Source organism: Dama dama, chromosome 11 (assembly GCF_033118175.1).
Source record: "Dama dama isolate Ldn47 chromosome 11, ASM3311817v1, whole genome shotgun sequence".
NCBI classification, from domain to species: Eukaryota; Metazoa; Chordata; class Mammalia; order Artiodactyla; family Cervidae; genus Dama; species Dama dama.
This window is the reverse complement of record NC_083691.1, coordinates 17,374,312-17,446,400: the sequence shown is the minus strand read 5'-3', so window position 1 is coordinate 17,446,400 and position 72,089 is coordinate 17,374,312.

Sequence of the window (72,089 nt, the reverse complement as noted above, 5' to 3'; positions counted from 1 at the left end):
ACACGAAGCTCAGAGACCAGTGCCTGACATGGAGTAAGAGGCCAGTGTGTGAGTAGTTATGCTGAAAGGGAAAAAGTGAAGTCGCTCAGCTGTGTTCGTCTCTTTGCGACCCCAGAGACTGTAGCCTACCAAGCTCCTCCGTCCATGGGATTTTCCAGGCAAGAATACTGGAGTGGGTTGCCATTTCCTTCTCTAGGGGACCTTCTCGATCCAGGGATCAAGCCCGGGTCTCCCTCATTGTCGGCAGACGCTTTACTCTCTGAGCCACCAGGGAGGTCAGAGTTAAGCTGAATCCAGTGCTAATTTGATCCGCGCACAAACATGTGTAGGTAGAGGGGTGACGGGTGGGGTGAGGGGTGGAAGCGACCAGGACAGGCAGGTAAAACACGCTGTGGAGAAAGACGGAGGAAAGCAGAGGTCCTGACAACAGGTTGACTACCCCAAGTTCTGTTGGACTACTTGTCCTGCCGCTCAAGGTCTCTGCCTTGATCTGGGTCCTTCCATTGTCACAAGAAGGGGTGAGTTTCAAGTGATGTCATCTGCCCAAATGCAAGACTGGCGTTTTGCACAGGGATGCTGCTTCTCATTCAGGAACAAGGTTGCAAAGGTCAAAGCTACAAATGAATCTGCATCCCTTGGCCACGCGGCAGGTAAAGAACTCATGTTTTCAGGGCCATCTGTACCCTCATCTATGGTAAGGTGAGCCCAGGAACAGGTGAACTAGACAGGCAGCTCCTGTCCTTGGGGAAACCCAGAGCCTGGGAGGGAAATACTCGCCTGAAACCAAATCCTGGCCATGACCTTGCGGTAGTGGAGGTCAGGGCCAGGGTGCTGGGAGCACCAAGGGTGGAGCACCAGGGCCAGTGGGGAGTGAGGAAGGCAGTGGAGAGTCTATGGTTAAAGAGTGTCCTGTGAGAAGCAGGGGAAGGACGTCCCTCAGAAAAAAGGTGCAGCCTGAGCAGAGGAGGAAGCACAGGGGGGTCTCTGTGTCCTTGGTGGAGAGGAGGAGGGGACTGAGACCCGACCAGCCTCAGGGACAAACTTGCTTGCGATTGTGTATCATTCACGTTAATTATGAGAAAGAGGTTTGTTGCTAAAAACTGCGTTTACTCTAGTCTATTTCTGTTGGGTGCCACATGCTGAGTCTCTAAGTCATGTGTGACTCTTTGTGACCCCACGGACTGTAGCCCACCAGGCTCCTCTGTCCATGGGATTCTCCAGTCAAGAGTACTGGAGTGGGTTGCCATTTCCTCCTCACTTCTTTTACTTGAAGCTAATTCTATGACACCACCAAGAGAAGGAACACCAAGTCCTTGGAGACAGAAGTATTGTCATGCTCTGTCTGAGAGCTCCTCTAGCAGCCAGCTCAGTGACTTACAGAAAATGTACTTGAAAACATGTTTACAGAAAGGAATCAAATGGTAAACCTTCGCTTTTCAGCTCATTTGATCAATTCAGTGTTTAGTGATTGTTGACGGAAATATAAGAAAATATTTGCAGATCAAAAAGGACCCTTTGATATCAGCTATTCACTCATCTCACTATAGAGATGGAGGTGTTGAGGGCTCAAGATAAGTTATTTGCCCCAATGCACCAAGTAGCATGACTTGTCAGATAGAAGCTTTATAGCCTAAGAATCAGAGTGATGATGCAAATCCCCTGAAATGGCACAAATCTTCAGATATGGTTTACTCATTTGTTCATTTATTTGTGACCAGTCATTTCTGTTATTAAGAGAGAGGCGCTAATAACACAGGGCTTCGCTGGTGGCTCAGTGGTAAATAATCCGCCTGCAATGCGGGAGACCTGGGTCTGATTCCTGGGTTGGGAAGGTCCCTGGAGAAGGGAATGACAACCCACTCCAGTAGAGATGGTTCGTGCAGTTCCACTACAGGTGAGTTGGCCACATCTGTCCTTGGTGAAGGACGGCACTGCTCACCAGCTCATAACCCACCAGAGAGATGGTGGGAAGGCAATGGGATTTGTGCAGGGTCACCTCGCAGGTACTTAGTGACATTCAAGTATTCCAGTGACTGCCGTGTATGATTGTGAAAAAACATACAGGTCATGGATTGTAACAAATGTGCCCACTAGTGGGGGTGTTGGTAATGGGGGAGGCCATGCATGTATGGTGGCAGAATGTTCATGTGAAATCTCTGTACTCGCCTCTTAATTTTTCCATGAAACTAAAACTGCTCTGAAAAAGCAAAGTCTTTATTAAAAAAAATACCTAGAATGAATGAATAAGTGACCTGCCCAAGGTGACTCGTCTGGCATGTGATAGGACAGACAAAACTTGCTCTCTGGATTTGAAAGTGAAAGTGAAGTCGCTCAGTCATATCCAACTCTTTGTGACCCCATGGACTGTAGCCTACCAGGCTCCCTCTGTCCTTGGGGTTTTCCAGGCAAGGGTACTGAAGTGGGTTGCCATTTCCTTCTCCAGATTTAGTGCCCTGATTTAAGGTCACTCCTGACTTAAGACTAAACAGGAATGCATCTGTGATCAATACGCTGCCTCTCTGGGCTCCGATTATGGAATCGGCAGATGAAGGCTATCACGCAATGTGCGTGTGCTCTTGTTCATCCTCATTCCCCAGGCATTCCCCCACAAAGACACGTCACTGTCCCCCAGAGGACATGCGTGTCTAGAAGGTAAGGCAAGTCATCTTCCCCTTCCTCTGTTCGCCCTTCTTGCTCTGAACTTGCCTCTCTCCTTCCTGCATCCTGAGCAGGCCTTGGTGTCTGCATCTCTTGTCGTTATTAGGATCTCAAAGACGGAGGCTGTGTTGGAACCAACTTTCTACACCCTCTCTCAGCTCTGTGCTCTGTGCATAATAGGTGCTCAAAAACTGCTTACTGTGGAGGAACTCTGACCATTGCACTGCCTTTGTCTGTCCCATAGAAAATAGATTCCAATTAAAGGCCTTTTGTTGGTGGTAACAACAACAAATAATAATGCCAAAAATTCTTGTGTTACTGCCACGCTTTCAAACAAAAGATTACATAATTGTAGGAAAGAAGCTGTTCCTTCGGAAACTACAAAGAAGTCTTCCCTTCTGTCATAAAATATTTCGGACCCTAGTATGGCTTAATCACTGAGAATAGGACAATGACAGTGTATGGTTTGATGGATGGAATAAGTGAGGTTAATAACTCACATGTCTTGCATGTATTTGTAGGCGTGAGTCCCTTCGATGTTCACCTGAAACGATTACAGTGCTATTAATCAGACATACCCCAATACAAAAGAAAAAGTTTAAAGTTGGAAAAAAAAAATAATTCACATCCCAGTTGACAAGTGTTCCCATGTGGATTCAGACTTTTGCTCACAAAAGCATGTTCTTTTGCTCACTGTTTTGGACTACACACTTCTGAAAGACTAAACCCCACTTTTTGGGTTGGTGGTTCTTGAGTCCTAGTTGGTCAGCAGGACGTGTCTGAAGTTGGTGGCATTATTTACTGCCTAATATTAGAGAAAGGGGACAATGAGAGGAAAAGTAAGCTCAGGGTGTTGCTTAGAAAGCAAGTTTGTATGTACGTATGCTCAGTTGTGTCCGGCTCTTTGTGACACTGTGGACTATAGTCTGCCAAGCTCCTCTGTTTGTGGGAATTTCCAGACAAGAAAATGCATGTACCCCAGTGTTCACTGAAGCACTATTTACAATAGCTAGGACATGGAAGAAACCTAGATGTCCATCAATGGATGAATGGATAAAGAAGTTGTGGTACATATGTGCAATAGACTATTTCTCAGCTAGAAAAAGGAAGGCATATGAGTCAGTTCTAATGAGGTGGATGAACCTACAGCCTATTATACAGAGTGAAGTAAGTCAGAAAAAGAAAGACAAATATCATATATTAACACATATATATGGAATCTAGAGAGATGGTACTGAAGAACCCATTTGCAGGACAGCAAAGGAGACACAGACATAAAGAAGAGCCTTTTGGTCACAGTGGGGGAAGGAGAGGGTGGGATGACTTGAGAGACTAGTGTTGAAACATATATATTACCATATGTAAAACAGATCAGTTCAGTTCAGTTCTGTCACTCAGTTGTGTCCAACTCTTTGTGGCTCCATGAACTGCAGCATGCCAGGCTCCCATTCCATCACCAACTCCTTGAGTTGCTCAAACTCATGTCCATTGAGTTGGTGATGTCCAACCATCTTATCCTCTCTCATACCCTTCTCCTCCTGCTTTCAATCTTTCCCAGCATCAGGGTCTTTTCCAATGAGTCAGTTCTTCGCATCAGGTGGCCAAAGTTTTGGAGATTCAGCTTCAGCATCAGTCCTTCCAATGAATAGACTGATTTCCTTTAGGATGGACTGGTTGCATCTCCTTGCAGTTCAAGGGACTCTCAAGAGTCTTCTCCAATACCACAGTTCAAAAGCATCAATTTCAGTGCTCAGCTTTCTTATAGTCCAACTCTCACATCCATACTTGACTACTGGAAAAACCATAGCTTTGACTAGACAGCCAGTGGGAATTTTCTGTATGATGCAAAGCCGGTGCTCTGTGATAACCTAGAGGGGTTGGGTAGGGAAGGAGGCAGGAGGGAAGTTTAAGAGGAAGGAAACATGGGTATGCTGATGTTGATTCATGTTGATGTATGGCAGAAATCCTCACAATATTGTAAAGTAATTATCCTTCAATTAAAAATAAAGTAAAAAATAATACTGGAATGGGTTATAGGCTAAACGCTGGAGACTTTCTCAAGGTAAAGCTGGCATCAGATAGAGGAGTGTGCATCAAAGTGAGAAATCAAGTCAACAGACAGACAAATGTATTTTTTGCTGGTGTTGATAAACCAAGCCCAATAAAGGAAAGATAAGCAAATGTTCATTTGTAAATGACGTTTCAGAGTAAAAGCAGCATTGGCCATATCAGATGGAAGATTTATTTTAAAAATAGAAATTAATTTGTTCCGTAAGTCAAAAGATAAGGGAGGCTGTCACTACATAAAAAAATGAAAGATGATCACTACAAATGTGTTTAATGCCAGGGAACACAACTTTGGCAATACTTTTAGAACTGGATTTAAAAGTAACTTCAATCACCGTCTTGCCAATCCTTTATTCCTCCTTTTTGTTTCTGAAGAAAAAAAGAAAAAATCCAAGTTTCCTCTGAATCTAGTTTGAGCATTTCTGGAAGTGAATTTGTCCAAGATTGCTGATGTTCTATTTTGTCATGTCTTATAAACATATACAGAGTTATTTTGTTGTTGCACATTTAGGTTTTTAATCACTGTTCAACTCTTTTACCTCAGGAATCCATTCAGTTACCCTCTTGATTTTGTTTCTTTGCTTTTTGTATACACTCTTCCAGATACTCATTTACATTTTAAAATTTATGTTATATTGGAATATAGTTGATTAACAATGTTGTGTTAGTTTAAGGTGGATAGGAAAATGATTCAGTTATGCAATCCTGAATATTCACTGGAAGGACTGATGCTGAAGCTGAAGCTCCAATACTTTGTCCACCTGATTTGAAGAGCTGACTCATTGGTAAAGACCCCGATGTTGGGAAAGATTGAGGCCAGGAGGAGAAGGGGGCAGCAGAGGATGAGATGATGGGATGGCATCATCCACTCAATGGACATGAGTTTGAGCAAACTCTGGGAGTTAGTGAAGGACAGGGAAGCCTGGCGTGCTGCAGTCCATGGAGTTGCAAAAGAGCTGGATCTCACTTAGAAACTAAACAACAACATGCATATACATGTACCTATTCTTTTTCAAGTGTTTTTCCCATTTAAGCTGTTACAGAATGTTGAGCATGGGCTACACAGTAGGTCCTTGTGGGTTGTCTATTTTATATGTAGCAGTGTTGGGAAACCATATGTGAAGATCAGCACTTTTTATGAGAACAAAGAAGTGAGTCTTTCTTGTACAGAATAATTCTACACTGGCAGAGAGCTGTACTGGATGACCTAATAGGCCCTTTCTATCTCTAATTTCTATGATTCTATGAAAATCATCACCCAGGATAAGAAACAGATGTTGGCTGGTGACAATGGCCGTGAGGCTCCGTCTTCCTCCCTCAGCCCCTCTCAGAGGCGTAGGTTGCCACCTCTCCCCCCTCTTCTTTGCTCTGTGGCAGCTGATGGGATATTTATAGTCCTCTTCCGCAGCATGCCAATTATAATTATCAATATCTCCACTGATAAAAAAAGAGGCATCATCTGAGTTGCGCGCCGTATGCGATAAGCCAAGTTTGAGTCGAAAACGAGAATAGTTTCTTCCAATTATGGACAAAAGAGAGGTGCATTTGGTAGTGGGGGCTGCCATCGAGGCTGCGTTAATGCGGCTTTTGCCTCCCGGGAAGCACTTCCGTGGACAATAGCCAGGTGGAGACGCTCTTCTGAGCAGCTCTGGCTTGAATAGACAATGCAGTCGGTACTGTACAGAGTTAGAGAGTTGCTTTAAATATAATAAATAAAAGTGAAATCTTACACAAGGCAGCACAGCTTAGTAATTGCTGTTTTGGAGCTCACGTCTCTGCAGTTATTGAGCTCAGCATTTCATCTCCAGCTGCAGCACAATTTTTGCCAAATATAGATAAATGAAGTTAAAGTTATTGGCAACCACTAGTTCTGTGTCCCTGTTTTGAGTTTATAGATTTCATAGGAATGGCATTACTTTATTTCTGCAGCAGACAATTGTTGTTCTGAAGTGAGAACTTTTTCCATGGTACGGTCTGTATGGCATCTTGATGGAGGCTGGAAATGTTAGCAGAGGGATCTCTGGGCAGCTGGAATGAGGTCTGTTGAAATTAAGAGGTGAGGGAAGGTGGGTTCTCCACCTGATCAGCATAGTGTAAGTGTTTCCAAACCTTAACAGGATTTTCATAAAGCACCTGAAGATACTGCCTTTCATCATAGACTCCCTTCCAATAGCGAGGGCCCCATCCCCATCTGCAGCGTCCTGACACCCACCTGCAAAGACAGGCAGCCCCAACGAAACTGTGTTGTTGTAGCCTTTTATTTGTGGAGAAGTTGGAGGCTGTGCGATTTCTGCTTAGATGACTCAAAGATATAGACGGGAATATAATCATAGAATTATAGCATGACGTATTAAAAGTAATCTTAGAGCTGGATTTCTATTTTCTATAGGGTGTTATTCCCTTCTGAGGCAGATGATCCCTGACCTCTTTTTGATCCCCTTTGAGTGGACATAAAGCCTAGTCTTCCAAGAGACATTCGTTTACAATATCCACTCTCATTGTTGTAGTTCACTATTTCCTCGGCACTTTTTTTGGGTAGGGTGTTCCCTTCTCCATCCTAATCTCATTGATTTCTTCAATGATCTTGTTATAGCTTTGGTTTTGGACTCCTTAACACTCTTTGCTGCTTCAGAAAAATAATTTCTAGAACCCTATGTGGCTGCAAAATGGGATGAGAAGACACATTTTGGAAAGAGATCATCATATGAGTCACAGTCAATTCTATTCACACACACACTCACACACTCACAGTCTAAAAGTTTCGGCCATTAACTGACCTGAATCTATTAACTTCAATTCTTCAAGTTATTAATAATTTTTCTATCCCTGTTTAACTCACTTATACCAATCATCAGTCATTCCCACATTTTTTTGCTTGCTGAGCCCTCTGTAGATGATATTTGAAGAGAGTGGTAACTTAGTCTCTTTTTCCTCCTCTTTCCCTCTCCCCTCTTCTTTGCTCTTTCACACTCTCCTTATTTTTTTTCCAGGAGTGATTTAAGCCCATTTAAAATGTAACCAAGCAGGACCTTAGGGGGGCTTTCCCAGGATAGACCTTCCCCCATATCCTCTGCTTTAGTTCCTCTCTGAATGAAGCTGAAGCTCCAATACTCTGGCCATCTGATGTGAAGAACTGACTCATTGGAAAAACCCTGATGCTGGGAAAGATGGAAGGCAGGAGGAGAAGGGGACAATAGAGGATGAGATGGTTGGATGGCATCACCGACTTGATGGTAATGAGTTTGAGCAAGCTCCGGGAGTTGGTGATGGACAGGGAGGCCTGGCGTGCTGCAGTCCTTGGGTTCGCAAATAGTCGGACACGACTGAGTGACTGAACTTAACTGAACTGAAGTACCTAGATAATAGTATTTGATGCAAATTTCCTGAGTTGTTTTGCAGATATGAACCACACCCACCTCAAATGGAAGATGTTAACTACTTGATGACCAGGAGCTAGCATAGCCCCGGGCCTCCTGTAGCCCCGGGACTGATAATAATAACGTCTATGACACCACCTAGTTTTCTTGTCATCAGCCAATCAGAAAACAGTGCAGAAGCTCATCATATACTCTGTGATGCCTCCACCCCCCAACCTGGCTTTTAAAAATGCTTTGCTGAAACCCTTTGGGGACCTGGGGCTTCACAGGGCTTTTTGTGTCCTGGGAGGGCCCTGCAATAAACCGTACTCTGCTCCAAACTCTGAGGTTTCGGTTTGTTTGGCCTCACTGTGCTGGACACACCAACTTGCTTTAAATAAAAGATGAATGCAATTTGACAGTGAGGAAATAATTTAAATATTCTAAAGTGGATCCTTTTCAATTCACATTTGGGTGACCACCTCTACTAGAAATGACTTTAGGAAATGCCTTTCCTATGTATGGTCTTTCTAGAAAAACTCAAGACTCAGAGTAAACCCCTCTCACCCAGAGTCGGGGGGACCCTCTTCCACAGCCTGGACCAGCTCTGTCATGACATTGTCATGCTGTACTATCAATACATATCTGTACATAACTCCTCCCTTCCAGACCAGTTAGCGACCATTTTCATTTTCACATTCTAAGTCCCAGCATGCTGGTGACTGATGCAGAGATGGTTTTCCGCACGTTTTTTATCAAATGGATGAATGTGTAGATTTGGGGAAGTAGTACCAAAATAAAGGGAGGGCCTCCGAACAGTGTTTGTAAGAGGCAAGAATGCTTTAGTGAGTATGTTGGGTTTGGAGATGTCCCCTGCTCACGTGCTGCCTGGCCCAGCTCCCCAGATCAGTCTTGCCTCAGTCCTGCCTGGCTGGGGACCTAAAGCATGGTGGGCCCTGTGCCTTGAGGGTGTGATTCTCAGAGGTCAGCTGAAGGCGCTGCTCTTGGGGAGCGTTGCTATAGGCTCAGCGGCAGGCTCCGTGCTGAAAGTCCAACTTTGCTGGCTGCCTGAAGATCTCACCTCCCTGTCCCCCCAGATGCACCAGGATGCGCTGCTCCTGGGTCTCCTTTTGAGACAAGGTGTGTCAGGGGGCGGGGGTGCCGCACCTTTTCTGAACCTGAGTTGGTGACCGCTGTCCTGTCTTCGAACAACAGGACTAGAAGGAGCAGCTTTCAGTCCCCTCCTTGGTTATTCCACTTGAATATGAAGAGACCTTCCCAGTAGGAAAGGACCTGTAGGAGTTCTGTTCTCCAGCTGAAGGAGGCGCCCATGTCCTCCTGCATGTCCTGGGCCCTAAGTCTTCCCCTGAGGCAGAGACATGAGGCCCCTGAGTATCTTTTCTCCAGACTGAAGGTTTTATAATTCTGAGGGCGATCTTAGGTGGCCTTGGTCTGCAACAGCTTGGAGCAAGGCCTGGGTTCTCAGCCAGAAGCTGGGCTGGGTTGCGGAAGTGAGAGCACCAGATCCTGGCCACTGGACCAGTGGTCAGTGACAAGGGCCTGGCCTTCAGCTTTGCAGTAAAGAATTCCCACAAAGACAGAAAGTATTGAAACTATTAAGTGTTAATTAAAAGGAAAAAGAGCACAGTACTTGTGGATAGGCTCATGGGCTGATTCAGATGGAGGGTCACTGAGTTGTGTCCTCATGGCAGTTTAAATCACTCTTGTGGGGTACTTCTTCCAGTTTTCCTTTGGCCAATCATTCTCATTTGCTTGATTCACAGTCTGTTTATTTGGTATATCTCAGGATCCTCCTATGAGTGCGCATGCATCTGTCTTAGCCAAGGTGATCCTATTGACCAGGCATCTAGGTAGTGTGGCATTAGTTAGCATCACTTCCCTTTGGCCTCCAATGAGCCTTTCTGTGCAAGTGTGGTCTAGGAGGTCTCCTGACTTCAGGGAAGAGAAATATGTGGTCTGAAAAGGGCCCTACCTCCTCCCTTAAATGCCCTGCTATTCTTGTCTTGGAGTTTCTATCAGCAGAGAAAGAATCTCCAATTGCTTTACTCCGGTGGAGGGAGGATCTGCCTCCTGCCTCAAGGGGACCCACGTGAGCTGCTCTGAAGAATCCTTGAACTGGTCGGCCAGGCCCCATGCCAGCTCCAGTCTGAGAAAGGGCCAGGGAAACCCAGCAGTAGCCAGGCTACTGGCTTTGATTGTGAAGTCAGTTTAGGGTCACCCTTAAGTGCTTGGGCTCTTCTGGTAAGTGGTGCTTTCCTTGGTTCATTTAAATCCATGGCTACCATTAGCGTTTTTCTTCTTTTTTTTAATTAAGGGGAAATTCATAAAACATAAAATCAGCCATTAACCATTTCAAAGTGTGCAATCCAGCAACAGTCAGTCCATTCACAGCACTGTACAACCACACCTCTATAAGTTCCAGAACATTCTCAGGAACCCAGAAGGAAACTCTTTCCCAATCATCAGTTACCCCCACTCCCCCACCCCTTGGCAAGTGTTCTCATTCTACTGTTAGCATTTGCCTCTTAACACGGTGTGTTTTAGAAAGAAGTCCTTTCAGCCCTTTTATTTTATTTTACTTGAAACAAGTGCATTAACACATCTTGTGCCAGGCAAAAGGAGAAGACTCTTGAGAGTCCCTTGGACAGCAAGGAGATCACACCTGTCAATCCTAAAGGAAATTAATCTTGAATATTCATTGGAAGGACTGATGTTGAAGCTGAAAGCTCCAATGCTTTGGCCACCTGATGTGAAGAGCTGACTTGTTGGAAAAGACTCTGATGCTGGGAAAGATTGAAGGCCAGAGGAGAAGGGGGTGACAGAGGATGAGGTAGGTAGTTGGATGGCATCACTGACTCAATGGACCTGAGCTTGAACAAATTCTGGGAGACAGTGAAGGCCAGGGAAGGCTGGTGTGCTGCAGTCCATGGGGTCGCAAAGAGTGACTGAACAACATCTTGCACTGAGGGTTTAACATACATGCACTCATTTAGTCCTGGACGCAACACTATAAAGCAATTATTATCTTTCTTCCTACTTGACAGGTGAGGAGAAAGAGGCAGAGAGTAGTGTGGTGATTGGGTAACTGTCATGCAGCTCGTAAGTGACTATGCCGGGCCTGAGAGTACGTCACTCACTCTTACACGCTTAGCTGGTGGTCCTTTGTGGTCGGCTCCTGGATGACCCGTCTCTTCCTGCTGCCCACAGAGCTGCCTTCCTTTCTCACTGACCACATGAGCCTTTCAATTCTCCTCCTGATTTTGTTTTGTGGCTTCATGGCTTTGGGCAACAGAAGAAAGATCCAGTGTCAACATCTGTGTTGTAATTTTCCATGACCATCTCAGGATGACCAAAGACGCGACTGCTATTTTCTGGATCAAGACGTCTTTCAGGCTTTAGACTGACCTCTTTGGACAAACAGGGTTTAGGTAAGAGTCCAAAGACTTCACAACATTCTTCTGGCAATTGAGCAAAGCTGGAAATTTTGTGAGAAACAATAAAAGTTCCTGGCCAAATAGTAATGTGTTTGCTTAACCGTGGAGGGAAAAGGTTTTGTTTTTTTCAGTTATAGAATTTGATGTCACTGTAAACTTTCCTTCAACTAAAAAGGCAACAGTGTAGGACCCAGGGCTGAAGATGGGAAAACATTCAATATGTGTGCATATAGATATGCATCTAGTTAATATGTTTTTATTTTACTGTAAATACAGATACCTGCTTCTGATAAATACATCGACCTGGTTCCTCTCAACTTTCAGAGTTACAGGAGTTACCATTTTTAGTGATTTCTCCAATATGAACAATTTTTGTTCTCAGAAAGCAAAGGTAGCTTTGAAAATGACCTGTAGAGTTGGTGCAGATCATCCCAGTCATGAGTGGGGTTGGGATTTTGTCTGGAGTTTGCTTACGAGGGATCGGCGGGTGAGCACTGGGGCTGTGTCCTGCCATGTGTGCACGTGGGACCTCTGGTGACCTTGAGTTTCTGGCCCACACTCCTACTTAAGACCCGTGGAATGATATCAGTGGTCATCAGAGGGCGAGCTTACAGGGTTTGAGTAATCCCTAAGTGCCTCCACCGTGTCTTATCTCCCTAAATCCTCACAACAAAGCCATGAATTGGGTGCTGTGGTCATCCCCGCATCACAGAGGAGGAAGCTGAAGACCAGTGTGCAGGCAGGGGCGTGGTAAGCATGTTCTGGTTTCATTGCCACCACCAGGAACATGGGTGTTCTCCATCTTTCCCACTCCGTTTCCTTCTGTTTAGATAAATGAAACAAGGGAAACAAATACATTCTCTACTGCTAAATGTTCTGTCTAGTCCCCATAGACAGAACTGAGAGAGGTCCTGTGTTTTTCCTTCTGCCCAGGGTACCTGTTCTGCCCGTGGTGGTCTTGAAAACTACAGAAGACAGATTGGGTTCTGGGCCTCAGAGAGGCACGGGGCTATAGATGACCCTATAAAACCATCAGCTTCTTTTTGATGTTGGTTTTCACCTTACAGAGCAAGGGATATGTTCAATCCTATTTTTATGACTTTGGGTTTTTCCTTTCACTCTGGGTTTCACTATTTTCACAGAGGGAAAATAGAATTCTATACTATCTCAAAGGAATGGAGGCATGTATTTTCAGTACGAGCACACGTTTTTTAGGTAAGTGTTATATGTGGCCTAACAGCAAGAGTCCCTCAGTGTAAATAGCCTGTACAAATGCATGGCTTGGTGTCCTCGGGGGTGCAGACTAGCTTGACCATGCAAATTCTCATCCTCACTTTTTTCTGTTGTCTTCAGCCCTGCAAGCAGGTGTTACGCTCATGTTAGGGCTCTGACACAAGGAAGTGAAATAGAGGAAATGCAGGGAGAAGGGACAGTAAAAGAAGGAGCCCAGGGAACCAGTTCCTCCCATATGGTCAATAGAAGAGACATGCAGGCCAGTAGAATATAAAGTGTTCTAGTTTGATCCAGGTAAGACCAAGGGAACAAATAGGTTTAGCTTGACGCACGTCTCGCCTGTTGATAGCGGGTGTATGGAAAATTTGGATGAAAAAGATTTTAAGGCTGAGATGCCAGTGGGAAGCATGCAGGGATGGTTCAGAATGCTGGCTGTGGGTCAACAGGGGCTTGTGCACATTGTACCTATGGCCAGGTAATGGAAGACAGGACAAATTTTATCATTTATTAAGTCCTACTAAAAGTGCACACCAGATATTTCACACAAATGCTAACCCATAATTCTTCTAATCACCCAATGAGATGTGAGAGTTGGCCCATAAAGAAGGCTGAGCACAGAAGAATTGATAGTTTTGAATTGCGGTGCTGGAGAAGACTCTTGTAAGTTCCTTGGACAGCAAGGAGATCAAATCTGTCAATCCTAAAGGAGATAAACCATGTATATTCATTGGAAGGACAGGTGCTGAAGCTGAAGCCCCAATACTTTGGCCACCTGATGTGAAGAGCTGACTTGTTGGAAAAGACTCTGATGCTGGGAAAGATTGAAGGCAAGAGGAGAAGGGGGTGACAGAGGATGAGATGGTTGGATGGCATCACTGACTCGATGGACATGAGTTTGAGCAGTCTCCGGGAGTTGGTGATGGACAGGGAAGCCTGGTGCAGTTGACGGGGTCTCAAAGTGTCAGACATGATTTAACTGACACGACTTAACAACAACAACCCAATGAGATACTTGTTATTAGGCTCTTTTCCAGATGACCTCACTGAGTAGGAAACTGATTAAGTAACTGATCCAAGGTCATAGGGTGGTTCAGTGGCAGAGCCTGGTTTGACCTCACGTCTGTCTGTCTCTCCCTGCCTCTCCCTGCTGGCTGCCCTTGGCAATCAGCTGTCATTCCTGCTGACAGGCACTCATGCTCCTGACGGCTTTATGTCCAGGTACTGATCTGGGGTGTTTCCTCATCAGCAGAGGCTCGTCTTAGTTTGGACCTAGAGAAAATCCCCAGGAGCAGTGTGGATAGAGGAACACCCGATGAACTGGACATTCTGCCTTTCCTCTGACAATATTTGGCATGGACAGTCCTCTTTAGCGTAACAAACTGGGGTTCATGGGGACATGGAAAACACCTTACTTTTACTGAATGTATATCCAGGGGCCCATTTCTACAGGTTTGTTTCAATAAATCCTGAATTACCAGGGTAGCTGACTTGTGATTCATCACTCTGCTTTTCATGTGTAGGCATGGTCCAGGGGTGAAGAGAAAATGGAGAATCCCACTATTCTGTTCTTTTCTTCTGTTCCCCACAGTGGAAAAAGAAATGGAAAAGGCTGGTTTCAGTTCTAGCTGGTGACCGAACTGTCCAACTCTGCACTGAACTTGGCCGATGGTGGTTCCAGCTTTGTTCATGAATGATCAGCAGTCACATCTGGATTCACGTATTTACCTAAATGTAGACAAACCCCAGTTGTCTCGGATCTGCCTGATGTATTTCCATCTGATGCTGTATTTCTTTCCCTAAATATCTCGCCCCACCATCTCACGCCTCCACGTTGCTCTTTTCTCTGAAGACTTAACAACAAAAATATGTGCCTCCCCCTCCCCCAAAACCTTCTCCACCCGAACAATGAGTGAAAGAAGAGAAATATATGTCCTTTCCCTTTAAAGTGATTCATGCAAATGTTCGAAGATGTGTGACAAGCAAAATATCAGCACATCTTAAAACAGCGATACCTTCAGAGATAGCGTGTTTTAACGTCTTCTCTTGAACGAAGCCTGATCAAGATTGTCTCTGTACCAAATAAGGAGCCTGCATTCAGGCACGCACATAAGCACGCCCAGCCCTCCCTTCCACTCCCCCACCTCCTCGCTTTTTTTTTTTTTTTTTATTAGAAAACACTTGAAACTTATCATGTAAAGCAGATGGGAGTAGAAAATGCAACTTGAAGACAGTTATATAAATATATCCTTGATGTCTGTTTTGCTTTTCAATTTGCGACGAGAAGTACAAAGGTAGAGCTGCGAGCCAGCGAGGGCCGCCCGTGTCTCCTGATATCCATTCCAGATGCTGGCTAGACTTCCTGGAGCCAGGCTTATGGCACTGGGGCTGAGCGCGGGTCTCCTCCTCCAGGTGCGATGCCTCATGCTGGTCCCCCACATGCTTCTGGCCTTGTCCAAACACTCCCGACTCCAGACTGGCCTCCACCCCCACCCCCAGACCCTAATTTACGTTCCCTGAGGCCTAACTTTCTGCCAGGAGAAGCAAATCCTAGAATCAGGGTCACGTGTTCTTGCTTATCACCTTGGCTTTTCATGAAAATGAGGACCCTAGAACAGAAAAATAAATACATGAAAAGAAAAAAAAAAAAAACAAACAAAAAACAACCCACCCAGAAAGGGAAGGGAAATAAAACAGGGGGAAAAAAGTGAACCCTGATTGTGTTTGCAAATGCTCTTTGCCAGCCCATGAGAGGCTCCCTGTGCCCGTTTATTGCTGTGTTTCATGAAAGGCTGGGCTATTTGACCCCTGGGCCTGCATAGCACTAATGGTGCTCTCTGTTTGTACATGCTTGTAAAGGATTTTACACCATAATATGTTAACTTCCTGATTAAACAGTGCTAAGCACAGAAGTGTATCATAAATCTTACAGGCGCCAACTTCATTTATCTGAACGTTGGTTACTGTCTAGCGCGGGTAAACATATGACAGGGGCATTTATTACAATGTATGGGCCCACAGGACGGGGCTATTAATAATCTGTGCCCCACGTCCCCTCACCCGGACGATACCCTTGTCTTTGAGAGAGAGCCCGCCCGTCTGTGACCTTGCTTCTCAGTTGAGACTTGTCTTATTCAGGCGAGTGTGAATCTCACAAAGATTTTCAGCAGAAAGATTATTGGGCAAAACCAAGAATCACCAACTGCCCTCCAGTTTCCCCAACAGGGCAATTCAAGGCACTAAAGAGTGAAGGCGACCAAGGGATTCCTGGATGTCACGGGTCTGCACAGTGATTTGTAATTAGAAAGGGTTGGACAGGACAATTCCAAGGAAATGATTAGGAACGACAGATGAGCCGAAGGTTTAGGGACAGAAATGGAATGACTGGGTCTAGAGGGAGCCCGTTTTCTCCCTAGTGCCTTTAGAAGCAGGAAATGAACTGTGTGAGGCATTATTAGCACAAATGGGTCTATTCCTCTGTGTTAATGACAGAAAACAAACACTGGAGATTATCTTGCTTTCCCTTCTGCTTCCTCATAACAAAAAAACCCATTTTAATTGGATGCATTTTTACTATTTTGACTCGTGTGTGCCTGAAGAGAGGGCAGATACACACCAACCTATGGATGATATAATAGGGAGAAAAAAGTCCAAATTCTATTTGTTTTGTTGCTTTGAAATTCAGTCTCAGCTTTACATGTTCACTGAGGTCTATGTATAAACACTGATTCATTGAAAGTCGCTACAGTATCATTCATTCTTCCCCGAACTAGCTGTGTACCTTTGGGCATATTCATCAACACAAAGTTGATTCCTTTCACCTGTAAAGTGAGGAAAATAGGGCTACCTTGAGCTGTAAATAAAATAATTTTTATGAAAGAGCCTAGCAGAGTGCTAGGCAAATTATTCTTACTACAGTTCAGAAATGTAGAATATGGAAGAAGGCTCTATCCAAGAGGTATTTGATGAGACAATTCAAAATACTCTAAGAATTCCTCTTGTAATTAGATCTATTTTCAACAAACATCACAGGAGATGTTGGTTCTATCCCTGGGTCAGGAATATCCCCCGGGGGAGGAAATGGCAACCCACCCCAGTATTCTTGCCTGGAGAATCCCATAGACAAAGGAGCCTGGCATGCTACAGTCCATAGGGGTCACAAAGTATCGAACACGACTGAGAACACACGCATGCACACATGCACGTGTGTCAAACAAGCTGGAAGGCTTAGCATGCCTGGCAGGTGTGCAAGCGAGTGTTGCACACATTATGGGGCCCCGAGATGAAAAAGTCTAGACCTGTTCTCACTGGGTTACAATCTAAAGAGGAGACAGCATGTGGCCGTCACTGGTGATATACTTCTTGGTGGAAGGAGCTTTGTTCAGGGGCTTCAGTGGTGCCAGTGGTGAGTGAGGAATAGGCTCATGGATCTGAAGAGGCTGTTAAGACAGGATTCCTGGCTCTCGGTGGCATCTTGGTCAGGGATCAGCCCTGTCTTCCTAGGAAGAAGCATGGAAGAAACCTCCAGATACAATTTTCAGAAAGAATCACCCTGGAGCCTGGGAAGGAATGTGCCTTCCCAGCACATGCATGGCCTCCATTTCTGCCTCTTCATCACCACAGCCTCGTGTTCCAGTACAATCCTGCCTCCCGTCCCAGCCACTGCCAACCCAGCCTCTCTCAGCCATCCACACCTCTGATCCTGCTGTCAGAATCAATTTTCCTCCCTTCTCCATCTTACTTTTCCTGCAGGGTTCTGGCTCAAAGTCTTCCGTGACACAGTCTCCCGCAACCTCTTGGCTTGAATCAGTCACTCCTATCCTGGGCTGCCCTAGCCTTGCACATACATTTTATTTTTTTTTTTAATTCAAAATTACTTATTTACGTATTTGGCTGCATTGGGTCTTAGTTGCAGTACGCTGGATCATTGTTCCGTCATGTGCAATCGTGGACTCTAGTTGTGGGGTATGGGATCAGAGCTGGGGTGGTGTGGGCATATTTGCCCCGTGGTCTCTGGGCTCGAACTTGAGTCTCTTACATTGCAAGGTGGATTCTTAACCCCCAAACCACCAGGGAAGTCCCTGCACATGGATTAAAAAAATGTCCTTTTTAAATGCAGCTGTCTTGGAAGATGGGGCAGAGCCTCATTCTGCTCTGCATCCTTGGCAGCAAAGAGGTTATCCCAGCAGCTGTCACGGGGGAGGGAAAGGGCCCTCTGCTGCCCTTTCTGTGTGCAGAAGTCACGTCCCTTATCCCTCCTGGCTTCACTGGCCCTTCCCAGCAATGGTGGTGCCATATTTGGGGTCAAGACACTGAGATTTAAAGAGATTTATGAACATGTTTGTGTGTACGTGCTCAGTGGCTCAGTCGTGTCCAACTCTTTGTGATGCCATGAACTGTAGCCTGCCAGGCTCTTCTGTCCATGGGATTCTTCAGACAAGAATACTGGAGTGGGTTGCCATTCCCTTCTCCAGGGGATCTTCCCCACCCAGGGATGGAACCCGAGTCTCCTGCATTGGCAGGCAGATTCTTGACCACTGAGCTGCCTGAGAAGTGCATGAACATGTTTGAGATCATACAAATTGTGCGATGATGAATGTAAGATTTGAACCCAGGGGTTTGTTTGTTTGTTTGTTTTTTTGATTAAAAGGAGGCAAGAATATACAATGGAGAAAAGACAATCTCTTTAACAAGTGGTGCTGGGAAAACCGGTCAGCCACTTGTAAAAGAATGAAATTAGAACACTTTCTAACACCATACACAAAAATAAACTCAAAATGGCTTAAAGATCTAAACGTAAGATCAGAAACTATTAAACTCCTAGAGGAAAACATAGGCAAAATACTCTCTGACATAAACCACAGCAGGATCCTCTACGACCCATCTCCCAAAATATTGGAAATAAAAGCAAAAATAAACAAATGGGACCTAATTAAAATTGAAAGCTTCTGCACAACAAAGGAAACTATAAGCAAGGTGAAAAGACAGCCTTCAGAATGGGAGAAAATCATAGCAAATGAAGCAATGGACAAAGAATTAATCTCAAAAATATACAAGCAACTCCTACAGCTCAATTCCAGAAAAATAAAAGACCCAATCAAAAAGTGGGCCAAAGAACTAAACAGACATTTCTCCAAAGAAGACATACAGATGGCTAACAAACACATGAAAAGATGCTCAACGTCACTCATTATCAGAGAAATGCAAATCAAAACCACAGTGAGGTACCATCTCATGCCGTTCAGAATAGCTATCCAGGGGTTTTTTTGAACCCAGAACCTTTGATTGGACAGAACTCCATGGACAAAACTCACAGTCAGGATGGGTGGGAGCCGTGGGTGAGCCGCCAGGGAGGGTGCTGTGACCAGGTGACCTCAGCGTGTGGCCCACTGCCCTGTGCTCCAGGGTTCCTTTGAAATCAGGTAGAGCTGGTCACGGTCTATGGCTAGTTAGCCTGGTAGTCATGGGCCCGAACTGCGCAGTCGGCAGGGTGTGCAGCTGGGGAGCCAGATCTGAACCATTTCTTCATCAGCTTCTGCCAGCACGGTTGTTGCGATGACACAGGCAGAGTCCCTGTGACAGCGCTGGTCACCCAGGAGTGATCCAAATGCCATTCATAGTCTTATAATAAAACTTGCGGTATTTACCTTCTGCCCTCAGAGGGCCAAGAAAATGCTTTTATAAGAACTGGCAATTTCGGTAGATGTCCAAAAGGCAGAATGTGAAAGATCATCAAGGGTAACTCTGTCTCTGAACTTATGAGATTACTGGACTCTTGTTCAGCCTGCCAACTGTTTGTCAGGGAAAAATACTCTAGAGTAGGGATCGGCAAAATGCTGCCTTTGGCCAAACACAGCCCTTGCCTATTTTTCTACAAACCATGAGCTGAGAATGGTTTCCACATCTTTAAAGCATTGTGAAAAAAAAAAAAAATCCAAACAAAAGAAGACTATGAGAGAGATCTTACATGTCCAACCAAAGTGTTAGTTGCTCAGACCTGTCCAACTCTATGTGACTCCATGGACTGTAACCTGCCAGGTTCCTCTGTCCATGAGATTCTCCAGGCAAGAATACTGGAGTGGATTGCCGTTCCTTTCTCCAGTGGATCTTCCCAATCCAGGTACTGAACCCTGGTCTTCTGCATCACAGGCAGGTTTTTTTACCATCTGAGCCACCAGGGAAGTGAGAGTTACAGACACGGGTATTCGAACAGGGAGTCTGGAAACACTGGGCCGAGTAGAGCTAAGCGGAGAACTGTGCTGCAGGGTTAGCATATAAGTCCACAAATTCATTTGACCTAGGAGGTCCACCTCTATTTATTGCTTTAAGGACACATGTACCAAGGCAGTATTTTAAGAAATGCTGATAGAAGAATCTTAGTACAAAGGGATCTCCGTCCGTTAAAGTCAAAGAGAAAAAATGCAGGCAAAGTCACAAATGAGAGACAGGTTTGCTTTTAAAGATGTCAGTTCTGGTAGAGTTCATTCAAGGGAGAAAGCTGGAGAAAGTGAGATGTCCCCGAATGACTTTTGTTTTCATGGAAGAGTTAATATTTTTACTTTGCATGATAGTAGCCAAATAAAGATGAGAAGATGGTTTTGTCCCCGGCAAGTGCCTTGAACGTGTTCTAGAAACCAGGCTGTCGATCTGCTGCCGGCTCCATCAGTCTCTGAGGTTTACCCTGGGATGTTTGCGCAGAAGAGATTCTTGACAGACCGGAGCATGAGTCAAGCCAAGCTGGGCTGTTTGTTGTGCTCCAAGGCCGCCAATATGCCTGGATTCTTTATTTAGTGAGGAGTACTTGAAAGGCCAGATCTGGCCAAGGTAGACAAAGTTCAGCTAGGATTGAGCCAGGATTATAACAGAGGGCTACCACCTTCCTTCAATGTGCTGCTTCAGGCAGTTACAGACACCAATCACAGGCTGGGCGCTGTACTGAGCGCTGGTGGATACACATACAATTGAGACTTTCTTCCACCCTCTAGAAACTCATGTTATTCATGCCTGCTTGCTGTCACTTCTTTTGTGTCTGACTCTTTGCGATCCCATGGTCAGTAGCCCACCAGGCTCCTCTATCCATGGGATTCTCCAGGAAAAAATACTGGAGGGGGTTGCCATTTCCTCCTCCAGGGCATCTTCCCAACCCAGGGATCAAACCAGTGTTTCTTGTCTCCTGCATGGACAAGTAGGTTCTTTACCACACATTAGTCATAGAGTTGATTAATACTTATTAGGCTGTATGCCCTTCAGGGAAACACAGTAGATTTGACTTTGGCCTTAATGGAGCTCACAGTCTAGCAGAGATGGCAATGGGCAAGTAACTAAAGTAAAGTAAAGTAACTTTAGTGAACTGGGACCAGAGTGTTGAACAAAGCCGACACGGTCCTCCTGCTCTCGGAGGTCCCAGCTCAGTGAAGAAGACAGACACGGGCAGCAAGAGTTGCAGGGCAGTGTGGCATTTATAAGAAGGATGAGAATGGCTGCTCTGGGTTCACAAGAGCCATGATGCTAATTTTGCAAATGAAATGAGGAAATGTTTAGTCTACCGAAGGGCACCAAGGTGTTCACAAGGCTGAGAAGTGGGATGGGCACTCCTGGAGAAGCAGAAGGATAGGAAAGAGTGTGTTGTGTGGACACAGAGGGCAAGGAGGCCAGGACCAAGGTGCCACCAGAGCTTTGAGAAGGGGAGGGAGCCCGAACCCCAGCAAGGGCTTTGTTCTTACTCTGTGCGTGTTAGGGGCATTTCTGAGAGCTAAACTATCAACAATCACCAGCACTGCTGAATGGGTCACTTATGCCTCCTGCTGATTCCTCAGGTCAGCTGAAATCTCCAGATCAGCTACCTTGAGATGGGGGGGTGTCCCCAGAGTGGGTCTGGGCTAGTGGCTCCTGCAGGTCAGGCATCATGCAGCTTGGTTACATGCTCTATGAGAAGAAGACAAAGTTTTCTTTGAAACCATAGAGCCTGAGCTGCCAAGGTGATCAGTACAACAGAAAGAGGAATTCCAAAGTTCAGATGTTCTAAATCTTATCACACAGGATAGGATGGCTCTTGTCTCCTATGTTTTACGTTTTTGGTGCCTCTTCACGCTCCACTTGTAATAATAACCTACACATTATGGTAAGAATAATAGATGAGCAATTTAGAAGTTTCAGGCAAGAATATTTACTTCTTGAACACCTACCAGGTGTCAATGCTTTGTTAAATACTCATTATTCAAAGGAAGGATGGAGATCAGTATTTATTGAGTGGGCTGTGTATGTGTGTATTGCTTTCTAATGTGAACTTATTTCACAGAACCCTCCCTAAAACCACCTAAGGTTAGGCATTCACTTTGCTAATTTATTAATGAATAAGGTGGTAAGCTGCAGACAGCTGAAGCCACCTGGCCAAGCTTACCGAGAAGGAAGTGGTCATGGCAGCATTTCAGAGCAGGTTGTCCTGACTCCAGAGTTCTATCCCTTCCTTCTCATTGTGCCTGCAGACTCCTGCCTGCGAGGAGTGTTGTTTCCAAGGCACAGGGTCAGAACGACATTCACAAGAGGAGCCAATGTTTCCTGAGCAGTTTCCGTCTGTGAGTCCCGAGCAGGTACAGGGTTACCTCCTTCCATCCTCACAAATAGCCGGCAATGAGGCACTATTATGACATGATTTTAGAGACGAAGATGAAGAATGGCAGGCACGGCGAGCCTTTCATGTGGCCCTTGTTTTGTGTGGTGTCATTTTTGTTGTTGTTGTTGTCTCACGTCAGGGAGAGGAATGGTGTAGTGAAAAGGATACTCACACATGCTTCCAGAAACTCTGCTGGTGCGGAGACGTGAACACACGCAGATCCTCTGCTAACAGCTCAAGGGTGAGAGGGGGTATGGCCTAGCAGACAAGCCAGAGCTTGAAAAAGTCTGAATAAGAGCAGTGATGGGTGTTTGCTGGACTGCAGAGGGTGCAGACGTGGACAGTTCTGGGAGTACTCGCTCTCACTCTTGCCCACAGCCATCCCCGTGTGGGTCCTGCCCCGGCAGGAGAGATGAGTATCTGACCATGTTTTAGAACCGCATTATTACAAGTAGTAGCATTGATATTACACAAAATCTTTGGACTGCGGACCCTCCAGGCTTGCTCTGGATGGGGCATGAGCTCAGGGTGCCTCATTTTCAGCTGTAAGTTTAAAAAAGTCTACTGTAAAAATGGATATCAAACTAAACAGAGGCACATCCAGCTAAAGAACTGTGTTAGCTGAAGTCACAGAGGGGCAGCTGACCACTCCTGCATGTGGGCTTGCCCAGCGGTGTTGCTTAGAAACAGGGCGTTATCAATGAGAACCTCACGGCAGGTTGGAGCAGTTCCCAGACAGCCAGTTAATAAAGATAATTTGCAATGGAAAAAAGTCTAATATCTGCTCCAGCAAATTTTCTTCTCTCTTGATTTAATGTCTTCATACTTAAGAAAATAATCTTGGAGAAGAAATGGTAAGTGTGGTTGATACTTCTTTTGATGGGCTGTGACTACTCTGCTCAGTCATGTCCAACTCTTTGAGACCCTATGGGCTGTAACCCACCAGGCCTCTCTGTCCAGGGGATTCTCCAGGCAAGAATACTTAGGTTGCCATTTCCTACTCCAGGGGATCTTCCCTACCCAGGGATTGAACCTGCATCTTTTGCGTCTCCTGCATTGCCAGGCAGACTCTTTACCACTAGTGCCACCATGGGATGGCAGGTTAAATGAGACAATGCTTTTAAATACATTTCATAAACTGTAAAGTTAACAGTGGAAATGTACAACTTGTCAAAATGACCATTAAAAAGATAGGGTAGTCTGGGGAGAAAACAATGCAACTTGGCATTCAAAAAAAAAAAAAAAAAATGATGCTAGGAATTTCTGACAAGTGAAGATCAGAAAGGGGACCCTACAAATGACAGATATATCCTCTACCTGTGTGTTGATACAGGTCAACATGTTCCAAAATATTTCATCAGCATGATAGCAGCTCTTCTGGATGAGAGCATTCAACACCAGCCAGGACATTCCTTCTCAAAAGACATTAAAATGTTTTTAAAAACTCCAGCCTTTGTGACTCTCATAGTTAAAAGGGCCTCTTTTTATTATTATTGTTACTATTATTTTCCCAGCTGACACTAGTGGTAAAGAATCTGCCTGCCAATACAGGAGACACAAGAGACTTGGGTTTGATCTCTGGGTTGGGAAGATCCCTCTGAGTAGGAAATGGCAGCCCTCTTCAGTCTTCTTGCCTGAAAAATCCCATGGACATAGGACAGTCTACAGTCCATGGGGTTACAAAGAGTGGGACGTGACTGAGCACGTACATTATTATTGTCATTATTAAGATGGTTTTAGAAAGCCAGACTAACTAGCAGAAACACTAAGATGGAACCAGTAAGAGAGATTTAAGCTTGAATGCTTACAAAACCACCTAGTCCAGTGGATTTCAAAATTCCTCCCACTTAGATAAACTGTGAAACTTTTTTTTTTAAAGACTTGCCATTGGAAAGCCAGTTATGTTAAGTCAATAAATGCATGTCTTCCCCAGGGATTGTAGAGGGCAGTGGATTCCCAGCCACTATCCTCTATTGAGTCAGCCTTTTAGACACCCACTCCTCAGCTTCTGCCCTTGACTCTGCGTGAGTGGTGGGCCTCCCTCGAGGCCGCTGAGGGTCCCCTTGAGTGTTGTCATCCAGGAACATCCCACAGCCAAAGGGACCACCCACCCATTACCCATCTGGTGAGAATGAACATCCTGAAGAAATGATTTATAGCATCAAGTGTGTTTTAGTGAAACGTATCATCCACAAACATCTTTGTAGAATTCCAAGTATCCATTTTCAGCACACATTTTGCAAATCCAGTCCCTGGCCCATACATGAAAATTCCCAAATAATTATGAAATGCTCTAGTTGAACTCCAACCAGCAATCAGCAGGAATTAAAGTCTATTTCTTGCCAATTCACTTACCTTCTCCTCTCCTGGTACAACAGAGACAGTGTCAGGATCAGTCTCCTAGTATTTCCCTCCTCTGTTTGGTCAGATGGTAAAGAATTGACCTGCAATGTAGGAGACCCAGGTTTGATCCCTGGGTCAGGAAGATCCCCTGGAGAAGGGAATGACTACCCACTCCAATATTCTTGCCTGGAGAATTCCATGGATAGAGGAGCTTGGTGGGCTACAGTCCATGGGGTCGCAGAGTTAGACACAACTGAGAGACTAACGGTTTTACTTTCATTTATTTCTTTTTTCCGTGAATATGTTTACATAAAAAAGAATGGATAGATTATCTGTGAGTTTCTGTGACTATATGGATATGTATGTGTGTGTGTATATATATATATATATATATATACATATATGGTAGATACATATATGTTTATGTACATATATGTATGGGTATGTGTACTTTTTTTGTTTTTACTGCTGGCCACCAACAGTGAGAAATCTGGGGTCCCAGGTGCTTTCAGAACTGACACCAGGGCCTGGTTGTGAATTCAAAAGGTGATGCAATGTTTGGGAATCTTAATGTCTGAATCAGTTGCTCTTGTAAGGGCTGGGGCTCAATCTTCTGCTTAGCTTCTGTAATAGAGTAGGATTGCCCCCTGATCAATGAAGGGGGCGAATTTGACTCCTGAAAGGGCAAGCTGATTTCTTTTCAGTCTTCATTCATGCCTGCCTGTGGCTGGTTCTAAACAGCGTGGAGAGCTTCGGAAGGCACACAAGGGGGATGTTTCTACCGGAAGGCACACCAGTACTTTCCCTGCAACCTGCATGCCTTTTAAAGTGATAAACTGTCATTGTCTAAAACTTGGCTCCCTTTTTTTCCCCCAATAAGAAGCTGAAGTCTGCCAATTTGAACTTTAATAGTTTTGGAATGGTGTAATCACGTTGTTAGATGCATTTTGCAGCTGGACCAGTGAATGATATCCATTCAAAACCCAGCTTTACCTGCTTGACTCCAGGTTTCCTACATACATACATACTGGCCACATCGTCACCCCCGGCTCCCCCTCAACCAAGAAAACCTTTAATCCTGGAGGAAATCATTCCTGCTCTTATGCTGGCACTCTCAAGGGCCTCGCCTGCTCTCTAAGGAGCTCTCCAAGCAGATGGAGAGAGGGCTTGTATCGGGGGTGTTCTCATACACATGGTGGATGTCTTGCCCATGCAGCAGATTCTGTTTCTATTTCTGAGAATTTTGTCAGGAGTCTTGACAATCAATGAGAACTGAAAACAATTAGTCACAGTCGTGGGGCTCTCTTTAAGTTCACGGTCAGAACAACGTCACTGGAAAGCCACGTCTGAAGGTGAAGATCAGGGCTGGGCTGAATTCGGTTTTTACCCAGACAATGGCGTTTTGGTCTCCAGCTCAGGAAACGTCACGACATTCCCTTTGTTTAATCAAAGTTCTCTCCAACTTGCAAAGTCTGGCTGATCTGCAGACCTTACATTTCCCTTCTCTGAGAGATGATGCTGTTGGTGTTGAAATCTTTACAGCTAATCTGGGCAAAATGTTTTCAACCAGTAAAAACCCAGCCAAACAGTGTCATTCTCATTATTGATCAAAGAAATTTCCGAATTTCTCTGAATCAGGGAAGGACTCAGTTTGATTTCATCCCATTCAACACACCCAAGGAAATTCACAAAGGTTTGAGAAGCAGGAAGTCGGGCACAGAAACCAAGCCCTCCGCTGCTGAAAGAGGTGTTGGAAAATCTCATTTGGCGACTGTCTTTCAGCAGATCTGAAAACCCGTTTGGCCTGCTTTCTAAGGAGCCTTTCATGTGGCCCTGTTTTGCACGGTGTCATTTTCTGTTGTCTCATGTTAGGGAGAGAAATGGGCTAGTGAAAAGGATACTCATCCATGCTTCCAGAAACTCTGCTGGTGCGGAGACGTGAACACACGCAAAGCCTCTGCCCTCCAACAGCTCAAGGGTGAAGTGGGGGACAGCCTCGCACACAAGCCAGAGCTTTAAAATGTCTGAAGAAGAGCAGTGATGGATGTTTGCTGGGGCATGGAGGGTATGAGCAGTCCTTCTCGGGTTGGTGGGAGGCAGGCAGGGAAATACTGTGGGGCTTGAAAGATCTACTGGGTGTGCATGGGCAGGAAAGATTTTCTACCCAAAAAAGCCTAGAAAAGAGGCACAGAGGCCTGACACATAGTTGGGTCACCAGGTGGCTCTTCCACCCCATGGACATATAATGACTCTACAACCATAGTAACTCTATAACCTTGGCTCAACTATTCAGCCTCCTGAGTTCTGATTTCCTCATCTATGAATCAGGGATAATGCTCATCCTCCTGGTTTGTTACATGAAGGTTATGGTGGTGATGGTTTAGTCGCTAAGTCGTATCCGACTCTTTTGCAACCCCATGAACTGTAGCCTGCCAGGCTCCTCTGTTCATGGGATTTCCCAGGCAAGAAAATACCCAAGGAAATTCAGTGTAAAGGAGTGGGTAGTCAGTCGTTCCCTTCTCCAGGGGATCTTCCCAACCCAGGGATCAAACATCTCCTGCATTGCATGCAGATTCTTTACTGCTGAGCCATCATGCAAGTGCAGGTGAGGGTTATCCAGAGGGTTAAATAAGGTAATAGGCACACAGCATGAAGAGCATGAAGTCTGGTGTATGGACACAGAGCAGGAAGATGATGGGGGTGGGTGGGGGTGTGGTGGAAGCTGGCTCCCTTCTCTCCCTGGGCTCCTGGCTTCTCGCCCACTGCCGTCCATGGAACCTCAGATCCCAAGGGCATGAGTATTACTTGCTTTCTGGTCTGTCCTTTCATAGCATTTCTCCTGGGCTCTGTCTCCTCTGCTGTGCTGTTTCTGGGTCACTCTGGGCTCAGTGGGGATAGCACCCTCTGGGTGAAGCACCCCCCCCTCCCCGCCCCTCCCTGGCTGCCCTGAGCAGAGTTAGTCTTTCAGGCCCTCTGTCCCAGCTCTCCAGCTCTCCTGTCTGGAAGGCATCCTTGTGCCTCTGCCTGAACCTGCACGGGAAGAAAGTCAAAGGAGGTTTGCTGTCGCTCCCAGGATTGGCAGGCTTGGGGAAGGATGGGCAGCCAACAGATACTGTTGTTCTTTAGGGCGGGGGGTGGGGGGGGTACAGGGGAAGTGATGAGGGTGGGTGGCAGGAGGCGTGGCTTCATAGGAGGTGGGGCTTCATAGGAGGTGGGGCTTCATAGGAGGCGGGGCTTCATAGGAGGCGGGGCTTCATAGGAGGCGGGGCTTCCCCAGGCCCTGGAGCAGGAGACCAGCTGCCCTGCACTTGCAGGGCAAGAAAGCAGTGCAGGATAGCCTCAGAGAGACCCTGAAGGTTTGCCTGAACTGATCCAGTGACGTGAAAGTCGTTCAGTCATGCCCGACTCATTGTGACCCCATGGAGAGTGTGTAGCTTGCCAGTCTCCTCTGTCCATGAAATTCTCCAGGCCAGAATACTGGAGTGGGTTGCCAGTCTCTTCTTCAGGGATTTTTCCCATCCAGAGATTGAACCCACGTCTCCCACAGGCAGATTCTTTACCAGCTGAGCTACCAGGGAAGCAAGGAGGCAAATCTCAAACGTGTCATAAAATGTTCCCTGCTTTGACCAAATCTTACAAAATAAATCTGGAGCAAAGGCCCCCCGGAGGAAAAGATTTGCTGGGTCCAGGTCTCCACTCTGTTTCTTGCTGAGTTCTCCTCCAGGTTGGAGAGGAAGATACGTGAAGCCACTCTTCTCCCTGGGAGGGGGGGGGGGGGGGGAGGGTGAGCTGGAGGTGACCTTCTTTTACACAGACATCGTCTTCCAATAATTTGAAAACAAGAACTGGAGTCAGGAGAGGCAGGCTGCAGACTCCCCACAGGCGGCCAGTAAGGGCATCACAGAACCTCAGCTACTCTTCACCCCAGCTTTGTCTTTTCTTAGCGTGAGTCTGGCCACGTGCCCTGGACCTCACTAGCAGCCCACAGCTGCAGTGAATTGATTTATCCTCTGATGAGAGTTGGGGCTGCAGCCTGTAACATCAGAGAGACACTACTTCTCAGGCTGTTTTTCAAAGACACAGTACAATTTCCTTAGCTCTTTTCAGTTCTCCTGGGCCTGTGATATTTTGTGTGATTTGTGTTATTACAAATCACGGTTCATAACTATTGTATTTTTCAAGTAGGGGTTGTTTTGAGATGCTTGCCTCTGAGGGAATACCAGGATATGTCACATGATTCACATAAAACACCCCAAGACACCTGCCACACGGGGCTGCTAAGTTCATTGCTTTTCATGAATTCCTTTTTTGTTACTATTTCTTACCCTTTGAGGACAAGCTGAACCAGAAGTGAGGGGAAGTCTGCCCAGGTCTACATGGTCTCATTCCCTGACCAGTCAGATCAGTCCACAGAGCTGAGCCAGGGCATGGACATGCCTTAAGCAGGGAGGTGACCACGGGATGTGCAACCTGGGACAAGCCTAACAGAGAAGAGCCTGAGCCAGGTAGGATGGAAGGGGCAGTGCAACCTGGCGGGAATAACCCAGGGTTTCGAGTCCAACAGACCTGCTTTGAGTTCCCTTTCTACCTCTTTCTAACCTTTGGATGAGCCATTTCATGCGTTTGAATCGAGGGTCCTTCATTTAGACAAGAGTACAGTGCAAGTCACCTCTGAAGAGTGTTGTCAGGATTAAGTTAGATGAGGAAACTTCTGCAAAACCTCCTGACAACAGGACCTGGTAGTGCTCACATGACATCTACTACAGTGATAATTTTTATCTGGGAGGGAATCTGGTGACCTGGAGTGGCCAGAGCCTGTCTGAGAGGGGGACACTGTTTTGCAAGAATCCAACCCCATCTGCTGCCCCCTGCCTCTTGGAAGGGTGTTTCCCATGGACTTGCCAGCACCATCTGCAATGTCGACTTCAAGATTCCATTCCCAATGGCTTCCACAGCCTTCTGAAAGGCTCACCTGGACCAACTTAACCTGAGAATGCTTCCTGGAATGCTGCAGCTACATTGCTCCTGAGAGTAATTTGTAACCTTACTCTGAGAAAGAAGCCACATCAGAAAAGAATGGGATAGAAGGGAATTATCTGGATTCATGTAAACTTACAACACATTGCACTGCACCTGTTTACTCCTCCTGGCCATGGGGTTTGCGCATAACCTAGACCTGGTGCCTTGTGACCCAGGGATGTCATTTGAGTGGGTGTTTCGTGTCCCTTAAAGTTAACTCTGCCTTCCTGCCCAGGTTGGAAAGTAGCACTAGAAATCCAGAAATCCAGCTTCCCGTATTCTGCATAGCCAAAAGTGCATTTCCAATTAAAAGTAGAAGTTTGAGGGTATGAATCATGCACTTTGTATAAATTATATGTGATGATTTATTTTCTTGACACCAGATAAATTATACACAGTGAACTTGGCCTACATTTACACCACCTCATCTGTGGATCATGGGTTAACATCAAGAGAATTGATTAGAATGGCAACTAATTTAGTGGGTGATGAGGACCCCATGATACAGACTCTGGAGGCAAATTATTCTGAAGAAGTGAAGAATCAAAAGAGCTTTTGTGAACCAAAGGGTTTTGTAATTCCTAGAGGTCCTTTCAGACTCAGAAACTCACCTAATATGAGCAGTACAAGGTCTCGCCTCCCCAGTGCAAAGCCCTAAAGCATTTCCCCAAAGAGGCAGTGATTATATGTAGCCCTTAATGACCTACTTCCCTGTTCCCACTTCTCTTCTGCCTGCATTAAGGAAGTACAAAGAAGAAAGACTTCAAAGCAAAGTTTGATTTTGAAATTAACTTAATTGTAACAAGCTATCATTGGACCATTTTAAAGCTGTTTTTTAAATACCAATCTCCCTTTAAGAAGTCATTTAATAAGCTTGATAATGCATAACATGCTCCTGAGAGCTGACTACAACCAACTTTTCATTGCTTTCTTCCCAGAACAAGTGCTATTAGATCTGGGGTTGTGCGATCATAGACTGGTAAGCAACCATGCAAATTAAGGAACCAAGGCTCAAAGAAGGTTCACATCTTGTTTCATGTCACACAGAACAACTAGGTATGTTACAGCCACATGGAGCACACAGGCTCCCTGAAGACATTCTGGTTGGTTCTCCTCTCCCCCACCTCACTTGTCTCTGCTGCTCAAAGTAGTGAGTCTGTGTACCAGCATCCTGACATCATCTAGGAATTTGTCATAAGACTCTCAGGCTCCAGCCCATTCTCCTGAATCAGGATCTGTACTTTGGGTTAATTGACTACTGTGAAACTGAAAAGAAAAACCAAACAAACCCCCCAAACCAGTGAAACAAGCTCTTAATTTGCATCCTGTTAAATTCTGTGGAATACTATAAATATCTAAATATCTCTGTGATCCCCCTCCAAATCCTCAACTCCCCATCCTGAGCCCCTTTCCCCCAGAGTTTCTCTTCAAAATTCATCCCCAGTGACACCAGAGTGACTTTTATGAAACAGCCTGTTCATGCCCATTTCTCAGCTTAAATCCTCCATGGGTTCTGATGTGGAGTGAACTGTCCTCTTCCAAATTAATATGATGAAGCCCTAACCCCTAGTGTGATGTGATTTGAAGGTGGAGCCTTTAGAAGGGGCCCCCATGACAGGATTAGTGCCCTTACTAGCAAGCTTGCTCTTTCTCTCTCCACAGGTGAAGGAGACACAGCAACGAGGTGGTCTTTCTCAAGCAAAGAAGAAGGATGGGGCCAGAGTCTGATCATGCTGGTACCTGGATCTTGGACTTCCAACCTCTAGAACCTTGAGAATTAGACGTTCTGCAGTTTAAGCACCCCCTTAAACCTTCCGTCTGTGATCATCTTATGGCAGCCTGTGCTGACTAGGACAGGCTCTGTTTTGCTCGAAGAAAGAATTGCAAGGTCCTCAAAGTGACATGAGGAAAACAGGGCTTGAGCATCTTTCCAGAACTCTGTGGATGGTTTCTGATTGTGTGGATAAATAGAGCAGTGCCATTTATCTAGAAGTCAATCCAAAGGTGGAAGTGATGGTGGAGAAGGGAGAACTCATTCAGAGCATCAGACAAGGAGTGTTAGATATCATGCTGCTTCAGTGTTTGGTTTGGTTAATTTAATATCAACCTGACTGGGTTATGAAGTGCCCAGGCACTTGCTCAAACATTATTCTAGGGGTTCTGTGGGGGTGATTCTGGATGAGATTAGTATTCTAATCAGTAGACTGAAAAAGCAGATTGCCCTGCAGGTGAATGGAGGAGGGGGGGCTCATTCACCAGCTGAAGACTCTGAGAACAAAATGACTGAGTCAGGGGGACTCCTCCTGTCTGGCTGCACTGAACTTGCACCTAGTTTCCTCTGAGCTTTGGACTTGAATGGAAGCATTGGCCCTTCTTGGGTCTCCAGCCTGTTGGCCTTTTCAGATTGGGACTATATCATCTGCTCTTCTGGTTCTCAGACCTTCAGACTCAGAATGGAATTACATTACCACCCTCCTGGGTCTTCAACTTGTTGAATGCAAATTTGGGGCTTCTCAGCCTCCATAATTCCTTATATAAAGCACTTTCTCTTCTCTCTCTTTTTCTCTATATGTGTATATGTATAAACACACATGTACACACACACATTCTGTTGGTTCTGTGTCTCAGGAGAATCCTAATGAATGCAGGGTCTATTTGACAGCAGAGTTAGGGCAGTGGGATGCAGGCCTGGGAACAGCCCTTTTTGCTCTACACCAACTCCTACTTGGCCCAGCTGACCAGAGTGCTCCAGAGAAGGCCAGCATCTCAAATCGCAGGCGAAGATCAAGCAGTCATAGAATGGGGTTAAAACACAGCCTCCCCTTGTGTATAAGCTGAAGCCATGCAAGGGGCATCTTTGTTCCTGCTTAGATGATAAGTGATCAGAGTATGCGTGTTAGCATTACCAGGTAGATCTCGAGACTTGGCCACCACCCTGTCCCTCCCCTAGACTCACCAACGGCTTAATGAGGCTGATGAGAGGCAGTAACATGATGCCCAGACCCTGCTTGCATTGGCTGGGGCTGCAGAGTATTTTATTACTTTATCTTCTCTGACTCAATCCTGACATTAAAGATGATAGCAGAACCATCTAGAAAATGAATTGCTGAAAAATCTGAAGAAAAGGTAGTAATTCCTTGCACATTTGTACATTCAACTTCATTAGTTTCTTTTCAATTTAGATGACAGTAAAACTTTCTTAGGTGGAATAATGGAGACCAAGGGCAGGTCCAGGTTTTGGGGCCTGAAGCATGTCCAAATTTTTCAGGCTGTCTTTAAGAAAGAGAATAAAAAATTATAGATGCAAAATGAAAGGGAGTATTTATTTAGAATGAGAAAGCAAATTTTAGGAATCTGAAAAGTATCACAAAATCTTAAAAAGCATAATATTTTCACTAATTAACTGCTTGACACATCTCTGCAATATTTTAATTCCTACATTTTGGCTGCATATTCTCTGAAGTGTTTTTACATTGGACAATAATTTATAATATTTTCTATAAAGAGATGAGAAGAATAACTCAGTCTTCTTATAGCACACTTGATTTAATTATTGATAGTTGGAATGCTTAAACATGCAACTCAACATATAGATGTATTCTCTGTTTATGCTAAAGCTACAGACTTGTACCTGACTAACAATGAACATGGAATTTGAAATTAAATTTAAAATTAAGTTAAACATAATACCATTTATATTAGCACCCTCAGAACTAAAGTGATTAGGTATAAATCTAAAAAATGTGTACAAGAACGCTATAAAACTAAAAAACTTTGATGAAGAGCTAAATAAATGAAGAGATAGTCCTTGTTCACAAGGAAGAAGACGCAATATGGTCAAGATGTCAGCATTTCCCAATTTGATCTATAAATTCAGTGCAATTCCAGTAAAATCCCAGCAAATTATTTCATGGAGATCAACATGAATCTAAAGATTATATGTAGAGGTAAAAGGCCCAGAATAGTCAACATGATATTGAAGAAGAAAGAAGCTGGAGGACTAATACCACTAATTTCAAGAATTACCAGGAAGCTACAGCAATCAGGACAAGTTGTTATAGCCAAAGAAGAAAGTAGATCAATGCAACAGAAGAGCGAGTCCAGAAAGAGACTTACATAAACACAAGCCATCAAATGGTCTTTGACAATGAAGCAAAGGAAAACAACAGGGCCAAGATAGTCTCTTTCGATAAGTGGTGTTGGAAAAATGGAACTCCTCACATGCAAGATAAAAATGGATCTAGATGAAGACCTTATGCTCTGCACAAATATTAACTCAAAATGGATCATGAATCTAAACATTAAATGCAAAACTAGAAACATCCTAGAAGATAACATAGGTGAAAATCTAGATAATCTTCAGGTATGGTTATGCCTCTTTAGACACAATGCCAAAGGCTCAATCCTTGAAAGAAATAACTGGATTGCATTAAAATAAAAAACCTCTCCTCTATGGAAGACAAGCTGGATTGCATTAAAATAAAAAACCTCTCCTCTATGGAAGACAAGATCAAGAGGATTAGAAGACAAACCACAACCGGCTGGTGATGAGAAAATATTTGCAAAAGGCATATCTGATAGAGGACCATTATCCAAAATATACAAAGAATTCTTAAAACTTAACAATAAAATATCAAACAATGTGATTTTGAAGTGTGCCAAAGATTTTTAACAAACACCTCACCGAAGAAGATACACAGATGGTAAATAAGCATGTGGAAAGATACTCCACATCAAAGGTCATCAGGAAATGCAAATTAAAACAGCAGTGAGATACCACCACACGACTTTTAAAAATGGCCCCAATCTGGAACACTGACAATGCTAAACACTGGTGAGGACGTAGAGCAGTGGGAACCCTTAATCATTATTGGCAGGAATGCAAATGGTATAGCCACTTTGAAGCAGAGTTTGGTTGGTTCTTTTCTACAAAGCAAAATGTACTCTTACCATATGATCCAGCTGTCATGCTCCTTGGTATTTACCTGAAGGAACTGAAAACACATCCATACATAAACCCGCACATGGTATTTCTAGCAGGATTGCCTTGTGGACAGAAGTTATCTCATAGCAGGATGTACTTCCTAATATTTAGGGAGGTAGCAATAACACTTCAATAATGCAGAGATGTAGCACTGTTTAAACTGGGAAACTCTGTTTTAGATCAGTCCTGGGGATGTAGGGTGGGTTCCCCAGGTGGTTCAACGGTAAAGAATCAGCCTGCCAGTGCAGGAGACGTGGGTTTGATCCCTGGATCAGGAAGATTCCTGGAGGAGGAAATGGCAACTCACTCCAGAATTTTTGCCTGGAGAATCCCATGGACAGACGAACCTGGCGGGCTACTCTATAGGGTCACAAAAGAGTTGGAAACAATCGAGTTACTGAGCATGCACGCCCACTTGCATGCTCAGAGATGTAGGGTAAGAAGCTGGATGGAGCCATCTCCCACAGCTTTATCTGTGTTATACAACACAGAATTCATTTCTCCATGTTTCTCTGTTGACAGCACAAGCAGGGTGCAATGTGTATCCATGAATTCACTGTTGGAGTGCAAAGCAAAATCAGAGGAAAATCAGGTGGTTATTTCAAAATGTAAACTGTGCGAGAAATAAATTATTTCTGACCGGGTTCTATTAAGGAGCTCAAACTTGATTAATCTGTGGCCTAGATAAGCATTTACCTCTAGCAATTATATGCCACTATTACAGTGATTATTTTATAAAAGCTAATAAACACTATCTGGAGTTAATATTTGCTCCTAGGGAAAGTTTGCCAAGAGCTTAGAATACATTTATGGAAGATTTTGCCTGCTAGGTTTGTGTGCGAACTTTGAAACAGCAAAATCCTTTTAGCATCATTAACAGTAATAAAAAAAAAAGTCAGTGTACAAACGGTTGTACCCAGGAAAGCTGAAATCTGATATAGAAATAGACAAAGTTTAGGAATTTTGCATAACTGGCCAAATTCTGTCAGTATTTGGCCAATTATGCAAAGTCCAACTAACAAATTCTGCAGTTGAAATGATCTCTGCTTAAATCTATACTATATACTCTTGTGTGTGTCAGAATTCTAAATAATGGCTGACCTCTTGCAAATTTAGACTATAATTAGACTAGCTAGTTATGCCAAACAGATTGTGGTGTGTTTTAACCCACCCAGACCAGCCTAGCAATGGGATGTTTGCTAACGTTCTCAACAGGGGAGAATAAGGAATTCATTTACAACCTGTGTATCTGGTTAAGTGCCCATTTTAATAATATGTTTAAGCAGGATTTTCTTTGAGTTCAATGATTGGTGGTCATGCATAAGCAAATATGTTTGAATTTTAGTAAAGGTTGTTAGATATTCGCACATTCTCTTAATTAGGCTCGAGATTCAGAAAAAAACCTAGTATTTTCTTATTGTGGTATTATCATCAAGATGTAGTATCCTATTTAAAATTCACATATGAGTGATCTTTATGTCAAAAGAATAAACATAATCCGTGATCCCGAATTTGCTACCATAATTTTCTTTATTTACGTACAGATTGTGTGTATGTGTGTGTACTCGGTCGTGTCCAACTCTTTGCAACCCCATGGACTGTAGCCTGCCAGGCTACTCTGTTCATGGAATTTTCTAGGCAAGAATACTTAAGTGAGTTGCCGTTTCCTCCTCCAGGGGATCTTCCTGACCTAGGGATTAGACCCACATCTCTTGCATCTCCTGCATTGGCAGATAGATTCTTTACCACTGAATCATCTGGGAAGCCCACCTATAGATGTGTAGGCTCTGTCAGCTCAGTCAACAAGGGATGTGAGTGGGGGTGGAGGGAGCTACCATCTGGGTCTTTGAAGTTATTCACTTGCTGCAAACTTTATTCATCTCTAAAGCTCTCATGCCTCCTTGTTTATCGAGAACCTTAGATAAGATTTCTTGTTGGTAATGAGAAGGGAGTTAGATCTGAAACTTGTTTCATTCTACAATCTGGTGTGCACAGAAAACATTTTTCTTAGGGTGAAAGATGACAGACAGGTGTTGGATACACTAGGCTATGTGCAGTTGTGTATTCTGAGAAGCTGAGGAGAGAACGATGCTCTGAAACATACTAAAGTGTGTGTGTGTTTCTTCTTTGGAAAGGTTGGGTCCTTTGGGGGATTAAACAAGTAAATGCATGAAATGAACTGAGAGCTACCCCATGTAGCCACTGCCAAGAATAGAGGCCACCTTGAGGGACTGGAGAGGCAGCTCTGATAGTCTTATATTCTCAGCTCAGGAGGATTAGGTGGGGAAACAGCAGGGACACAGGTTCTGAGAACCACAGGAAAGAATCCTAGATATTAATGATAACTGATACTTTAAGTGAATTATTGGTCTGCCTTAACAGTATCAATCAAAGCATAGTCTTTCATAGTTACACTGCTACTTTAAAGAAGTATTCTTCAAAGACGAATGACAAAATTGGAAAAATTCAGGAGTGTAGTCTGGGGGAGTTTTCATCTACTTCGGACTTTGAAACTAAGGGCCATGCATCCTCTTTATACCACAGGAGTTGCCACCAAAACATCGTTGATGACTAATCACTATTCTCTCAACTAAGAAAGCATTTCTCTTCCTAAAAGACAGATGTAAGGAAATAGATGAGCTGGACATTTTCCAGTGGAAATCCTTGTCCAATTTCTTAGACATTTAGATTATACTTTCAGAAAAGTTGTTTAGGGCCTTCACTGTAGAGTCACATCCCTCCTGTATCTTATCTTCTAAAAATCCACAAGTTGTAATACTTTAAAAATACCTAAGTTTATTCTTGCTGTAGCTTTCTGAAGATCTTTTTGTTATAGTTTTATTGAGATATATTCACACACCATATAATTCACCCATTTAAAGAATACAGTTAAATGATCTCTAATATGTTCACAGTTATGGAACTATCACCCAAACCAATATTAGAACATTTTCTTTAAACCTGAAAGAAACTCTTTCCCTTTAGCTATCTCTCCCCACGTCATTCCATTCCTGTGTTCAACTCAAGCCAACCACTGATCTACTTTCTGTCCTTTTTGATTCACCTATTCTGGAAATTTCATATAAACGGAATCATATAATATGTGATCTTTTGTGACTGTCTTTTTTCACTGAGCATAATATTTTCAATGTTCATTTGTATTACAGATGCACCAATACTTAATTTATTTTTATGATTGAATAATGTTTCCTCATATGGATAGACCACATTTTGTTTATCCATTCATCAGTTGATGGTCAGTTGGATTCTTTCCATCTTTGAGCTGTCATAAATAAAGTTGCTATGAACATTGGTATATGAGGATTTTGTGGTTTACATTTTCATTTCTCTCGGGTATATACCTAGGGGTGGAATTGCTGGCTCAAACGGTCACTCTCTGCGTAATCATTTGGGGAACTGCCGGACGGCCTCCTAAAGCAGGATACAGCACCATGACGTTCCCACCAGGGGTGTCTGAAAGTGAAAGTTGCGTGGTCCTGTCCGACTCTTTGTGACCCCATGGACTATACAGTCCATGGAATTCTCCAGGCCAGAATACTGCAGTGGATAGCCGTTCCCTTATCCAGGGGATCTTCCCAACCCAGGAATCGAACCCAGGTCTCCTGCATTGCAGGCAGATTGTTTACTGTCTGAGCCACCAGGGAAGCCCAAGAATACTGGAGTGGGTAGCCTTTCTCTTCTCCAGTGGATCTTCCTAACCTAGGAATCAAACAGGGGTCTCCTGCATTGCAGGCAATTCTTTACTGACTGAGCTACCAGGGAAGCCCAGGAGTGTGTGAGGGTTCTAGTTTCTCCGCATCCTTGCCAACAATTGTTAATCTATCTTTTTGATAATAGGCATCCTAGTGGGGTACAAAGTGATATTTAATTGAGATTTTGATTTTTATTATCCTAATGACTAATGATGTTGAGTATATTTTCTTGTGATCACTGGCCCTTTGTGTGTCTTCTTTGGAGAAATATGACTATTTTTTAAGTATGTTCTGTTGGGATACAAGCACATTTCCATTTGTCTTCTGCTGTCTGGTGGCCTTGCAGGATAGGGCAATTGGCAAATAACTTCAAGTCTGAAGATTTGCAAAACCACAACATAGCATGTTTAATGACACTTCAGTTTTATTATTCCATGACTCCTTTTTAAAAAATAAGTATTACATAACTACTTTTATGAGAAAGTATTATTTGTCATTACACATTCCCAGTGAAACATGATACAATTCAGCTCTCAACTTTAATGTCTTCATTTTATGTACCTGATTAGGATAATTTCAGCTTTCATAATATTGTTTTTATATATGATGAAATACTACTGGTCCAGGACAAATCAACTTTAAGTACAAAGTTCCTAGTTTATCTAAGAAATACCAGCAATCAAATAAGAGAATTAAAGAAAAAAAAATGATCACGATTATGTTTCTTCTGCTACAAGCGCCACTGCTGAACTCTAAGGAACAAATTTTTATTTTTTCTCTTTGGATAGCCTACCAAGAGTTCACTGCCAATTTACCATGTGGTTTTCATATAGACAGAGTTCACAGCAGTGCATTAGACTGACTTCTCATCTCTAGATCTATTTCTTGTAAAAGCATTCCATCAGTCATGCCTTAAAAACCTTTTCTAAGAGTGAAGCTTCTAGTTTGGGTCTCATTCCTGATTTAGTTCACACCTGGAAAGTGTAAGTAAATTAGTTTTGGATCCTAGACTAACTATTTTTCTCTGTCTTTCCTTGCATTTCTTTTAATTTTTATTTTTTTTGTTGAAGTATAGTTGATTAACAATGCTGTGTTAGTTTCTGGTGTGCAGTAAAGTGATTCAGTTATACCTAAAAGTGCCTCTATTCTTTTTCAAATTCTTTTCCCATTTAGGTTATTACAGAATATTGAGCAGAAGACTCTGTTGCTGGAGATAAAAAATCAGTAACACCTACTCATAGCCCAGTGAATGAGCAGAGATATATAGTGTTAACCCACCAGTGAGGTTGCTCTGATGGAGAACACAAGAGACTGAGAAGTACATGGGGCCCAGATGGCCAAGTCTTTGCAGTCCAGGAGATGTTAGAGCCAAGATTCCACAGAGGAGGAGATAACAGAGTCCACAATAATAAATAGAAGTTATCAGGTAGACAAGAGAGGTCATTCTGGGAAGGGCCATAATGACCTAGGCCCAGAGGAGTGGCAGAGGGCTTAGCCCTTAAAGACTAGAACTGGGCATATGTAGGCGGGCTCCATGGCGGAGGTGGGCTGGAGATAATAATAGATAAATGCCCTACTGGAGGCACTGTGTTACTGTTCAGTCACTAAGTCGTGTCTGACTATTGGCAACCCATGAGCTGCAGCAATCTGTGCTCCTCTGTCCTACTCTACCTCCTGGAGTGTGCTCAGATTTGTGTCCACTGAGTTGGTGATTCTATTTAACCATTTCAGTCTCTGCCACTCTGTTTGCCCTTTGCCTTCAATCTTTCCCAGCACCAGGATTTTTTCCCAGTGAGTCAGCTCTTGACAGCAGGTGGCCAAAGTACTGGGGCTTCAGCTTCAACATCAGTCCTTCAGTGAACATTCAGGGTGGATTTCCTTTAGGATTGACTGATTTGATCTCCTTGCTGTCCAAGGGACTCTCAAGAGTTTTCATATAGCTTATTTGTTTTTTTATTCCCCTTGACCTCGGTTTTACTCTCTGGAACAGCAAAGAGTGAACTGAATGATTCTTTCCATTAGAGCTTTTCATAGGTTTGACAATAGTGCTAATACCTCTCCCAAATCTTGAGTTTTCCAAAGGGAACATTCCTTATTCCTTCACTTTTTCTTCATATGGAATGGTTTCCAAGATCTTTACCATCACAGTTTTCTCTACTGGATATGCTTCAAGTTTTAAATTTCTTTCTAAAACATGGGTCCCAATGCAGAATCCAGCTCCAGATGTGGTTTGCCCAATGTGATGTCTTGGGAATACTTGCCCAATATTCCCTCTGCCACAAGCACTAAGCATTGGCATCCGATTGTGTCTGCTCAGGTGAGCTCATCTCTAACCTCTGAGCCTTGTTTCCCCACTGAACCAGATTCTTTCATCCTTGGGCATGTTACTTACTGACTCAAAAACAAGACTGGTTCTTTACACATAGTTATTTTCATCTGGTTAACTTTGACTCATATTTCCTGGGAAGGCCAGAGCCTTTTAAAATCCTTATCCAACAATGTCTTGGTGATCTCTCTCCACCTAGTGTCATCTGAAGATTTCAAAGTCATGAAATATTCTAGTCTGTCTTCATCCAACAATAGATTTAAAAAATATTGATAACAATTGGGTTACGTACAAAATCAGCAACCTTGTTTTTATTAAGGAATTGGGAGATTGGGATTAACAAATATATACTCAGTTCAGTTCAGTCACTACGTCGTGTCTGACTCTTTGTGACCCCATGGACTGTAGCATGACAGGCTTCTCTGTCCATCACCAACTCCAGGAGCTTACCCAAACTCATGTCCATTGAGTCTGTGATGCCATCCAACCATCTCATCCTCTGCCGTCCCCTTCTCCTCCTGCCTTCAATCTTTCCCAGCATCAGGGTCTATGTATACATATAGGGTCTATGTATACATAAATGTATATATCATATGTATATATGTATGATGTATTGTATACATGTAATACATGTATATTTGTATACATATGTATATATTTATGATGTGTATATATATATATACACACATATATGTATACATCAGGGTCTATGTATAATATACACTATTATGTCTAAAATGGGTAACTAATAAGAACCCACTATATAGCAGAAGAAATGAGCTGTGACATTCTTTACAGGCAAATGCATTTAAAGTGATGTGTTGTTGAGTGATGCCAGAGTGGTTTTTGGTGCACTTATAAAACATCCCAAATCTATTATATCCCCCCTATGATCCAGCCTTCAGCTTGGCCAAGGGGTGTCTTGCCTTCTACCGGGGTGCCAGCATGATTTCAGCATTACTGCTGCCTTAGTCACTGTTGTCTTGGGAGCATGCCTGGTCTGCACTGGCTGTGTGAAATGGCTGATCTCACCCTTGAATAGCAGCATCTCCAGACTCTTGGACTCTGGAGTCCTGAGGCTCTGTGGGGCTGACATGCTGGTCTTTTCACACACCCTGCAGCTCTGACTTCACACCAGGGTAGACTAGACATGCTCAGGAATTGTATCTTGAAACACACATTTACTGGATCACAGCTTTTAGAGGCTTGCTCTATATTTACCCGTCTAATACGGCTGCCAAGGTACCACCTAGTCTCCTGTGACTCTGACAGTCCCAGGGACATAAAGATCACTATTTTTAAAGCTAGTTGTGAATATCACACCTTCCTTCTCCTTAGAAGAGCCTAATTATCTATTTGTTAGACATACCCCTGTTCTCTGCAACTTTATTCTACTCCACAGGCTCTCTATTTTAGAAGTCAGTGTAAATTGTTCTTTAAGATTTCTGTAGGGAGGGATCACTGTCTAGATTCCTCCCTTTCCTGGCCATGTCAAAAGTATCTTGGCGGTCATTCTAGGACTTTCCATCATCTGGCTACTTCTCCATGTTCACATGCTACTATACTTTCTTACCTTAATGTCTCTTTTGAAATATTGCCTGTGTGCATGCCAAGTTGCCTCAGTCATGTCCGACTCTTTGTGATTGTAGCCCACCAGGCTCCTCTGTCCATGGGGATTCTCCAGGCAAGAATACTAGAGTGGGTTGCCATGCCCTCCTCCAGGTGATCTTTCCAACCCAGGAATTGAACCCATGTCTCTGGCATCTCCTGCCTTTCAGGTAGGTTCTTTATCCACTCTGCCACCTGGGAAACACTTTCAAAATATTGAGCTGGACAAAATTTTCATTAGGGATTTTCCATGAGAGATTACAAAAAAACCACAAATGAACTTTTTTGCCAACCAAATGTATCTCAAAGACTTTTTCTTGATTCTCATTTATAAGAATATCCCTAGTTTCCCTACATTTCTACCATCTTTTTTTTGACTCTAACACTGAGAAGAAAAAGCTCTTTAAAAAAATAAAGATTTTTTTTTTTTCTCAATTGTGAAAACAAGCATGGCCATAGTGTAAAATCTATTAAACATAAAAATGCTGAAAAATTGATTATGCTACCCAAACACTACTACATTTTGATTTAGTTTAATTAAATCTTTCTCAGTGCACATTTATTTTTCACAGTTGTCATCACCTCTTAACTATAATTTAGTATCCCTTTTTACTTAGCTTATTAGTTCCCCATTTCATGTCATTATATAAACATCAAAATAAATATCACCATGTAGTTGACTCTTTTGTTGATTATTGTTGATATTTTTTATAAATAAAGTCATGAGGATTATCTTTGATATCAAGGTTTTCCCTCTATATCTCTTGGGTAATTTTCTCAAGATAAAGTCAAAGAAGTGCTATCATTGTACCAAGAGGGCACTTTTAAGGTTCCTAATGATGTTGTTTAGTCCCAAAGTCATGTCCAACTCTTTGCAACCCCATAGACTGTAGCCCACCAGTCTCCTCTGACAATGGGATTCTCCAGGCAAGAATGCTGGAGTGGGTTGTCATTTTCTTCTCCAGAGGATCTTCCCAACCCAGGGATCAAACCCACGTCTCCTGCATTGGCCGGTAGATTCTTTACTGCTGACCCACCAGGGAACATATTTCCAAATTGTTTTCCATAAGAGCTGAATCCACTTATACGCCTACCAGCAATATTTGAAAATATTTATTGGCATGATTTGTCTTAGGAAAAGCATAGTTACAACATCTTAAGGGGAAAACTATAGTATTCTATATTAGAAGAGAGGTGAAAGTATTGTCATAGTTGAAGCACATCTCAAGACAAGTTCCATGAACACAGTTTAGAATGTTCAGCAAATACCTTATCTGTTGGACATGATATATAGTAAGCTTCCCAAAGACTGTGAAGAACACCAACAATACATACAGAGACTATTATGTAAACCTTTTGCTTTGGAGTTTTGGCTTTTGAATCCAGTGATTCAAATCCAGTCATTCTCACAGCTTCCTTTTAAAAGCAGAGAAGGTCAGGTGTAATACAACTATTTAATGCTTTATGTGTATTACCTGGGAACCAGTTCACATAGACAAATTCCTAAAAATCCCACAGAGGCATGGTAATCTAAGAAGCCTGGTTCTTGGAATTAACTATTGTGATCTTTAATGTGATGAATTGTTTAATTGTTGCCTTTCAGAGGACTCATATGTGTTTTCAAACCACAAAAGTAGAAATGAAGTTCAGGTAGGGTAAAATGGAAATAATAGAGAACTAGAGACTTTGGGTGGGTAGCCAAAGTGATTATGCCAAGCTAATTCCCACTCTTATTCCACATGGCACCCACACATCCAGACTCACCCTGTCACACCGTAGGAAAGGGAAAGGTTTGGGGCCAAACAAGTTGGGATTAAGATTTTAGACCCAGTGTTCATTGCAGCACTACATACAATAGCCAGGTCATGGAAGCAGCCTAAATGTCCATTGACAGATGAATGGATAAGAAAGCTGTGGTACATATGTACAAGGCTGGGAGGGAGGTCCAAGAGGGAGAAGATATCTGTATACATATAGCTGATTTACTTTGTTATACAGCAGAAACTAATGTGACACTGTAAAGTACTATATCCCAATTAAAAAAAATGGTCCTAGTCTTGCTACTTTAGTAAGTTCTTGGGAAATTTACTTAACTTCTCCAAGCTTAATTTTCCTTTTCTGTCAAAACAGGTGCATCTCTATCATCTTTACACAGGAGCTATTAGAGGAAAACATGAAGAAAGGAAACCAAGGAAGTAGATGAAGCTTCCCAGGGAAAAGGCAGACAGTTAAAAGAAGAAAATGGTTACAGCATTTATATGCAACAGATAATCAATAGCAGATTTGATCAAAAAGGTTATGCTGCATTGTTCCTCATTTTAACTTATTCCTTTCCCAGTTACTTATTTATTCATTCATGTAGTAATCTTTTACTTTCTCTATTCATTCATGCATTCAATAATCATTTGCTGAGCCAGGCACTGAATTAAATTCTGAGGACTCACAAATTAATGTGATACCATTTCTGCCCCCAAAAGGAGAGGAGTCTAGTTTAACCTAGAAGATCCATAATGACTGTTCAAGTAATAAGTACTTTCATGTTGTTGAGGAATTATTTTTATCCAGATTCCTATCCTATACTGGGAATGCTTCCAGAAGGAGGTAACCCTTGAGTGGCAATGTGAAGGACAGGATAAATAGTCTCAGAAAGGGAGTGAGGAGGCGGAGGGGTATTTGGGGCTACAGGAACTGTTTGCCCCAAGTTCTGATGCAAGAGACACATGGTCCATTGAGAAATTCCAAGTTGGCTAATGTGACTCAATCAAAGGATGCTGTTGGCATGTAATAAGAGCTGAGATAAGAAATGATCCTAGGAGTCCATGATGAAGACTGTGGTCCAGAATAGTAGTTTAAGCAAATCTTAGAAGCAGTGGGGAGCCACTGGGAAGTTTTAAGCTGGGAGAATGACCAGATCTGTGGGTTACATGACCAGTGGCTCAATGTGGAATTTAGATAGAGGGGAGTGAGCATCCATGCTGAGAGTGTAGGAGATGTGTTTACAGTAAATCTGGTTAGAATGAGGAGTGCCTGACCCCAGGCAGTCATAGTCGTGCTGGGGAAGGGGAATGCAATTTGAGAGAAGTTAAGGAGTTAGAGTTGAGAGATTTGGGAGCCAATTTGGTGTTGTAGGAGCTCAGGGAGAAGAAAGGATGAAAGAAAAGTTATGCTAAAACCTGAATTTCTTATTCAGCTCAATGGATGATGGTGAGGATAAGGAACAATGGCTCCACCATCACCAGAGAAACTAACTGCCTCTGCATTTGTGTATGTCTGGTTTTTATTTCTTGCATTGACAGGGAAGCTAAAATAGAACATAACAGAGGCCCATAGTGCTCATTCCAAAGCTGCAGCAGTACTTGGGGCCCTGCAGGCTGCGACTCTGATGCTGGGAAAGATGGAAGGCAAAAGGAGAAAGGGGCACCAGAGGATGAGATGGTTGAATGACATCACTGACTCAATGGACATGAATTTGAGCAAACTCCAGGAGATAGTGAAGGACAAAGAAGCTTGGTGTGCGCTAGTCCATGGGGTCACAAAGCGTGGGGCATGACTTAGTGACTCAAAAACAACAACAACAAGGCTGCTACAGAGGCATGGGGACCTATGACCAGGGGACCTAATGAAGTTCAAGCCCCTCTGTTGTAAATTGTATTTTTGCTACAAAGTGTTGCCAGCTGAAATCTCTGGCTTCATAACTGCCTTTAGTCTCTCAGTTTGAACAACAAATTAAGACCCTCCTCTTTTGTGGCTAAGCTTCTCCTGTGGACCTCAGTTCTCAGCTCTGCTCACTCCCACCTCCTTTCTTTCAGTGTCCTCATGAGTCTTGGTGTGACGCTTCTTTCTCCAGCCCCAATATCCACGAATCCCACCAGGTAGACCACCTCTCCAGGACAATCCAGATGATATATTTTAGGCAGTCTGAATGGAAGGAGTTATGCTAGAGGCTTTCATTCCCTTTCAAAGGGATGAATTTTACACTTGGACATAACATCTAAGAAGGCTACATCAGCAGCAGGGTTTGGCATACCCTTGTCCACATGGGGGATGTTGACTGGAGTATTGACGTCTGTGTCTGGGGCAGAGTGGCCCTATACAGACCCTTCTCTGATAAACCTACCCAGCTTGGGGAGTTTTCAGGATCAACTACCCGTAGGTGAGAAGGGAGTGGCACCTGAAACTCATTTCTCTTCTGTCCCAGGGGGACAGCTGAGCTGCCTACAAGACTTCTCAGTATCAGAAAGAGCTGGGATGCTAGATTTTCTTCCTCCTGACTAAAGTACTGGGAGAGTTCGGAAAGGCTTACATTTATTTTCGACCACAGAGATGAGTCTCCTGGCTTTCCTCAATCTTGACTGTGTGAACGTTGCCTGCTGTGAGTCTTGCCTCTTCAAAAGGAAAGAAAGGCTCTTAGCTGGCTAACCTCTCTGCATGGCATGTTTGCTTGCTGTTGCCACATCCCTGGGTATTCCTACTATTGCTGAGTGGGGAGTGTTGGCAGAGGGTAGACACAATGAGCCTGTAGTCCCAGGAAAGAGCCACTGATATTAGATTTTGCCCCCTATTTACTGCAGTGCTGTGACAAACCATGTTTGCCATAAGGAGCAAAATAACATTTCCTCATAATATTTTAGAGCTGTTGTATTTTGCTTTCATATACATATGTATATATGCCTGATGAGAAAAAATAATAAAAAGAAAACAGATACAATTCTTAACCTTAGCACAGGATCCATGCAGAAAGTTATGACATGATAATAAAATATTGAACACACGTGTGAGATTTGAGAGGGATTTCTATCCCTCTCTGGTCTGCTCAATGCTAAGCACCCAATTCCTTGTATTAATGTTTTTGTTCCAAATACCTGGAGTAGTTTCTCTTTCCTGCACTGGATCCTGACACCCACAGTCACAGAGCAGAGGCAGATCGAAACTCCTGAGTAATGAGCTCCAGTAATTATGCACATAATTGTGACCTCATTTGCATAGAGTTACCCTCTTTTACATCATCTTGTCTCTTCTTTTTACCCTTAACATAATAGATTTTTAAAAATAGATAATATATGATGTCTGACTTTCCCCCTGTGACACATATCATTTGGCATATGAGAGTAAATAGAGCATGCAGCTGAGATTCTGAGGAACACCCTTCTCAGCCCGGCTGAAGCATCTCAGCTCCATGACATCTGAGCAGACACTGCAGAAGGATGTCAGTTCTGAGTTGTACCCTGGACCTTGACTCTAAGCATTGCTCATTGAATTGACTGTGCCATCTTATGGAATTAATCAGAATAATCTAGCGATGGTGATTGTGAGTGACACGAGACAGAACATGACACTTTGCATTACACAACTTGTCTCAGACCAGGAGAAGAGTGATGGGAGAAGTAATCCTTAAAGACGTTAAAGTTAGATGTGTGGAATCGTTTATATTTATGCATGGGGTCTATCCCTGGGCATAATCTGGATGAATGATAATGCTGCAAAACACTGTAAAGGTCTATGTTGGGTTGATCAAAAAGTTCATTAGGGTTTTTCATAAAATGTTCTAAAAAAAACCCAAATGAACTTTTTGACTGACTCAAGATACTGATACGGTGGGATTCTCTGCTTTACTTCTCCCCTCCCCCCTTCTCCAACTCTGCCTTGAGAATCAAGGGCTTATCTGCCCCACTCGCTTCTCTCACTGGAATTTTAAAGGAAGAAAACACGATGGCTGGGAGCATTCCTTCTAGAGAAACAATCAGACAGAATAAAAACCCAGCTCTCAAGGGCTCTGTACCTTGAGTGGTTTGGGGAAGTGGAGATGTGGGGAAAGACAGGTTCAGAGAGTGTATTGTGGAGGGGGAACTGGAAGGGGCAGCAATTAGATTGGTAGTGTGGGTGATGGTTTTATAGGGTTACGAATAAATTTTTTAAATAAGGGTTTTAGGAAGAGAAAAGAAGAATAGGAAATGCTCAACAAACACTTTTTGAGCACCTATTTTGTTTTGGCCTGGGAACTGGATACTGGAAAGAAAGAAAGATGACTAGTATTCTGGTCTTTCTCTCAGGCAGCACAGGAACGAGAGAGAAAAATATATTTGTACAAGGAACTGTGAGGCATAAGTACTCATGGAAGAAGTGTTACCAAAGTGCTTAGAAATTCTGAAGATGATAGAATTCCATGTCATCATACAGACAACTGCAGAAGACACCTATGGAAAGGTGCAAGGGAGTGTAGACAAAAGAAAAATCACTCCCCCAGTATTTGAGGATTAACAAGAAGGACAATTTGGCTATAATGAGATAATAATTCCAGCAATATGAGGCACATAAACAACAACACACGTTCAGTGATTGTTTACCATGTAGACATGTACTAAGTGTTGACAAAGTATTACCTTGCTTCATCCCCACTTAGACCCTGTGAACCCATGAGTTAGGTGCTGTGTTTGTCCTCATTTTACAGAAGAAGAAATTGAGCTTTCATTGAATTAAGTGACCTCCTGTGTGTCACACAGCTGCCAAATACTAGGTTGTGTTGGAGGCCCTTAGGCTTCATTCACATGGGCCAGCAGAAGCAGGTTTGCCCAGGAAGATAGCTTAGGTCAAGTAAGATGGAGGGGCTGGGTTAGGAATCTTTACCTTACATGCCAGGTAATGCAGAGGTTTAAGAATTGTTCTCATTTTGAGAGTTAGCAAAATTGATGTTTTGGGAAAGGGGCCTGGGGTCAGCATGCAGGATGCATGGAGAGGAGAGACTGGTTACAGTGACCCTTGGAAGGGACTGCAAGGTCTTGCTAGGGGGCACCAGGATGGGAGCCTGGGGTCAGAAGAGATGAGCCTCACTGTCATTTATTTTAGGCAGTGTTTTAGGTGTGTCTATGTGTGTGTTCATGTGTGGGGGTGTGTGTATGTAAGTGCATGTTGTGAGTGTGTGCTCAGTTGCTAAGTCATGTCCTACTCTTTGCGACTCCATGGACTGTACCCTGCCAGACTCCTCTGTCCATGGGATTTTCCAGACAAGAGTACTGAAGTTGGTTGCCATTTACTACTCTAGGGAATCTTTCCAACCCGGGGATTAAACCTGTGTCCCTTGCATCTCCTACGTTGGCACTCAGATTCTTTACCACTAAGGCACCTAGGGAGCCCATGTATGTAAATAAACACACACAAATATGCAAACTTTAAACTATACCCCAAAGGGAAATTGATATTTATATCCAGTAATTGAGGACATGTACTCATCAAAGGCTCATCTGCTGAGTTAATTCCCATTATAATCAGATGGTCTGTTAATGACATAATATATTTTATTAAAAGGCCAGTGGTTTTTCATCATTGAAATTAATTATGGTTGAAATATGTAGACTCATGTCAACAACACATAAAAAACTCTTTAAACTCATTAAGAACCTAACTCAGTAGAAAAATGGTCAAAAGATAAATGCACATATTCTATCAAATAAATACTTGATAATGATCAGGTGATCATGGTAATGGAAATCAAGAGCTCCCTGAGATTTCACTTTTGCACCAAGTCAGTTAAGAATAACTAAAACTTTGATCATTTTAAATATTAATTACAAGTAATTACTGAAGGGGGGTTGCGGAGACACGTGTCACAAAAGAGCTCCTTTATGTTGCTGGTAGAAGGGTCCATGTGGCAGTCATGGTGGGTGAAGGTTTGGTATCAGTTCAGTTCAGTTGCTCAGTTGTGTCCTACTCTTTGTGATCCTGTGGACTGCAGCATGCTAGGCTTCCCTGTCCATCACCCACTCCCGGAGTTTACTCAAACTCATGTCCGTTGACTAGGTGGTGTCATCCAACCATCTCATCCTCTGTCATCCCCTTCTCCTCCTGCCTTCAATCTTTTCCAGCATCAGGGTCTTTTCAAATGAGTCAGCTCTTTGCATCAGGGGGCCAAAGTATTGGAGTTTCAGCTTCAGCATCAGTCCTTCCAATGAATATTCAGGATTGATTTCCTTTAGGATGGACTGGTTGGATCTCCTTGTAGTCCAAGGGACTCTCAAGAGTCTTCTCCAACATCAGAGTTCAAAAGCATTAACTCTTTGGTGCTCAGCTTTCTTTATAGTCCAACTCTCACATCCATACATGACTACTGGAAAAGCAATAGCTTTGACTGGATGGGTCTTTGTTGGCAAAGTAATATCTCTGCTTTTTAATATGCTGTCTAGGTTGGTGATAACTTTTCTTCCAAAGAGTAAGCATCTTTTAATTTCATGACTGCAGTCACCATCTGCAGTGATTTTTGAGCCCCCAAAAATAAAGTCTCTCACTGTTTCCATTGTTTTACTATCTATTTGCCATGAAGTGATGGGACCGGATGCCATGATCTTAGTTTTGCAAATGTTGAGTCTTTAGCTAACTTTTTCACTCTCCTCTTTCACTTTCATCAAGAGGCTCTTTAGTTCTTCTTCACTTTCTGACATAATGATGGTGTCATCTTCGTATCTGAGGTTATTGATATTTCTCCCGGCAATCTTGATTTCAGCTTGTGCTTCATCCAGCCAGGCATTTTGCATAATGCGTTCTGCATATAAATTAAATGAGCAGGGTGACAGTCTATAGCCTTGACGTACTCCTTTTCCAATTTGGAACCAGTCTGTTTTTCCACGCCCAGTTTTAACTGTAGCTTCTTGACCTGAATACAGATTTCTCAGGAGGCAGGTAAGGTGGTCTGGTACTCCCATCTCTTGAAGAATTTTCCACAGTTTGTTGTGATCCACACATCAAAGACTTTGGCGTAGTCAGTAAAGCAGAAATAGATGTTTTAAAGTCGAAGTAGATGCAGCTATATGTGACAATATAGAGATACATTGACAAGGTATTATAGATGAAAAGAGTCTCAAAGACTATATATAACACAGTCTCTATCTTAAGTTAAAAATAATTACAATAAAAATATGCATGTATACTTTTTTTAGGAACATATGTAGCTAAAACAGAAGAATCTAAGTAATAAAGTAAGAATCTTGGGCACAGAATTCCATTCCAGTGAAGGTGAGGTTTGGAATGAAAGGACCACAAGCACAACAGATGCAGCTTACTGTCAAGATCTTAGCATCCCCTCTTTTTTAAGTTGGTGGGAGGTCACTGATACTTAATATGTAATTAAAAAAACTAACTAAATAAAACTGATGGAGGAATACACGTGGACTGGTTAGCTATATTAGTCAGTCAACTCTGTCTTTGTGTGAACAAGATAGAAAATTACCTTAAGTCTAAATTCCAACATACATTGAAATAGACCCCTAGGCTAAGGATTCCAAGACTGCCTGTGTTGTCACCTAGCTTGAACTAGATCAGATGAATGATGCTGCTAGAGTATCATTACATCGGCATTGAGTGGATTTGTTGTGAAAAATACTTAGAGTATCAGAAAGCACAGAGGGCTAGGTTTCACTGGTGTGGCAGAATATGTTGTTGGATGCATTTTTGACTACTTACTAATAAATATATGTGGGTCAGATTTCAGCTGAGACTTGTTTTAAATATGCCTTGAACTGAGCTTGTGAGGGAAAAAAACCCCAGAGCCCTCCAATCTATTGGCGGTCTCAGATATCTACCAAAATGTGTCTCATAATTGTGAGTGTGACCACCTTGGCTCTGGATGGGTTGCAGCAATGGGTTTGTAATGGGAGTCTGAGTGTTAAGATCCAATGATTGAGGTTGCTGGGGGTCCAAGCTGGACACACAGGTATTTTCAGGCCCACCAGGATCCCTCCATCATTTGCTGGGATCTGCTGCTTGGTAATGGCTGGTTGTGCTTTGTAAGAAGCAGTGGAGAGCCTGTGTCACCTCTCTTTGAATCTGAATGGGTTCTCAGACTGCTTTGACCCATAGAACACAGAAGAAGTTATAATATTGCCAGTCTCCAGGCCCTCCAGGACTAAAGGGAAAGGCAAGTAAACTTCTTGGGTGTTGAAACCCAGCCTCCATTCTGAGAAAGGCTGCACAATCTGCTGTAGAGGCCCCTGAGTTTTTCATCTGAGCCCTGAGCTGACAACGGATATGGTAAATCCTCTACATGCGAACTGTCAAGTTGCAAACTTTCAAAGATGTGAACATGCATCTGGTTCCAGCAAAGTATCAGAACCTGGGCCATCAGCATCAGGCATGAGTGAAACTGCAGCTTCCCCTCCATCTCCTATTGCTGACAATCATTCAGCTTTACCATCACCTCCTACCTCCTCTCCCTCCTCTGATGGGTCAGAGGTAAAGAATCTGCCTGCAAGGCGGGAGACCCAGGTTCGATCCCTGGGTCAGGAAGATCCCCTGGAGAAGGGAATGGCAATACTCCAGTATTCTTGCCTGGAGAATTCCATGGACAGAGGATCCTGGTGGACTACAGTCCATGGAGTCGCAAAGAGTAGGACGTTACTGAGCGACTAACAGACTACAACTGGTAGTTCTCCAGTTACCGTTCTCCAGTCGGTAACTCTTCTTGCCTGTTCACTTGATGCCTGGGTGCCAGATGTTGTACTGCACTACTGTACTTTTCAAAATACTGTACTATAAGATCAACAATGTTTTCTGTAAAGAAAAAAAGATTAAACGATTGATGGAATGGAAGCAGTGACAGTGTGAAAGGATTCAGAAAGTATACTGGAGCACGGGTCCCTACGGTGGGACATTCCATTGACCAAATAGAGGAATCTGTAGAAAGCACCATTGTAAGGAGGGCAATGATGAGTAGGATTTCACATGGATTGAGTTTGAGCTGCTGGGGAGAGTTAAGAGTTAAAGCAAATCAGTGTCTGGAAATTCGCGGTTGGAGTGGTGGACAGGGAGGCCAGGAAAAGCACAGTTTTCTTTTTCGGTCAGTCACATAAAGGTGATGGATGAAGCTTTAGGAGCAATAGAACTACAACAAAAAGGAGAGAGAAGGAACAGGCTGAGTAGGTGTTTGGTAAAGGAGGGTCATAAATAATCAAAGGAAGGAGGAGCTAGGAGGGTGGATCAGAGGAGAGTCTTGGAGAGCAAAAATTCTGTTTTGAAATAGGGCTGTTTGGGAATTTTTGTGTTTGTGGAAGGAATGCAGGGAGCAGCAACAACTTGACAACGCTAGAGAAAGAGCCATACATTATTTAAATCCAGCACAGAGTGTATTCATATAAATACCTGCATTTTAGGCACAAAAGAGGTAGATTGACGAGGCCTGATAGCCAAGGACAGGCCTTACGCCAACAGGCCAACAGACTACCAGCCTCTGATCTGGTAGTCTAGGGGATGGGGCTCCAAACCCACAGCACTGCAAGAGACAGCTGTTAATAAAACATAGCTAAACAACTCTAAATTATGTTACTATTATTATATATATTAAGATTGGTCATATCTTTATAATCGCTTTTATTGAACCTGAAAATAGTCAATAATTATATAAAATTTGGGAAATACACCTCATTAAAAAGAATGAAATAATTCTTTTTAATTAATTAAAATTAATTAAGAAGAATTTAATTCTTTAAAAAGAATTAAAATTCACCTATTACCCATCTCTCTAACCACTGTTAGCCTTTTGATGTATTTCCTTCCAATTTGTGGTACTTTCATTTGTACATAGTTGAAATTACATTGCATAATTTATCCTTGTTTTTTGCCTTTAACATTATACAGTAAACATTTCTCCAAATCATTTTAAGTGTTTAGAATATTAACTTTTTATGGCTGCAAGACATTCCACTGAGTATGTGTACTATAAATTATTTCTCCATTCACATACAATTGGACATTCATGAATATTCCACTTTTATAACAATAGCAAATAATATGATAAATAAAAGTTATTTTATTGGTGCTCTTTGTGCTGCTTTTTCTTCGTATATATTCATAGAACTGGAACCACGGGGTCAAAACACATTACCGTTTTAAGATTCTGTGAGTGTGGATGTTTGTCAAACCATTTTCTAAAGCATGACACCATTGTGCTGTCAGGAGCTGTATTGTGAGCTGGAAGAAACACTTCAGAGAACATAATGTGGAATACATATGTGACTCTTTCTATGCCCAGGTTGAATCATAGCAAACAATGGTTATATTTTTTGCCCAAAATCTTTGGGATTGCATGACTTTTGGATCATCAAGAAAGTCTGCAAAGTGAGAAAGCAAACATTTTCAGCAAATAACAGCTTCAATGCCCAGGTCTAGGATGACCTGAGAGTCGCTGAAAACGTCTGTAAGCAAAGATCGGCTCTTCCAGAAAACACCCAAGGGCTTGGGTAGGTTTTAACTGGAATGTGAGAGATGTCTTTTATCCTGTGATTAATATTTTAGGTTTCCTTTTTGTCTGGCAGTTATTTCTATAGTACCATCACATAATATCTACTACTTACTAATTTAATGTGACACTCTGTGTGGCCATACATTGTCACTTATATTTAGAATCAGTTGTCATTCTTCAAGTACCAGGCAAATTTCAAACCCCACTAAGCCAGAGAATACATGTGTTTTTTTTTTCCTAACCCTGTCGTTAGATAAAACACACACACACACACATATTTTAGAAACCCACCCTGAAAAATATGGCCTTTCCTTAAAAAAAAAATAAGACAGTTTACACTGCTGTGTAGCAAAGACCATATTTTCTCGTATTTAGGAACAAAGACATGTCAAGCTTTATTGAGCACATCACTAACTATATAACTAGCGTTAAACACTCTATTTGCAACTGTTGCTGTGTATTTTGTGTGTGATTATCACCCCTAGATCTGCATCCTATAAAAAGATATTTCTGTTTGCTTAATTATAAAGCTCTTTATGAACAGGCTCATCTGTAAATAGCTTGGTGCAGCTGAAATAGAAATATAATTATAATGAAGGCAGATGTTTGTAAGATACTGGCTCATGAAACTTGTTCAGAATCTACAAAGGAGAAACGTGAGCGTGTGTGTTTACTGTGGGGCCAGAGCTAGAGCAAGCAGTCTTTGCCTCTAGACTTATTTTAGAGTTGTCTCATTTACTCTCAACCTTTGCTTTCCTAGATCTCTGTAATTTGGAAAAAGAGTGGCTTACCTCTTCTTATTACTGAGTTCAGGGAAAAATTATTTATGGGAGAGTTTGAGACAAAACCAAAAGAATAAAATCATGAAGCTGGATTTAGGGGGAAGAGCTGATGTTTGAGGCTACAGTTCCATCAATGACCCAACTTGGGCTGAGTTTTAGTGGCTAGAGATTGGGTAGAGAATTCATTGTGGTTAAGATGACATTATTTTGGTGATTAATTTTTTTCTTGTTAATACAAATTTTCTTCAGGACACACAAGAAAGTGCTAACATATGGAGAGAAGAACTTTAAAAAAAGTGCTGATATGACAAGCTTTTGACCAATCTCCACTCCGAAAAGTGGATATATTGATAAACGACTCTGGTAAACTGATACCTAGAGATTTCGGCAGAGGCAGGAGTTCATACGAGGTTTTAAAGTTAAGACATATTTATCCAATCAAATAATTATTTCCAGGCCAATAATGAGCTGTTTTATTGAAAGTTTGATTTAAACTAAAGTCTGTCTGAATTCTTTTTCAATGAGCAGGGTCTTAAATGACTGTTTTTGATTTGTCCAATTTTTCTGAGTCATTGCTGTTGAAGTTTTTTAAGCACTCTGAAAATGTTAGTGTTTACTTTTTAAGTTGTTAAATAAGTGAATGAATTAAAAAACAGGTTAATCTCCCTGAGCTAACCCATCTGGGGGCACACTCCTTGTAGTCATGCTTTCAAGCCATTCGCAGCTATGTGTTGGTATTTCAGAATTTGTGTTTTGTGTTAATTGATAAGGAAAAGCTGTGTTCTATAAGAAAAAAAAAAGGTAATGTACCCTCCCTTCAAGCTTGGTGCAGGAACTTTCCAAGAGCCATTTTCACCACACTTGGAGTCTTTTTCTTTTTAGTTTACATCCTGTCTGGAAAGACTGAGGACAAGACGAGAAGGGGCTGGCAGAGGATGAGATGGTCAAATAGCATCACTAATTCAATGGACAAGAGTTTGGGCTCACTCCAGGAGACAGTGAAAGATAGGGAAGCCTGGTGTGCTGCAGTTCATGGGATCACAAAGAGTTGGACACAACTTGGCGACTGAACAACAACAGTTGCCATCTTAATCTCCAGAAACTTGAATTGCACCAAAAACCACTTGAGCACACTTAATATTTGGTTCTGAAACACAATTTTACATATGATATCTGCTCAGGACCCAGGCACTCAATTTTTTTCAAATTTTGGAGAGTCAATGGTAGAACAATCTTGTGTCCTACAGAGGCACAGGGGAGCCCCTGGAGGAAGTGAACCCACTCCGAGGGGAGCAGGGTTGGGTGACAGCTCTGGAAAGAACATCAGTTCCCCTATGATGGACGGACCCTTCGCCTGAGACTGAGCTGTGGGGGTGATACATCTCAGACCTGGAACTTTATCTCACAAAGTTTAGATCATATTATCATGGACAGTAGTTCATTTGGATTTTCCTTTGTTCTTTTGGGCTAATTTATAAGAACTCTGGTGAGCTGTGTTGGTTAGAGTGAGACGGCAATGCAGGATGGCTTTTCCTTTAGGATCAGAATGGCCCTGGCATTGCCACTTAAGCCCTGCGGGGCAAGATGCCACGAGAGTGCAAAGAGGTCACAGGAAGAAGCAACTTGGCAAGCAGAGCTCTGGTTTGGTTGGGATGAGAGAGAACCCAGGGTAAATGAATAAAGATGTGGTACATGCACACACAGGAATACTATTCAGCCACAAAAGATAAAATCTTGTCATTTTTTACAATACAGATGCAACTTGAAGGATCATGCCATGTGACATGTCAGATGGAGAAACACAAACCATATGATTTCACTCATATGTGAAATATAACAAACAAAATAAATGAACAAGCCAAACTAAATAAAAGCAAACACACTGACACAGAAAACAGAGTGCTGGTTACCAAAGGGATGAGGGAGGAGATGAAATGGGTAAAGGGGGTCACCTGTGTGGTGATGAACGAATGACACCTCAGTATAAAAAAAGATCATTCTCCAGAAGGCTAATGTAGCTTCTCAAGAAGGAGAAAGAAGAACCCAGGGAGCATGCGGCTTTGACCAGGCCAGCAGCCAGCTTAGAACCTTGAGCAGCAGACACCAGAATGAACAGTGGAGACCAGGGTGAAGCGGACCTTCTCATCACAGAACAGGTGCATACAGTTCAGGAGCCGCAGATCCAGTGGGCCTGAATTCGGCACCATCTCTAGACTTCCGTTCAGATGGTGCAGTCTCTATGATTTTAGTGGATACCATGCTGCGGCTGCTACTATTGCTGCTATTGCTACTGCTGTTCTTGCTACTGCCATGACCATAACTACTCCTAGTGACTACTACCGCTGCTACTAGTATTGCTACTAGTATTGCTACTGCCATGACCATAACTACTCCTAGTGACTACTACCGCTGCTACTAGTATTGCTACTAGTATTGCTACTGCCATGACCATAACTACTCCTAGTGACTACTACCGCTGCTACTAGTATTGCTACTGCCATGACCATAACTACTCCTAGTGACTACTACCGCTGCTACTAGTATTGCTACTAGTATTGCTACTGCTGTTCTTGCTACTGCCATGACCATAACTGCTCCTAGTGACTACTACCGCTGCTACTAGTATTGCTACTAGTATTGCTACTGCCATGACCATAACTACTCCTAGTGACTACTACCGCTGCTACTAGTATTGCTACTAGTATTGCTACTGCCATGACCATAACTACTCCTAGTGACTACTACCGCTGCTACTAGTATTGCTACTAGTATTGCTACTGCCATGACCATAACTACTCCTAGTGACTACTACCGCTGCTACTAGTATTGCTACTAGTATTGCTACTGCCATGACCATAACTACTCCTAGTGACTACTACCGCTGCTACTAGTATTGCTACTAGTATTGCTACTGCCATGACCATAACTACTCCTAGTGACTACTACCGCTGCTACTAGTATTGCTACTGCCATGACCATAACTACTCCTAGTGACTACTACCGCTGCTACTAGTATTGCTACTAGTATTGCTACTGCCATGACCATAACTACTCCTAGTGACTACTACCGCTGCTACTAGTATTGCTACTAGTATTGCTACTGCCATGACCATAACTACTCCTAGTGACTACTACCGCTGCTACTAGTATTGCTACTAGTATTGCTACTGCCATGACCATAACTACTCCTAGTGACTACTACCGCTGCTACTAGTATTGCTACTGCCATGACCATAACTACTCCTAGTGACTACTACCGCTGCTACTAGTATTGCTACTGGTATTGCTACTGCCATGACCATAACTACTCCTAGTGACTACTACCGCTGCTACTAGTATTGCTACTGCCATGACCATAACTACTCCTAGTGACTACTACCGCTGCTACTAGTATTGCTACTGGTATTGCTACTGCCATGACCATAACTACTCCTAGTGACTACTACCGCTGCTACTAGTATTGCTACTAGTATTGCTACTGCCATGACCATAACTACTCCTAGTGACTACTACCACTGCTACTAGTATTGCTACTAGTATTGCTACTGCCATGACCATAACTACTCCTAGTGACTACTACCGCTGCTACTAGTATTGCTACTGCCATGACCATAACTACTCCTAGTGACTACTACCGCTGCTACTAGTATTGCTACTGGTATTGCTACTGCCATGACCATAACTACTCCTAGTGACTACTACCGCTGCTACTAGTATTGCTACTAGTATTGCTACTGCCATGACCATAACTACTCCTAGTGACTACTACCACTGCTACTAGTATTGCTACTAGTATTGCTACTGCCATGACCATAACTACTCCTAGTGACTACTACCGCTGCTACTAGTATTGCTACTAGTATTGCTACTGCCATGACCATAACTACTCCTAGTGACTACTACCGCTGCTACTAGTATTGCTACTAGTATTGCTACTGCCATGACCATAACTACTCCTAGTGACTACTACCGCTGCTACTAGTATTGCTACTAGTATTGCTACTGCCATGACCATAACTACTCCTAGTGACTACTACCGCTGCTACTAGTATTGCTACTGGTATTGCTACTACTGTTCTTGCTACTGCCATGACCATAACTGCTCCTAGTGACTACTACTGCTGCTACTAGTATTGCTACTAGTATTGCTACTGCCATGACCATAACTACTCCTAGTGACTACTACCGCTGCTACTAGTATTGCTACTGCCATGACCATAACTACTCCTAGTGACTACTACCGCTGCTACTAGTATCGCTACTAGTATTGCTACTACTGTTCTTGCTACTGCCATGACCATAACTGCTCCTAGTGACTACTACCGCTGCTACTAGTATTGCTACTAGTATTGCTACTAGTATTGCTACTGCCATGACCATAACTACTCCTAGTGACTACTACCGCTGCTACTAGTATTGCTACTAGTATTGTTACTGCCATGACCATAACTACTCCTAGTGACTACTACCGCTGCTACTAGTATTGCTACTAGTATTGCTACTGCCATGACCATAACTACTCCTAGTGACTACTACCGCTGCTACTAGTATTGCTACTAGTATTGCTACTGCCATGACCATAACTACTCCTAGTGACTACTACCGCTGCTACTAGTATTGCTACTAGTATTGCTACTGCCATGACCATAACTACTCCTAGTGACTACTACCGCTGCTACTAGTATTGCTACTAGTATTGCTACTACTGTTCTTGCTACTGCCATGACCATAACTGCTCCTAGTGACTACTACCGCTGCTACTAGTATTGCTACTAGTATTGCTACTACTGTTCTTGCTACTGCCATGACCATAACTACTCCTAGTGACTACTACTGCTGCTACTAGTATTGCTACTACTACTGCTGCTGCTGCTACTGTCACCTATCATACTGCTGCTTCCCAGCTGACACCTCATCTAATCCAGGGGTCCCCAACTCCCGGGCCGTGGACCATTGTGGGTCTGTGGCCTGTGGGGAAGCAGTTCCCACAGCAGAGGTGAGTGATGGGTGCGTGAGTGAAGCTTCATCTCTCTTTGCGGCCACCCCCCAACATGCTTGAATCATCCTGAAACAGTCTCCCTGCCTTCTTCCCCCCACCGCCCATGGAACCTTTGTCTTCCACAAAACCGATCCCTGCTGCCAAAACATTTGGGGGCTGCTGACTTATTCCTTACAAATGGACTTGAAGGAAGGGTCGTTCGCTTCACTTTAGGGACAGAGAAGCGGCCACACAGCTGACAAGCAGACAGATAAGAACCACCCAGTTGCGTCTGCGCTCTTTCCATGGTTCCTTTGTGCGTGCTCTCCCTGGATAGTTAATGTGTTGGTTATTTTAGAGTAGAAAGGAAATGTGGAAATTATCTAGTCAAATCTGCCAATTATACAGAAAATAAAATGAAGCCTTGATTGGTTAGAGATTTCTAATTTGGGGAATAAGGGCGTGAATGTGGAAATCTGAGGTATGAGGTGTTAAAATGCTGCAGCAGTTATTCTCTTGCAATCTGAGCATTTCATCTCACATTAAAGAAATTCAAATTATTTCATATAAATTAGTATGATTTATATTCTTAAAAGTAGGAAATCTTCTAAGAGAAACTACCTCCTTGCATTTTTAAAAAAAACTTGATATGGAATGAGAAAAAGGAGTCCTTGCTTATTTAAAAAAAACACAACAGGTAGTGTGCTTTCAGGACCTCCTTCATTTCTTACATTGTTATAAATATCAGGTATCAAAAAGTCTACAAACAATAAATGGTGGAGACAGTTTGGAGAAAAGGAAACCCCCCTACACTGTTGGTGGGAATGTAAACTGATATAGCTACTATAGAGTACAGTATGGAGATTCTTCAAAAAATGAAAAATAGAGCTACCATATGATCCAGCAATCCCACTCCTAGACATATATCCAGAGAAAACCATAATTCAAAAAGATACATGCACCCCTATATTCATCGCAGCACTATTAACAATAGCCAGGATGTGGAAGCAACCTAGATGTCCATTGACAGATGAATGGACAAAGAGGATGTGGTAGATGCATACAATGGAATATTCAGTTCAGTTCAGTTCAGTCGCTCAGTCGTGTCTGACTCTTTGCGACCCCATGAATCGCAGCACGCCAGGCCTCCCTGTCCATCACCAACTTCCGGAGTTTACTCAAACCCATGTCCATCGAGTCGGTGATGCCATCCAGCCATCTCATCCTCTGTTGTCCCCTTCTCCTTCTGCCCCCAATCCCTCCCAGCATCAGGGTCTTTTCCAATGAGTCAACTCTTCGCATGAGGTGGCCAAAGTACTGGAGTTTCAGCTTCAGCATCAGTTCTTCCAATGAACACCCAGGACTGATCTCCTTTAGGATGGACTGGTTGGATCTCCTTGCAGTCCAAGGGACTCTCAAGAGTCTTCTCCAACACCACAGTTCAAAAGCATGAATTCTTCAGGGTTCAGCTTTCTTCACGGTCCAACTCTCACATCCATACATGACCACTGGAAAAACCATAGCCTTGACTAGATGGACCTTTGTTGGCAAAGTAATGTCTCTGCTTTTTAATGTGCTGTCTAGGTTGGTCATCCATCAAAAAGGAACAAAAGAATGCTATTTGCAGCAACCTGGATGGATCTAGAGATTATCATACATGACATAAAGTGAAGTCAGTCAGAGAAAGACAAATATCATATGATATCACTCATATGTGGAATCTAATTGTTAAAAATATGATGCAAATGAACTTATTTGCAAAACAGAAACAGACTTACAGATATCAAAAGCAAACTTATGGTTACCAAAGGGGAAACATGGGAAGGATAAATTAGGGGTTAACACACACACACCACTCTCTCTATATAAGATAGATAACTAACTAGGACCTACTGTATAGCACAGGGAACTCTCCTCAATATTCTGTGATAAGCTGTATGGGAAAAGAATCTGAAAAAAATGAATATATGTATACTTACAATCGAATCACTTTTGCTGCACCTGAAACTGTAACAGCATTATGAATCAACTATACTCCAATAAAATTAACAAACAAACAAACACAAAACTGTGTTCTATACAATGAGTTTCCCTGGTGGTTTACACAGTAAATAATCTGCCTCCAATGAGGGAGACCTGGGTTTGATCCCTGGGTCAGGAAGATCCCCTGGAGAAGGGAATGGCAACCCACTCCAGTATTCTTGCTTGGAGAATCCCATGGATGGAGCAGCCTGGCGGGCTGCAGTCCATGGGGTTTGCTGAGTCGGACCTGACTGAGTGACTAACACACAGCTCAACCCATGTTCTGTACAAATATACCATTATTTTACAATCAAGGAGAAAATTGTGGTCGAATGGTTCCATGAAAGCTTCATACGTTTGTAGTTTTGTTGTGCCCCAGACATGCACTATAACACATGTAGCCTACTTAATGTAATTCTTTACTTGTCATGATCTTTGTACTGATTTGCTTCTGCTTTTCTTGTCAAACTAGGTCCTCATTAAGAGCAGGAAATACAGCTTGCTTATCTATCTATTCCTATGTCTTGTAGGGTGCCTGGAACACACTCTGCCTTGATATGGATTCATGAAACTGAATCATGGTTTTAAAATACAGCACTAAAATGCTCTGCACCAGTCTGAAGACACTGTGTGGCCTAGCTAAAAGCGTAGCTAAGTAGTGAAGAATTTGACCAACCCCTGAGGATATTAACTTCAGAACTTTGATCACTATAAACATTGCCTAAATTCCCTGACACTCAAGACAGTCCTGACTAGTCAGCTGGCATCACGGGTGGTGGAAATTCTCTCCAAAGCACATGGGGAATTTGGCTGTTAAGTCACCATCAGCTATATACCAATGCACTGCCAGGCTGTATGATGTCTGAGCTGTAATGGTTGCATTTGCGTGCGACTCCTTGGCATTCCCATGACACAACCACCACATTGGCACAGCTGGAAAATGGTGAGAATGAAGTGGGAATTTGCAAACTTTTAGAGAAGCTCTGTGTTTTGTATCCACATGAACTAAAGACTCCTCTCCTTTCTGCTGAGGTGGAACTAAAAGGTTCCTCTCTGAAACTTCTGTGGAGTTTCTGTGGTTTTGTGGTGCATGGCCAGGTTCGGGTCAGCTCTAACCTTTCTTCTGTCTCTGAGTGCAGAGGCCCAGCTGGGGCTCCCCCAAAAATTTTCTGGGTGAGAATGCATGTGCTTTACATTAAGAAGGTCACCTTCTCCCTGCTGCCCACCTCCAGCCACTCCAGGCTTGTCACCATCTCATCCATCCCCACTTGGCATGTGCTTATAGTCTGACACACAAGTCACCACCAAATAAATTCTTTCTGTTTGTTGTATTATATTTTGTTTTCATGTTATCCTCACAGGTTGTAATTTCTGCAGAGCAGGAGTCCTGTCTTAAAATCCTCTTTGTCTTGAAAGACCTATTATAGAGCAGGTTAAAAAGTAAGTTCTTATTAAACACTGGATAACTTCACTCCTAGAAGTTGAAAGTATATCACATGCTGTTTACACAACAGTAAGAAATATTCGGAGAGTTGAGATTCAATGATTCTGCATAATCTATATTTGAGAACCAAATTCAAGTGCTCTTTTATTAACACACTGTCTGTTACTGCAGATATTTCCAAGGTTGATATTCCCAAGGCTGTTAGATTTGGTTTTAGAATCCAGGGAAAAAATGTTGACCTGCCAATAAGGTTTGTTTTTACACACAACAGTCCAAGCTCTACACATGATCATATTTATACCATTTTACCCTCTTTTTAGTTGTCTGGTGGCTCAGTTCAGTTCATTTCAGTCGCTCAGCTGTGTCTGTCTCTTTGCGACCCCATGGACTGCAGCACCTCAGGCCTCCCTGTTCATCGCCAACTCCCAGAGTTTACTCAAACTCACGTCCATTGAGTCGGTGATGCCATCCAACCATCTCATCCTCTGTCATCCCTTTCTCCTCCCACCTCCAATCTTTCCCAGCATCAGGGTCTTTTCGTATGAGTCAGTTCTTCACATCAGGTGGCCAAAGTTTTGGAGTTTCAGCTTCAGCATCAGTCCTTCCAATGAATATTCAGGACTGATTTCCTTTAGGATGAAAACTGGTTGAATCTCCTTGCAGTCCAAGGGACTCTCAAGAGTCTTCTCCAATGCCACAGTTCAAAAGCATCAATTCTTTGGTGCTCAGCTTTCTTTATGGTCCAACTCTCACATCCATACATGACTACTGGAAAAGCCATAGCTTTGACTAGATGGGCCTTTGTTGGCAAAGTAATGTCTCTGGCTTTTAATATGCTGTCTAGGTTGGTCATAGATTTTCTTCCAAGGAGGGAATGTCTTTTAATTTCATGGCTGCAGTCACCATCTGCAGTGATTTTGGAGCCCCCCAAAAATGAAGTCTGTCACTGTTTCCACTATTTCCCCATCTATTTGCATGAAGTGACGCAACCAGATTCCATGATCTTAGTTTTCTGAATGTTGAGTTTTAAGCCACCTTTTTCACTCTCCTCTTTCACTTTCATCAAGAGGCTCTTTAGTTCTTCTTCGATTTTTGCTATAAGTGGGGTGTCATCTGCATATCTGAGGTTATTGATATTTCTTCCAGCAATCTTGATTCCAGCTTGTTTTTCATCCAGCCCAGCATTTCTCATGATGTACTCTGCATATAAGTTAAATAAGCATGGTGACAATACACAGCCTTGATGTATGCCTTTCCCTATTTGGAACCAGTCTGTTGTTCCATGTCCAGTTATAGCTGTTACTTCTTGACCTGCATACAGATTTCTCAGGAGCCAGGTCAGGTGGTCTGGTATTCCCATCTCTTTCAAAATTTTCCAGTTTGTTGTGATCCACAGAGTCAAAGGCTTTGGCATAGTCAATAAAGTAGAAGTTGATGTTTTTCTGGAACTCTCTTGCTCTTTCAATGATCCAACTGATGTTGGTGATTTGTTCTCTGGTTCCTCTGCCTTTTCTAAATCCAGCCTGAACATCTGGAAGTTCACAGTTCACATACTGTTGAAACCTGGCTTGGACAATTTTGAGCATTACTTTGCTAGCATGTGAGATGAGTGCAATTGTGCAGTAGTTTGAGCATTCTTTGGCATTGCTTTTCTTTGGGATAGGAATGGAAACTGACCTTTTCCAGTCCTGTGGCCATGAGTGCAGCACTTTCACAGCATCGTCTTTTAGAATTCAAAATAGCTCAACTGGATTTCCATCACCTCCACTAGCTTTGTTTTTAGTGATGCTTCCTAAGGTCCACTTGACTTCGCATTCCAGGATGTCTGGCCCTAGGTGAGTGATCACATCATTGTGATTATCTGGGTCATGAAGATCTTTTTTGTAGAGTTCTTCTGTGTATTCTTGCCACCTCTTATTAATATTTTCTGTTTCTGTTAGGTCCATACTATTTCTGTCCTTTAGTGTGCTCATCTTTTCATGAAATGTTCCCTTGGTATCTCTAATTTTCTTGAAGAGATCTCTAGTCTTTCCCATTCTATTGTTTTCTCTATATCTTTGCATTGATCACTGAGGAAGTCTCTCTTATCTCTCCTTGCTATTCTTTGGAACTCTGCATTCAAATGGGTATCTCTTTCCTTTTTTCCTTTGCCTTTCACTTCTCTTCTTTTCATAGCTACTTGTAAGGCCTCCTCAGACAACCATTTTGCCTTTTTGCATTTCATGTCTGGTAGTAGCAAAACTCAGATATTTTCAGCCACTAATCAATGGTTGACTAGACTGGCCTCTCGAGAGACCCCGATTTCTTTACTGGAGAGAGCCTGTAAAGAGTCTCTGACTCCTTACTGGAGATTTTTATTTAATTTGACTTGAGCTTATCTGTGTCCCTACCCTTCTTCAAGAGTCACTGGGAATTGGAAGGGAAGCGTGGGTTTAGGAGAAGGTGCTAAGAAAGAAGGGGTGAAGCCTGCTGGCCATGTCAGACTGGAGGCCTCACAAAGTAAGGCTGGGTTTTATCACTCTCTCCTCCTGGCCTCGTTGGAAATCAGACAATATTGACAGAATCCATGATGAATGACTGGGTTGAAGGAGAGGGGAGAGATTTCCCTGTTAATGAAAGATTCAGCATACAGAGAAATTTAGTTGTGGAGGACAGACCTCTGGTGTTCTGTCTCACCATGATATTCCATGATTTGCTTGGTAATGGGCACAGCTTAGCAAAGTGTGCTTTTTTTTTTTTTTTTCTGGTATCAATTTCTTTTTTTTTTTCCATTTATTTTTATTAGTTGGAGGCTAATTACTTTACAATATTGTAGTGGTTTTTGCCATACATTGACATGAATCAGCCATGGATTTACATGTATTCCCCATGCCGATCCCCCCTCCCACCTCCCTCTCCACCAGATCCCTCTGGGTCTTCCCAGTGCACCAGCCCCGAGCACTTGTCTCATGCATCCAACCTGGGCTGGTGATCTGTTTCACCCTTGATAATATACATATTTCAATGCTGTTCTCTCGAAACTTCCCACCCTTGCCTTCTCCCACAGAGTCCAAAAGTCTGTTCTGTACTTTATGCACAAACATCATTCATTGTTTAAAGATGCTGGCCAGGTGTCAGCCAGCCTGGGCCAGGGAGAACATTTGGCCCCTTCGTCATCATCTGTCATGCCTGTGGACTCCAGGGACCAGGACATTTATACTCAGAATCACAAAGAGAATTAGCACATTAATGCCTTTGTTCCTAACCACCAAGGCCATTCATCCAGTCCCAGCCTGGCTTCAAGGTCCCTGGAAGCTCTGCCAGCCTCCCCACCTGCCCACCACTTTGTTCTAAGACTTCTCAACAGTATCTTGCATTGGCTGCCTCTAGCTGGTTTTGTGATTGTTCAGAAACCCACAGCATGATTCGACCTTCCCTCAGTAGACAGCATCATTGGGTATAATGAGGGCTTTCATCTTCCTTTTCTATTTTTGGTATATTTTTTCAATAAAATCAGAGTTTGGTTTCAATTTAATTCAAGAAACATTCATCTAGGGCTTTTAGTGCATCTTGATGGAGATAAAGAGAGACCGCACAAAGGAGGAGTGTCTGCCCCTCTATTCTGGACTGGGTTTGGGAGGAGAGAGTTGATTAATCCTTAAGTTCTATCCTTTCCCAGTGCTTTGCATGCTTCATTATGAGTTGCATTTCTGGAAGGAGTCTGTGAGCCAGGCACTGTGCCAATGCCCTTACCATTCTCTGTTGATCTCTTCACTACATCTTTAAGGAGATATCATCATTCTTACTTTATAGGTCAAGAAACTGAGGTTCAGGCTCAGAGGGGTTGGATACTATGCCCAAAGTATCCTGCAGAGAAGAGAAGTCAATTTCTCAAGCACATGGAACCAGTAAGTGATTGGAGACAGGACCTGAACATAGGCCAGTGGGACTCCTCCATCCTAGTCATCAACACAGAAGATTGTCCAAACACTTTACAAACAATATAAGGATGATTTATGTTATGGTTGGGATGGCTTTACAATATGTTTATAAAGATGAGGTAGACGGACCTTAAAACAGGCAAGATAAGATAACATATGATTAAGTACTAAAGTAGATTAGGGGTAATTGATTTCATGCTCCAGGAAACCTTTGCAATCCTGTCCAGTTCTATTATTTTCACATCATCAGTGAAGAGACTGAAGATTATTGACATTTCATATCTTGTACAAAGCACCAAAGTTTTCACTAAAGTCTGAGCCATCACACAATTCTAAGTTACCTTAATGCTGAGCTGTGATCCGTTTTGATGTATCTTCCTGCCTTGATGGCTTCTCAGAATCAAATTTTATCATGAAAATTTGTCAGTTTGGGGTAGGTATTGGCTTAGATGGTAAAGAATCTGCCTGCCATGCAGGAGATGCAGTTTCCATCCCTGGGTTGGAAAGATCCCCTGGAGAAGGGAATGACTACCCACTACACTATTCTTGCCTGGAGAATTCCATGGACAGAGGAGCTTGGCAGGTGACAGTCTATGGGGTTGCGAAGAGTCAGGAATGACTAAATGACTAACACTTTCACTTTCACTGTCCAGTTGTGCATTTCAAATTAGGGAAACAAAGTGGCTTACTTAAGGGAATTCTCTTAGCTAATATCCTAATTCTTAAAACCTAAATTTTGCAGCCATATCTGGGTGAATCTTCAAGGCTCAATGTCTTACCGAAAATGTGTAATGTCAGTTTGAACTGGTATTTACAAATGAAGAGATGTTATTACTGGGATAATTTGGTTAAATGAATATTGTGCCAAATTATCTCAAATTTATAACACTTATAACAATTTTATGGAAAATTGCTTCCAGAATTATACCCTTATAAAGCACACACATTAATAACATACCACAAGGACACATAAATTATATGAGAGTCATATCTTTTTGCACTTGCATACATTGAATAATGTGATGTTTTTGCAAGAGTCAAAGATATACTATGTTATTAAAACATACTGGCATTTTAAAATGTTACATTAATATCACTATAGAAAAACAGATACCAAAATAATAATGACATAGTCTTTTGAGGAAGATGAAATTTATTCCCCTTCTATAGAGAAAAGAAAAAAAATAAGACCACACATACAAAGAAAGATGAGTTCCAAATAGGAATTGGAAAGTGATGGGGTCAGTTGTGTTATTTCGTTTAGTTTGTTACACTGAAATTAAGAGATGGATATGATCAGTGGGAATACATGTAAATCCATGGCTGATTCATATCAATGTATGACAAAACCCACTGGAAAAAAAAAAATAATAATAATTAAAAAAAAAATGTAAAAAAAAAAAATAAAAAAATAAAAAGTCAAAACAAAACAAACAAAAAAAAAGTATGCAGAATTCAGTTATTTAGCAAAAAGATAGAAACACTTCTTTCCATTATTTCCTGGGAACAGTGGCTGCTTGCCAACATGATATATGAGTAGTGAGCCTAAGTCTAGAAGTGGTGGGTGAGCACCTCTGTTGCTCAGATAGACAGGCATGCAGAATGGTGCAGAGGCCCATCAATGTACAATGCTGTCCGTGTATATTACCACTCATGCTTCTGTTAATCCTAATTTTTATGTTTAGAATTTTCACCCTTCTTGCCCTACACTCTTTTCTCCCTGTGATGTTCTGGGGAACACAACCTCATCTTTAGGATTTGGTTCGACAATCACCATATCTTTGAAGTCTTTTCTGACTCTTATCACATAGTTGCTGCTTCCTCATTCGACCTCCCCCTGAACCCTCTTGAATGTCCTTGTTGGTCTCCATTGTGGTCTCTCCACTCAACTGTGAACAGTCTGAATCATCTTTGTGAACCTAAACACTATCACTGTGACGGAGTCAGATGGTGCATAACTGTTAAATGATGGGTTGCATGAGTGAATGAATGGGAAGTGAAGCACAGAGCTAACTGAGACCCAGGGTGCATAAAAGGCACATCCCTCAACATCAGTGCTACCAGCTGTACCATCAGTACTATCATGCACTTGGGATAGAACATTTCATTTGCAGAGCTGTGAGTAGACCAAGGGTTTCCCTGGTGTCTCAGTGGGTAAAGAATCCATCTGCAATCAGGAAGACCCCCTGGATGGGGTGTGTGGCAATCCACTCTGGATTCTCTTGCCTGAAGAATCACATGGTCAGAGGAACCTGGCAGGCTACAGTCCATGGGGTCACAAAGAGTCAGACACAACTGAAGCGACTGAGCATGCATGCATGAGGTAGATTAGATATTTTTTTTGGTCTTTTAACACCTTCTTTATATTCCATAAAGAAGGCAATCCATTGACAGGCTTCAAATGTAGATCAGCTGCCTACATTTTTTGGGGTGGAGCAAGTAACTGCCAGCTCTGACTGGATCTCATTGTTTTGTAGGAATTTGGTAGCAAGACTCTCACTCAAACCATGCCAACTAAGTAGCCACCTTCTGTGTCTATGCCTGAGAAAATCAGCCTCAGTTCTAGAAAAACATCCTTCTCTCCCTTTTTCAATCCTCCCTTCTCTCCTCTTCTTTCCTTTTTTCCTTCCTCAAAGATTTTTTGAAGGACTACTATGTTCAAGTCACCATGCCAACTGGTATGGACACAAATATTAACAAAGCCAATGTAACAACAGCACATTATTTTCTCTTTGACAGAGAAAAGGAGTTCTCACCCACATTTATGTCTGTCCCCTTGTGAATGAAAAGCTAGACATGAGTTCCAATCCTGTTACAACTTTTATGGGCCAAGGACTTGGTTTTGATCTGTGCAATTGTACGTGGAAGTAATAGATGTTATCTCAAGACTGGCTTTTCAATCTTTCTGCAACATTATCTGAATTTTCTTTCTTTTCCCCATTGGCTAACTGGATTTAGTGGATTCAAGAGAGAACTGAGACCTCAGAATTTTATACAAGTTGATGGAGCCCTGAATGGAGAAAAATATCTTCTCTCCCACCTCCACTAACACAGACAACCAATGACAGACTATGAGAAGAGCAAAAAATGATTATGAAGTCAGTGAGACTGAGGAATTATTTATCGAAACAATCCATCCACCCTGAAAGAACTGACGATAAATCCTAACACTTCCATGTACACCCGAATTTTTCCTTCCTTTCCATTATACTTAAGAGATGCCATTCTTATGGTATAGGACCACTTCCTCCCACTTAGCTAGAAATTTTATTTTCTCTTCAAATCCTTCCATCATACATGAAACACATTCAAATCTGCATCATCTTTTAAAAAATGAGACAAATAAAACACCTTTCTGTGAAAACTGTTCCCTTTTGTTGCGACTCAACAACTTTCTCCTTTATAACTAAACTTGAAATATTTGTGTGCAATTTATTTTCTCAATTCCATTAACTTCTAAATCCACTGCAGTATGAATTCTCTATGCCCTCTGCCCTCCTGCCATGAAACTGCTGTTACTCAGACCACTACCAATCTCTCTGCCTTTTTTTTTTCTTTTAGAAAACCCTGAGATGTGGGCTCGAACCCAGGTCTCCTGCATTGTAGGCAGATTCTTTACCAGTTGAGCCACAAGGGAGGCCAAGACATGGGCTTAGGTCCTTCCTAAAGTAGATGAAGAACATTTTACACTATCCTGGGAAATCCCGTGGACAGAGGAGCCTGACAGGCTACAGTCCATGGGGTCACGAGAGTTGGTCACAACTGAGCAAATAAATCACCTCCATCAAGACATATGATATTAATACTTATCTTACTCGACTTTTCAATAGCACTTGGAATTGTTGAACTTTCTTCTTTCTTGAACAAAAATCTATCCCTGTAGCCTCCATGATGACACCATCTCCAGAGTCTGTTTCTGGCTCCCTGGCTATCTTTCTGATTTAAAGGATCTCTCTCTTTTTCCCACCCCTTAAATACTGTCATCCTAAGCCATACCATCTCTTTTCCCGACTCCCAAGTCTGTGTCTCCTGGGCAGGCTCATTCCACTCTCCTGGTTCTGAGAACTACTAGAAGCTTACCACTGTGGCTCTTTCTCCAGCTAGAATGCTTTCTTCAGCTCCAGAAGCATTTGTCAAACTGCCTTCTGACATCTCCTCCTGGATATTCCTTAGGGGCTTCAAAGTGGAGAATTCCCAGCCTGAGTGTATAACCTGTCCCTCTCTCAGAGACACTGCTATTGTCATCCTCGATGCCTCTGGCTTCTTTTGTTGTTGTTGTTTAGTTGCTCAGTCGTGTCCAACTCTTTTAGAACCCCATGGACTGTAGTCCACCAGGCTCCTCTGTCCA